Here is a 72,089-nt window from a genome sequence, read left to right as displayed (position 1 = left end):
CCTTTCGCTTTGTTTTTACTCCAAATGTTTAAGTATTCACCAAAAGCTTTGACAAATTTTTCTTTTGCTCCAAATTCCAAAATATGTAAGGAAAAGACAAAAACCCAAAAACGTAAAGAAGAACAAATAAAAACCTAAAACAAAAAAAAAATCTAAAATCTCTAGCCTAAAGACAAGTCCGCGTCAGCGGCGCCAAAAATTCATGGGATTTTCAATTGAGTTGTAGTAAAAAGTTCGTTGAGACATGTGAAAGCAAAGGATTCTAGACTTAATAAAACTTCAAAATAAAAGAAACTTAATTCAAGATTGATTTCAAGATATTAAAAATAACCAAGACACTAATTCCACTATCACACATGAATAAGTTATGGTAAATAATCCAAAACTCTAATTATCTTCTAAGTCCATTATTTCTTAATTCACAAATAATCAAGGATATTCTCAAATATTAATTGTATTCTCTAAGTATAGATTATCTAAACAAAGTATAACCTATCAAATTGAATCACAACTAATTAAGAAAATTACACAAACAATTTAAAACTCTGCAAAGCAGTGATTGCATGAATTATAAATTATAAATTAGAGAGAATAAAATAGTTACCAATTATGCGTAAATAGCTTCCCCATTGCCTTGGTTGTGGGAGAATTAGCTAATCATCATGTTGGAAATACACTCAGAATATGATTTCATTGCTCAAAAATTGTTTACAAATGATGAAAAGGGAGAAATAATTCAAATCGGGTTTGTAACAATTATAATAGTTACAAACCAAAGAACGATACGGATAAAGTGTCACTATTACTGTAGCTTCTAAGACTGATGATGAACTGTCGCAAACACCGTAGCAAAGAACGATACGGATAAAGTGTCACTATTACTGTTGGGTGTGCGTCTTATGTTCTTCGTATGTTCTTCACCAGCGGTAAACAATGTTTCTGGAACTCTGATTTTCTTGCTCTGTGGCATTCTAAAATGCTCACAATCCTCTCTTCTCCCTCTATGAGTCCCCAGCACACTATATATAGACTTCAGAAGCTCAAATATTCGAACATTACTCCATATAATTCCCGTATCTTCTCCATTAAATGGAAATATCTTCCAGGGATAATTTCCCTTTTTGAGATTCTCACGATGTTTCCTGGACATAGACACACTCCAAAACGTTCGAAATATCTTCATAAGGAGTCCAACTCACTCCAGATACACGCCAGACACATGAAATCCCGTGACTTTCTCCATAAAAATGCTTCCCTTGTTTTGGAAAATCTCCGTAAATAACGAGATTTGATTCCTTAAGAATACTTCCGAAACACGTACGCCAACCCTGTTTACATGGTAAGAGTTTTATATTTTATTAAATTCTTAAGAATACACCCAAAAATCTCGCCACAAACTCTCGCAGTTGAGAGTAAAATTTCCCGCCAAAATCAAACTCAAATGTGGAAGATGGAGTGCCCTTATCCAAATACGGTGTGCGAATAGCAAATGGGTGTTGTGGATGAATTTGGGCTACACATAGGCATGGGTGCTCCTTAGCCAAACCTGGGGTCCGTATAGCAAATTCCCTCCGGGGTTGGTCCGAGTGATTTTTTTCCAGACGAATTATCCAACAATATTTATTTCCAAAAAAATACCTACAAACACACAAAACACCATAATAAGTACGAAATCGAGTACCAACAATACAGAAAATTGAGGACAACTTAGACACAAAAATGTGTCTACCATTTCCCTGCTCTGGTACCAATTGAAAAAACGGGGGTCTAATAACCACACCCAATATTTTGTTTGGCAATCTGAATAGACAAACTCCAATATACTTTCAAGAGAATCAACTAGACAGTCAGACTCAATCTAGAAAAAAGTATATCAAAGAGTTTTATATCTCTATCTCTCAATTCAATCCGCAATCAGCAAATAGGAATTTGCGAGCCCAATTGAATATAAGAGAAGTAACTTGAACGATACCAAATAGAAATGTTCAAGGATCATTCAATTTCAATCAACAACCAAAGGTTGGATTTACCAATTGATCGATTCAACGAACAACCTGTGATATTTCAATTATATAACATAATATAATGCAGAAATGAAATAACACAGACGCCAGAATTTTGTTAACCAGGAAAACCACAAATGCAGAAAAACCTCGCGACCTAGTCCATCTTTTAACACCACATTGTATTAAGACATTACAGACACTAGACTACTACCAATGAACTTCAGACTGGAATGTATTTGAACCCTAATCAATCTCACACTGATTCAAGGTACAGTCGTGCTCCTTACGTCTCTGATCCCGGCAGGATACTACGCAGACTTGATAAACAAATATGTCTAACACAGAAAAGTCTATTGGAATAGATAAATCTGTCTCCCACAGAAATACCTATGAGTTTTGTTCCATTTTTTGATAAATCAAGGTGCACAGGAACCAATTGATAACCTAGACTTATATTCCCGAAGAACAGCCTAGTGTTATCAATCACCAAGATATTGTGGAATCACAAACGATGAGACGAAGATTTTTGTGACTAATCTTTATCTTTCTTATCGGATATTAAATCTCGAGCCAATCTCAATGAAAATAGTACTCAATACAATAGAACCAACAAGATCAGATCACGCGGCTACAGAGAAAATAGTTGGGTCTGGCTTCACAATCCCAATGAAGTCTTTAAGTCGTTAAACTACAGGGTTTCGTGAAAAGCCTAAAGTTAAAGGAGGATCGACTCTAGATTATACAACTAGTATCACACATGAGGTATAGGGATTAGGTTTCCCAGTTACTAGAGTTCTCCTTTATATAGTTTTCAAATAAGGGTTTGCAATCTATTTTATGCTGGTAACAAAGCATTCAATATTCACCGTTAGATGAAAACCTGATTAGATCAAGCTAATATCTTTCAACCGTTAGATCGAACTTAGATTGTTACACACAAATGAAATGTACCTTCATTTAGGTTTAAGTAATCGTACCTAAACGTGTACACCATGTTGGCTCAACAGTAGTTAACCGATGTTAGTTATATGAACACTCTCATATCAACCTTATTCATCTTAACCATAACTAGTTCAAATCATTCAAATGAAACTAGTTAAGGATCTGTTCAATTGCTATATTATCATAGAAGTATACAAGAATACAATTGAAGCAAAATCGTTTTGATTCACTCGAATCAATTCATGAACATTATAGCCACGGTTTGCAAAGAATGCGTTCCATAATATATAAATGTATTACTTCATGCCAACCAATTTCAGAAATTTAACTACTCAAGTATGCATACTGCAGGTACGCGTACCTGAGCAGTCGGTCTGAGTTGACGTTCGCCAGTATGCGAACGGGTACGCATACTTGCGTACACTTCCAAAACCCAGCAGAAATTCCCGGACCTATACCTTACGCAAGTATGCATACTAGTATGTGTACGTGGTACACGGAATTTTACAACTACAAGTACGCATGCGGGTATGCATATTTTAGTTCCGGTCATGGATCACATACATGCAAGAATGCACACTATGTTTACAATCCAATGATGGTTAAGTATTCTAAACTTTATTTCAATCATTGAAAATTTCTAGGATGACAATAGCCGTTTTCACACACTATTAGCATCAAAGCAATTTTTAAATTATTTAAATAATCATAACGAAATATTCCAAGTCTACACCAAATGATTGTATCACACAAATCATGTAAGATGTTACTCGGCGATTTTCACATGATCATCTTTTGAATTTCGTCCAGAATATAAGATGAACTTAGTTGAAGCGAAAGCTTACCGACACATATTTCGAGAAATATGTAAGCGAGTTAAACTCATCTCGAAATCTCAAATGTGTATAATCGACAAATGTATAGTAATACGACTTCTGTCTCAATATCGGAGATAGAGTAGAAATAGGCTTTCCAAGTGACTGATGAGTTTTAGTATCCACAAACCTTTTGTTGATGAAGTTCCACAATCTCTCCTTAGTAGTTCTTCGTCTTCAATTGATGGACGTCGTGAATTCTAATGCTCAACTACAAAATCTTTCCTAGTCCGAGACATCACTATAAGTAGAATACAAATCAAGACTTATAGTTTTGATCACTAACATCGATAAACAAGCTTGATATAGCAATGCTTGCGAGTTCGACCGGGCAGTGCTCTAGCAGAATGAACTTTTGATGGCAAAGATTAAGTCGATGGTATCATTATGCAAACATTGATGAAAAATAGAATGAATCTTTTTATATTCCGTAGTATTGATTTTTCTTGATCCACTTCTATGTGAAAGTACTGTATGGCTCTGTAAGTTCTCTTGTGTCGATCATTTCCGATTAAATTAATCATGGGATCTCTTGCGGTTAATTTAATTGAGTTTTCTGGATACAAATTCATGTTTCATGTAATTTGTTAATGTCCAAAGAAATCCTTCTTTTCTTGTAAAAGTAAGGTCGCTCTTGTTATTCTTTCGGGAATGACATTATATAGGGGAGAGTTCTTAATTGAACTTGTACTTAATTGCCAAATCTTTGCGGGGAGTGCGGTTGTGGAATATTGTAGGAGTTTTCTTGTATCTTATAAACTCCTTGATGAATACACTAAGTTTCGACTTTGTGAAATCATCGAAACAAAGTTGATATGTTCTCTTTTAGTCATGAAGTATCTCTGTGAGAATTCATTATGATCCCGCTAGTTTTCGTACCTTTGCCAATTATATTGACAAAAAGGGGGAGAATTATTGTGTAGTTCACACTACAAATACATATGGTTTATGGATCATTATGTAAGGGGGAGTGGTTTTCATTGTGAGATGAAGTATTGACTAAGGGGAAGTGATACATGTCACCGTAGTATTATTGTCAAAGTTGTGATATAATTGAACTTTGATGCTATGTAATAATGCTATGCCATTGTATAACAATAATTGAGAACAATTGTTTTCTTATTATTATGGCTACGGATCTTCAACAACTATGATGCTGAGTTGAACACATTCAGAATCACTGGAGTACTTGGAAGTGACGAAGATTTTGAGTAATGTTGAAGAACCAAGGAAAACAACATTTGGATGAGAAGCTACAAAGTTTATTTATATTGTAATCCACATGTATTGATAGTTTTGTCACTAAAATTGACAAAGGGGGAGATTGTTAGATCATTGATCGCTCGAACTCTCGAGCGTTGTTATCTCAAGCTTGTTTGTCAAGTGTAGTTGCCAAAACTACAAGTCTTAATTTCTAGTCTACTTATAGCTATGTCTCGGATTAGGATAGAATGTGTAATTGAGCTTTAGACTTCACGGCGTTCATCAATTGAAGACGAAGAACTACTAAGGGGAGCTTGTGAAAATTCATCAACAAAAGGTATGTGTAGACTTGAAATAATCTATCACTCAGAAGTCTATTTCTATTCTATCTCCTATTGAGACAAAAGTCGTATAGCTATATAGACTTTACTTTATACACATTTGATATTTCGAGCTGAGTTTAACTCGCTTACATATTTCTCGAAATATGTGTTGGTAAGCTTTCGCTTTATCCAAGTTCATCTTTTATTCTTGATGAAAGTCCAAAGATGATCATGTGAAAATAGCCTGGTAAAATCTTACATGATTTGTGTGAGACAGTCATTTGTGTAGACTCGGAATGTTTTGTATTCATCTATTGATCACTTGAAAATTTCTTTGAAGCTAATAGTTTATGTGAGACAGCTATTCCCATTTTCTAAGAATGTTTCAATGATTAAAATGATTTTTTGAACAATTAACCATTGATTGGATATATCACACTGTGAGTACTTGTATGCTAACTATTGCAAGTTATTCTAAGTCCAGGAACCATAGTATGCACACCCGTGTGCATACTGGTTTAACAGTTGAAGTCCGGGAACTTAGTATGCATACCCGTATGTGTACTGGCTTAACAGTTCAAGTCCGGGAATTTAGTATGTGTACCCATTTTCATACTAATTCAACTAAGTTTGGTCGTGAACGATAGTATGCGTACCCGTTCGCATACTGGCGGACAGACCAAGTCCAGAACTCTAAGTATGCGTACCCGTTTGCATACTTGAGTGGGCTAAGTTCTAAAATCGGTTTTTTCATGAACAAATACATTTATATAATAAGGAATGCAATCTTTTGCAAACCGTGGCTATAGTGTTCATGAATTGATTCGAGTGAATCAAAATCGATTTTGCTTCAATTGTATCTTGTATACTTCTATGAGAATATAAAAAATTGAACAGCTCTATAACTAGTTTCATTTGAGTCATTTGAACTAGTTGTGATAAAGATGAACAAGGTTGATATGAAAGTGTTCATATGGCTAACTTCGGTTAACTATTGTTGAGCCAACCAAGTGTACACGTTTAGGTACGGTTACCCATATCTAAATGTGGGTACATTTCATTTGTGTATAACAAGATAATTTCAATCTAACGGTTGAAAGATATTAGCTTGAATCTAATACGGTTTTCATATAACGGTTAATATTGAATGCTTTGTTACCAAAGTAGTATTGATTGCAAATCCTGATTTGAAGGCTATATAAGGGAGAACTCTAGCAACTGGGAAACCTAATCCCCGCACCTCATGTGTGACATTAGTTGAGACTAGAGTCGATTCTCCTTTAACCTAGGTTTTTCTAAAACCGTTATAGGTTAACGACTTAAAGACTTCATTGGGATTCTGAATCCAGACCCAGCTATTTTTTATGTAGTTGCAATGTTCTGATCTTGCTTTGTTCTATCGTATTGAGTACTATCTTCTCTAAGATTTTCTTGAGATTCAATCTCCGATAGGTAAGATAAAAAGTAGTCACAAACATCTTCGTCTCATCGTTTGTGATTCCACAATATCTTGTTCCGCTACCATATAGTTAAGATCATCGTGAGTTAATTGATATTACTAGGCTGTTCTTCGGGAATATAAGTCTGATGTATCAATTGGTTCCTGTTCACCTTAATTTATCAAAAGACGGAACAAAAACTCGTAGGTACTTCTGTGGGAGACAGATTTATCTATTCAATGGACTTTTCTGTGTGAGATAGATTTGTTTATCAAGTCTTCGAATTTGGGTTGTAGCAACTCTTAGTTGTGGGTGAGATCAGCTAAGGGAATCAAGTGTGTAGAGTCCTGCTGGGATTCATAGGATTAAGGATCGCGACTGTACCTTAATCAGTGTGAGATTGGTTAGCGCTCACCTACATTCCAGTACGAAGTTAACTTGCAGTAGGCTAGAGTCTTTAGCGGCTTAATACAGTGTGGTGTTCAAATATGGACTAGGTCCCGAGGTTTTTCTGCATTTGCAGTTTCCTCGTTAACAAAATTTCTGGTGTCTGTGTTATTTCTTTTACGCATTATATTTTCTATATAATTGAAATATCACAGGTTGTGCGTAGTTCAATCAATTGGTGAATCCAACCTTTGGTTGTTGATTGAAATTGATTGAAACTTGGATATTGGTCTTTTGGTACCATTCGAGTTATTTCTCATATTAATTCGGCTCACAGATTTCTATTTATTCGATTGCAGATTGATTTGAGAAATTGAGATATAACTCTTGGATATATTTTCCTTGATTGAGTCTGACTGTCTAGTTGATTCTCTTGGAAATATATTGGAGTTAGTCCATACAGATTGCCTAAAAGATATATTGGGTGTGGTTGTTAGACCCCCATTTTTTCAGTTACAATTAAGATTCGTAGATTATGAGTTGGTATTTCAGAATGCCCTTATTTCTTATAGGTACTTGGAGCATTGGAAGAGGGACATGCACCCAAGATATTGACTTCAAACCTGTAGCTTTTATTAAGAATACAGGAAAACCAAAAGTGCGTGATAGTGAGAAAATAAAAGCGTGAACGAATCCTCCCTTATTTTTTAAGAAACAGATTTAATAAATTCAGCCCTTTGCTGAAATTTTGTTTCACTAAAAAAAACTAGAAATTACTGGTTAATCCATCCTAGAGGACCCGTTTAGTGTGTAGTCCACCCACCAAAAACATGTTTTTTGACCAAAAAATGTATCACCGGGTCCAGAGGACGGGCGGGTAATTTAAGATGTATTTTCTAAATTCCCAAAATGCCCAATTTCCTATTTCTAGTTTTTAATTTCCAGGTCAAAGCTCTGGTGGAGATTTTATTTTATTTTCTCACGAATGAATCTCTGTGATGGAGGAAAGAAGAGGAGAAGCAAGTGATAGTGAAGAAGAAGAAGATTCAATAATGAATCGGCGAAAAAAAAAAGAAAAGAAGGTATAGATTCATCAGTTTTGGGTTTTTCTAAACTTTTCAATCTTTCTATTCATCTAGATTTCGATATTTAATGTTGGAAGATGAAGGTTGTCTGTTCAAACAATAGGATTTAGTCAATTAAAGTGATGATTTTCTAGTTAGTTTGATTTCAATTTATTTTTTTGTTAATTTTATCTACTTTCGGTTTTAAATTCTCAATATTTTTTACAATCGGCCATGAATGTAAATTTGTTAGTGGGGATATAATACTTGCTTGTAAGACAGATTAGATAATTTCATTTCTAGGTTTTTATTTTGAATATTCTAACTTTATAAAAATTCTTTTCTTGGTGGTGATGCCACTTTTTATCTGGTTACGATGGGATGCAAGACATCACATGATTCTTTGGCCTTACCATTTAGGGAACCACTTGGTTCTATATTGATTCCATTTCTAATGATCAAGTAGGAAGCCAACTCCTAACCGTGGTCATATGGAGAGTTAAGATAGTGATGTGAATTTTTCCCAAAACAAACTTTTGGAATCAATTGGTTATTCTCAAGACAACTGAGTTCATTAATGAAATGTTGATGAATGTAATTAAAGAAGTTAGCGAAGAAATGTTATACAGGTAACACATATCATTCAGTACCTTAGCATAGTTTACAAAAAATGAATAGTGCCCATTTAGTAACTTCCAGCGCATATGTTTTTGTAGGTTTGCCATGGATACATTACAAATGTGCTGGAAAATGATTAATGAAGCGGATGAAAGTTTTCTTTGCTACAAAATTTATCTCTAAATCCAAAAAATCCCTTGAGTAATTGTTAGTATTACCATTCTGTCTTCTCCCATTCATGTTGTTGTTATTGTTCTGATGACTTTTCTGTTGATGTTGTTCTTTAATTTTAGATGCCTTAAATGACTAGCAAATGTGTAGATTGTAGATGAAGGGACGAGAATGGAAATAAAGGCACTATCTTTGAAAAATTATGCGTTATGGGACTACATCTTCATATTAATTATATAGAGTACATATTTTGTTTTGAGCGAACCTCATGGAAATTGAATATTTTGTGGAAAGGTGCGGCCAGAGTAAAACTCTTTAAAAAGCTAACAACAATGTGTGATTTGGACTCGCTCGACTAGGTGAGTTAACAATCCCGGTTTTTGTCTAACCTACCCACCCTGGTCGGTTACATCCTCCTGCAATATGATCAATCAATCAGTTCAGATTAACTAGATGATTTTGAATAGAAGATCAACTTCTATGGAAAATGGAAAATAAAGAGATGAATAAAGGACAAACCTTTGTGAGTTTTAGGACGGTCATGAATTGGTTTTGATATTCCATTCGGTTTTCAGGTTCAACCTCGTCAATAACGTGAAGCATTATTGCAGTTGCTAATACTGATGGAAGGTAATGAAAAAACTTGGAATCTGAAACGTAAAAATGATGAAAAAAACAGTCAGAAAACAGAGATAACTTTAGTTTTACCGCAAAAAAAAAGGTTTTTTTTCTCGTCTAATTTTTTTACCTGCAACTACTAACAGAAGAAGATGTTCACATATTCGAAGGAATTCCCAAGGTAGATTGTTGCTAAACCCAAGTCTTCTAATAATGTGATCAAGGAATGAAATGGGAGTTGCTGGATTCATCTTTCATTGAATTGTTGAAAGAATCAAAAGCTCCATTCTCTGGGTTGTTTTGGCTTCAAAGATATACTTAGATTCTTCAACCTATATAAAAACCCCAGATTTGATAATGAGATATTGAGAAAGATATCATCAGATTAATAAAAAACAAAACTTTTAATTAGATTTATACAAGTTTCACATACTTGGAAATCTAAGAGAAGTGGAACTTGAGTCTCTTCAACTTTAGCTGCTAGAGTAAGACAAGAAACTGCAACAAGTTGAGTCATCCATGGTTTCTCTCTTTGAAAATGATGACTAGAGAGAAATCTATCCAAGTAATTAACAGAAAGAATAACATTAAGTGGAGAAAATGAATAATGTGAAATGACTCTTAATATCCATTTTACTGCTTCTTTACGAACTGATTCAAGGAATGGGAGCTGATGAGTTTCAAGATTATTAATGATTAGATTATAAGTCTCTCGTTCTTTAGCAAACAGAGATATTAGTTCTTCATCTTCCCAAAACATATCATTTTCTAGTAAAAACAAAGATGGGTTCTTTCTAAAATCATTATTTATTTCTTGTTCTTCTTCGTCTTCAAATCTTTCTTCTTCACAGAAAAATAAATCGAACAGATTGATACTTTGGAGTTGGTACTGATCCATTTCCAGCTTCTTCTGGGCAGAAGAAGTTTGATCTTTTGCTCATTACTTTATTACAGCTAACCAGGGATAATGAACTAACCCGACCAGGGAGGGTAGGTTAGCCAAAAATCTGGATTTGTTAACTCACCTGGTCGAGCGAGTCCAAATCACACATTGTTGTTAGCTTTTTAAAGAGTTTTACTCTGGATGCACCTTTCCACAGAATATTCAATTTCCATGAGGTTCGCTCTTTTGTTTTGTCAATTGAGTACCTTTATTGTTTCTTTTAGTGTTTGTGTATACTTACGGTGATATCTACTAGGTTTTCACTAAGTACATATTGATATCTTCTGAGTTTTTACTCGGTACATATTGATATCTTCTGAGTTTTTATTCAGTACATATCAATATCTACTAGGATTTTTGATCTTATTTTCCTCAGTACATGTGTATACGTACTGCAATTATCTGTTTTGATATTGAAATTTTGTGGGATTTCATTAAAAATTTGTTTGCAGACATATGAATTTTGCATATTATAGGGTTTATATCCTATAGTAGCTATAAACCTTTAAAAAGATGATACTCCGTTGATTAGTGGTTTTTTATTTATAATAGTATACAAAAGAATCACCCAAAAGAACATAGCTATTAAGCAACATTTATTTCTTTATTGTTTGGAACCTTTAGTCTATTTTGCTTCTAAATTTCTTGCATTTTCTACTCATATAGAGTTGAAAGACATTTATGTATTTGTTGTGAGCTAAAAAGTGTCTCAATGTTCCTTAGTATTGGGTTTCACTGAGTACATACCAATATGTATCGGGGTTTCACTCGGTACATATTAATATGAATTGGGGTTTTACTCATTGTTTAATTCATCGACTCAGCAGCAAACCAACCTTTCGCAGTTCGGTTAATCTGATTTTTATGAACATTGGTGTGGATGACTAGCCACTTGATAGCTTATTATTGATCTCTTTTAGGTTAAATAATCTAATTTTTTTTTCTCCCATGTGTTCATGAAAATTGGGGAGACAAATAGTAAAGCAATTTTTTTATCATGTTCGGCGATCAATATTAGTGATCTTACAGTATCAATTCTTTTTAGGTTAAGAAATATAAATGAAGAGGTTAGCAGACTTACGGGTATTAAGGCGAGAGAGAGACGGTGTAATTATCTCTTGATCTTAAAGAGTTTAACACTCAGTACATATCGATATGTACTAGGGTATCACTCAGTACATATCAATATGTACTGCAGGATTATACAAAGCATACAGTTGCAAAGAAGAAGACAACAAGAAACATCAACAAAAATGGTTAGATAGATATTTTTTTGACGAAATGGTTAGATAGAGATGATTTTCGCATCTCAGAAGGGATGATATCTTTGTAGCTTGCTTGGTCTTCCGTGGTATAATGCAAAATCTATAAACCAAACCCATTCAATAGCTAAACAATACAAGATATTCATTGTAGTGTCTTGCTTGTTCTTCGACGATAGAATACAACATCTGTAAACAAACCTAATTAATAGCTAAACATTACAAGATTTTCATTGTATTGATTTTATCAGCGTTCTTGAGAGTATGTTTATATTACTTTCGTGATCCCTGGTAGACAGTAATGAAGTGCATGTTATACAAGAAATAAGGCTTGATCTTACTTGCAAAATACAGTTGTTTTGCTTTACATTGTAACTGCAAACTTTGTTTGTTGACATAATGAACGAAAAAGAAGCGTACATTTATCCAAAAGGATGCGTTCATCTTCCTAAAAACAAAACTAAGAACTCAATCTAAAAAAAACAATCTAAAAAAACTAACATCTTAATATTATCAAAACTTTCTTTGTTATACTAGTATCTAGAGAGAAAAAAAACATGCAGTTATTCAACAATAACTTTAATCATCGGCTTCTTCAACGACCTTAGTGCCCAAACCCTTAAGGCTTTCTGTGGGAATCTCTGCTGCAATGACAGGTGAATAGAGCTATTCTTTTGGATATTCATCATCATTCATCTTGCGAGCAATGCGAACCCTAACTCTTCTTGACGAAACTTGTTATGGGAAATGAATGCAAAATATATATACTGAAAATGATGAAAATATGTACCGACAAGAATCTGAAATATCATTGGACCAAAGTAACAAATCGCAAGAACATATTTATTTTTTCATTTTGTAAGGTAGTACATACTGATATTATACCTAGCACATACGTTATCTAAGTTTCCAATAGTACATATAAATATGTATTGATGGATATGTATCGTCAGAAGTCAGTTTTATGTTAATGCATGCATGAAGGTAAAAAGCAAACAAAATATGTCATACTATCTAAACAAGAGAATATAACGTTACATTTTTACTCAACAGATTTCAAGCATACACAGAAATATAATATACCAAGCACACACGCGCAATATCGATTTTTTTGTATGTTGGATGAATCTAAAGATTCTTAATTATCCATACAGAATAATGGGCACTTGAATTAACAAAGCACACTGCCAAATGGGGTTAATTTGCTGCAATTCGGCATATCTAAAGAAATCCCAATGCTCTTGTTCACACTGAAATAAAGAAGCAACAAGACATGTGACAGTAATGAAAACTAATAAATATCACATTAAGGAAACAATACATATTTCACAGTACGGAAAAAATGTTTTTTTAAGAATTCATCGTACCAATATTTTGTTTAACTACATAATTCCAAGAATTCAACAAGCCAAAAATAAATATCAATATGTACCTAATAGATATCCAACAATACATATCGATATGTACTTATGCTTTTTCGAGCATAAAAGATGTTTTTACACGATACACATATCAATATGTACCTACTAGATATCCAGTAATACATATCAATATTTAATGATGCTTTTTCAAGCATAAAACATGTTTCTACACAGTACATGTCAATATCTATTGTTGCATATACACGAAACAGTAAGGAAAACTAAAAAAGGGTTTACATAATACAACAATACATTTTGATATGAGTGAATTTAGAATTGGAAGTTGTAAATTTTTTGGGATAAAATAACTTTCTTCCTTTTTGTTGGTGAAGGTTTCTTATTGGTTTTGTTGATCCTTCTTGTTGCAACCATTTTTTCTTCAATTGGTTTTTGTTATTGTTTTGTTGATCCTTCTTGTTGTAACCATTTTTTATAGCTTTTCTTCTGACCAGATCGGTGTTTTTTTTTGGTTGAGAAATCAGAAATTGAGAAGCAGTTTTGATTTCCGATTTGATTTTTTAGGAACAAATCTATTTTTTCGTTGATTTTGGTTTCTTATGATTTGATTTTCTTCGGTTTTTGATCTTCGATTTTGGTTTTTATGTAAAAAAATCATGCTCTGGTTTTCAGTTTGGGATGAAATAAAAAAGATGAAAATGAAAATCGATAAACAAGGGTTTGGATACGTGGAAGACGTGGTTTTGTGAACCACACGTGTTTAGGATGGGTAGAAAGGTAAAACTTTGTTTTCACTACAAAAAAGAAGGCCTCTAGGGACGGCCACTTTTAAAAAAACGTCCCAAGAGGTTAGTTGTTGGGACACTCGGTTGTAGCCGTCCCTAGAGTTGATTATTTGGGATGTGCGACTCTGGCCGCCATTATTGGTCAACTAATGGGGACGTTTTATTTTCAACCGTCCCAATAAATAGGATTTCAACGGTTGTGATTGGGTCAATCAATAATTTATTTATCTTATGCCTAAAAGCACAATATAACATTTTCCTTCTCTTTTTTTCTTGGTTATATCGTCGCTTCTTTCAGTTTATATCTCTTCACTTTCTGCTGAAAAAACTTCTTCTCGTTCGTGATTTTCCCTTGTGTGATCTCAAATTCGTTCGCAGTGAAGCACCAACAACAATTTCTAACTTAATTCTCAGGTTAAATTTATTTCTCTTTCTCTTTCAATCTTACGTTGCTTTCATTTTAGGGGTTGCGAATTATGTTTTCAAAATCTCTAGATTAAATATTTGAAATAATCTCAATAACCAATTGGTATTTCATTCAATTGGTATTATAAAACATGATTCAAAAGTGGGAATGTAGTTCATTCAAGTGACTACTAATACTAATTTAACCCTAGAAATCTCAATTGTTTTATTTTGTATTTTTGTTGTTTTTATTGGAATTATTTAGTGGGAAGAAATAATATAAGTGTGGATGGATTGTGTTAGCTAGTTTAAGCGAGCTGATGAGCTAATCAGATATTGGATACAAAACGTATAATCTCAGAATGTCACTGATTTGTGTGTTTGTCATGTTATCCACAAATGTAATTGTGATTATTCCATGCCAATAGAATAGATTGTTTAATCGAGCATGTGTGTCTGAAAGGTCCAATTCAATGATCTTGGTCTTACTTTGATTGATTGATTATATTAACTGGCGCAATATATACAAACTCCTCTCCATAAAAGAGGTGGTAATTGATAGGGAAATTGACATTTGTTCCAATATACTAGATGAAAACGTAGACTTAAAGGTTGGTGGTTATGATCATTTCATCTATGTACAGTACTCACTGACTTAAGGTGTGTTGCGCCGGGTGCATATTGCTGGTGTTGGCAATTGGGTTCATTTCATCACAGGATCATTCTATGTCTTGCATGCTCACAATCATCCCTCGCTATTAACTTATAAAGGTAATGGAATTGTTAAATTTGTAAAGTTTAGTGTAACTATCACCAAGTAATTCTTACTAATTCATGTCTGTCCTGCGTTCTTTTCCTCTTTCTGTTGGGTTTGTGGCATATGTGTGCGTGTGTGACTAGTTGTTTCCGTTAATCATAAGTTTGTTCCTTAGTCAGTTTGTGTAAAACCATGGATAAGAGCTGGGTTCACAAGGCTCGGTGGGGTAAAGAGTATGAAGATGGCGTGAGGCTATTCTTGGACCATGCATTCGAGAAAGGGGTTGTTACTGAAGATAGTAAAATGAAATGTCCTTGCAGAAAGTGCAATAATGTTAATTACAAAGTTAGAAGTGAAATTTTCAGTGGCTTGGTATTGCACGGTATGATGAGAAATTATACTACATGGTTTCATCATGGTGAGAGTTTAAGCTCAACGGTCTCATCAAGTATCGCTCCACAGGATACATGTTTTGAGGTCAAAAATAACAACAATGAACGACCAAGGGATGACCTTTTTGGCATGTTACGAGCTGTGTGTGGAATACCAATGCGTGATGATGAAGGTATGGATGATAGGGGTGACGGTGAAGGTATGGATGATATGGATGACGATGAAGATATGGATAATGGGGATGGATGAGTGAGTGGTTTACCAAGTAATTGTACAGCTTCTAGGTTTTATAAATTTCTCAAGGAGTCAAAGATACCATTGTATCCTGGCTGCGACAAAATGTCAGTGATGTCTTTTCTTGTCCGATTTTGGAACTATAAATGTGTTGGCGGGATGTCTGAGAAGTCAGCCTAGGATATGCTTCAACTTATGAGGGATTCATTTCCTGATGATTGTAATTTGCCAGAAAATATCACACAGTGCAAGAAAATACTTTCAGAGTTAGGATTGACTTACAATAGGATTGATGCGTGTCTGAATGACTGCATTCTTTATTATAAGGAGTACGCCGATAGGGAAACATGCCCTATTTGTAAAGCATCTCGTTACAAAGATGGAACCAATACACCAGCTAAGATTCTTCGCCACTTTCCTTTGAGACCTCGGCTACAGCGGCTGTACATGGAATCTAAGACTGCAGGATATATGAGATGGCATGCTGAAGGGCGTCCGAGGGATGGAAAAATGAGACATCCAATTGATTCTGAAGCTTGGAAGCATTTCGATAAGATGAATCTGACGTTTGCTGCTGAACCGAGGAATATCAGACTAGGTTTAGCAACAGATGCTTTTAGTCCATACCATTCAACCAGAAATCCGCATAGCACATGGTCTGGTCCTTTTACCATACAATCTGCCCCCATGGATGTGCATGAAGCAACCTAACATGATCTTGTCTTTGCTTATACCAGGCCCCTATAGTCCAGGTATGCCATTTTCTCTATCTCTGACTTGTCATTTTTTTTAAATCTGTATATGATATTCCTTATAATGTTGTTGAAAGTATATAAAAAAATCAGGTCCATAGCAAACTTATAATGTTGTAAGGTTTCTTAGTATCAGATCATTTATATTGCCAATTTTTTAAAATCTGTATATAATAGTTTTAATTTATAATGACAGAAGCAGTTTTATCTTGATTCGAGTATAATTATTTTAGATCATTATTTCCCCACGTAACGATATTGATGTATACATGAGGCCCTTAATCGACGAGCTAAAGGAGTTGTTGGAAGAAGGGGAAAATACATACGATTCTTCACGAAATGAAATGTTTAATATGCGTGTGGGGTTATTATGGACTGTAAGTGATTATCCTGGACTAGCGATGCTATCAGGATGGAGTACCAAAGGCAAGTTGGTAATGGGTGGAAATGAGGAATTGAGTATAAGTGGGATTCCTACATATCAGCCTTTTGATGGATTGACAGAATTGAAAGTGGTAATGTCAAGATTTCTTTTTTATGTTTTTTTTCTTTCTTGATTTGGTTATGGTTGGTGATAATTTGAATTTTCTCAGTGAATAAAGGTGAAAAAACTCTAATAGTAGACCCGATAAAAGTAATAATCATGACGGGTTAATAAATAAACTTTACTGATGGTGATTGTGTTAGTTAGCTGAAATAGTACTTGGAAAATAAACCTCGCCGAATTAATGAATATTGGTGGTCCCTTACTGGTGAATGATTGCTCATTCTATGAATGATGGTTTGGTCGTCCTTAGTCTATGAATGATTGTTTATATCCGCAATCTAAAGTCTATGGTTATTTAGGTATGTACGAGCTTCCATGTTATCTAAGTCACTATCTCTTAGGCCACCTGACACAAAATTAGGTTCTCCACTATGCCTTAAGCGTCATTGTTTAGGCTTCATGATGGTCTCTAAAAACTGGGGAGTAAGTATTGAATATGTGGAGTCGCTTAGCAACATGTGCGCTGTGACTTAAAGTCAGCCTATGACCCTATGTCTTAAATTTACCTTAATGCTCTATGTTGTGTTAATTGACGAAAAGAACAATCTCCATTAGAATCTCAGAACTGATCGTTGTCATTATGAATGTGTTGAGTTTTTTTTCTCTTTTCCTGGCTGAGAAGAATGTAACTATCGAGTATCTATTGAGTATATTTCTGTTTGTTGCAGGAAATGTGACATGGAAAGATGCAGGAAGGGTTAGTTGCCAGATTTTGACAGATGATAGACAAATAATAAAATAGCACTCAAACTCCGCAGGCCGCTAATTGTAGTTAACAGATGAGACACCATTTATTGTAGAGATTATATGAACATCTAAACTTTTGCTTGTTTTTTGAGAATGGTTGGGTCTCTTTTGTAAACAAATAACTTGGTTTTTGAGTATCCATACAAAAAAAAAGTCTTCCATGAGTTTGTCTCTGTTCTGTGGAGTATGGCATTCTAGTTGTCTCTAGTTTTATGATGTATGGCATCTAATCCTATGAGGGGATGGCATTCTGCCAATTAAAGCAGGGGAACAGAGCTTCAATATTCAGATATTAGGGACGGTTTTTAAACCGTCCCCATTTTTCCAATTTAATCTTGTTTTTCTGGCGGTTTAAAAACCGTCCCTAGAAGATGGAGTCGTTCCTAGAAGAATTAGTGGCGGTCAAAAAGAAACGTCCCTAGAAGATGGAGCCGTCCCTAGAAGTATTAGTGGCGGCCAAAAAGAAACGTCCCTAGAAGATGAAGCCGTCCCTAATATTACTGCTGACGGCCACTCAGAACCGTCCCTAGAAGGCAAATCCGTCCCTAATAGTATTAGTGACGGTGGATCTAGGGACGCAGCAACAAACGTCCCTAAAAGCTTTTTGAGACGGCTTTCAAGTTCTTGGGATGTTTTTCTGACCGTACCTAAAGACCTTCCGTTTTGTAGTGTTTTAAACCATTTTTGAACTTCCGGTTAACTCACTTTTGGCGCTGGACTATGGGATAACTTGGATAAGGATTTTTGGACCAACCACCAAATTTTCCAAACAAAAAAAAAAAACAAATAATCAGCCATAGTTTCGCTTCTTATACTATCTTTTGTCTCGTGCAAGCCCGCCCAGGCTAACAAGTACTAGGCCTACCACGTCTCAGAGCAGCTGGGTCTTCATAGTCCACAATTCCATGAGTTGTATTGGAATACTTAGAAATTTGCGGGGTTTGATTACATGTTCTTTCTATGCACCACTAACATAATTCTTTCCTCTTCCTTCTAATTCTAAATAAAATTTATTAGATACAAGGATAAAACTTAATCAGCACCGGCGACATGGAGAATCTTCCCACTGATGTCATAGAAAACATATTTTCTCGATTACCTATCAAGGTAACTTCACAGGCCAAACTAGTATCCAAAACTTGAAAAGTTCTCCTCCATGATTACAAATCTGATAAGGTAGGTTTTCTTTTCGCTATATCTCATGTTATACGCGTAGTTTGCTGGAAGGTTAAACATAGAGAAGAACTTTTCTACGAAGACAAGTATGATCATTATGATCATGCAAAGATGAACTATTACTACTCTTACAACACATTTACGAAGATAAAGCACCACAGATTTATCGACACGATGTCCTTCGCGAGGGATATCATCGTCGGGTCGTGTAATGCTTTGGTTTGATTTGGCTAATATAATAAAGATGTCCTAGGTCTAAATCCTATTTAAATCTGCAACCCCTTGAGAGGAGAAAGTGTTATTCTTCTGAAATATGATTACTCTGAATTGCCTCTGGACATATCAAGAATAATTGTTCCAAAGTTTTCGTACGGTAGTTTAGTAACTAGGTTTGGATATTGTCCTAAAACTAATCATTACAAGGTTGTTATGATATTTAATTATAACCGGGAACCTAACGGACATGTTCAAGTATACACCGTAGGTGGCGAGTGGAGATACATTGGACCTATTGGTTGTGACACATTCAATACTTCATCAGGCATCTATGCAAATGAAGCACTTTACTGGTTGCAAAAAAATAATTATACGGTGCAAGGAAGCGAGATAGTGGCGGCCTTTGATTTGGAGGCTGAATTTCAAGTATATACCATTGCCACATTCTACATATTTTGAATACCAAAATTCAGTTTCTCCACTTAAGTTTCTTGGAGGGAATCATAATGTGTATTTGGTTCATACAAAAGCTTCTCGCATTGATATAGTGTACATGAGAAATAATGTGAGTACCGGAAGTAGTTTCACCCTGAAAGAGTGTAATCGAAACAAAACTATCACGACAGAAGTTCGTCATATGAATATTGGATCAAGGGGTTCAGTATACAACTGGAGAAGGCATATTGTTTTAAGCCATTCGCAATCACAAGGAGCAATGAAGTTCCGTTGTGGTACAGCTACCATGCGCATTTTGGCGCGAGACTCTATTGCTATGATCCTAAAACTTCAACCTTAAACAAACTTTGGAATGATAAGAAGAGAATGAAATGTATTCGCAATGAGGCAATTCCTCACACGCGGAGCATTGTTTCTTTGAAATATTTGGGAGAAAGTAATGTTTCTTCTTTGAAAGGTTTTGGTGAAGCAATGAAGGTTAAAAATGGAGGAGCAGAAAAGTTCCCGGAAATATCGATCAGATCAAGAGATGCTAAAAGAAAGATGAATTGCTAAATCATCTGAAACAAGTAAGATCGTGATTGGCGAATTGCATTCATTTTTATGGCTTTATAGTAAAACTTTTTTAAAATAATACTCGATAATATAATGGTCTCGTTAAAATAATAAAATTTTCCAGTCCCGACTCGGGCCCTTAGTGCTAAAATAATAAATTCGATAAAATTATAATATAATACATTTCTAAAGTTCCCCATAAACATTAATAGGTCCCAAATATTATAGAAGATAACAATTACATTAGAAAATAAAAAACAATTTTCATACACCTTTGAGATGAGAAGACATCCTAATGATTTAGAAGCTTGTATTGTTTGTGACCAAATTGAATTGTAAATTGCATGGTAAAGACTTTTCCGGCGATTGAAAGCCTGGATAGTTCTTCTTCGATCCTTGTTTTTTTTCATTGTTACCTTCATCCTCCTCTCCTTGTTCTCTGCATTTCGAGATGTTATTCGACCATCGTTTTTCTTCTGTTGGGGTTGTTTTCGCAAACCCTAATTTGATTTAATGATGTGTAACAACTGATCTGTCTCATCAGGACACACAGCACTCTCATGAACCCCATGATTCCCCACGCTCTCACACTTCTCCCCAGGGTTCATCTTCCTCTCATCAGGTTGATAAGGAACACCACACTTCTTCCCAGGCTAATCGGGAAGATAGAGTACATTGTCCCTTTGCCAATTTTGATGGCTGTCAGGGGGGAGTGACAGGCTGGGGGTATGCTAAAAGTTCCCTATATTAGCACTTAAAGGATCAGCACTTTCCTACTGAATGTGACAAAGACATTTGCAGAGAGCGTATTCGAACTATTTAAAGATGTTTGCTTCATGGGAAAGGGTACTGAATGATATGCAGAGATGGTTGTGAATTAAATGCATGCGTATCCATGCATGGAAAATGACTTGTAGGTCTCCGTCACAGCCTAATGATGTCATCGCAGATCCCTTCAATGGTGCAGGTGCAGATTTTCTCATCCATGGTGTTGAGAAACCACAAGCAGAAGTTGTCTTCGATGCTATGAACTCTCCTCCTGTGGTTGATGATGTTGGAGCCGGTCTTACGGTGGATTTGCTTAATCAGAATCTACAGAGACAGATCAAAACAACTGTAAGTATTCCATCGTCCAGCAGGATTCATTTTTCTCGCACCTTGAAGTCTTCTTTAGACTTTGTGCTTGCCAACCCGAAGAACCCTGCTACCTGGATACGTCTGCTTTTACTGCCTGCTTGTACCTTAAGCCTGTATGAGCCTAAGATCTCGACGGAAGAACGCTCTGGCAACAGGAGGAAACTGCATATGGGTGCGATTAACAAGGCATTGCTGACTTGGAAAGAACCTTCTGGATGCTGCATTTTGGCTCAGCAGCTGTTGGATATACCTAAGAAGGCGTCAAGAAAACAACAGCCAGGGAAGAAAAAGAAGGATACGAAGTTGTTAGCCTGCAGAAAGAAGCTCACTTAAGCGTCACCATCCGCATTCTCTCCTCCAACGGTGTGGCTCCACCGGCTCTCGATACCCTTTTTGAGCTTCAGCAAAAACACCCTTATGCCCAGCCTCCAACTATACCAGCGGAAGACATTCCAGCTTCTGCACTATCTGTTACGGCTAAGGATGTATTGTTGGCTCTCAAGAGCTTTCCCAAGGGTACTTCCTGTGGGAGGGATGGGCTCATGGGACAACATTTGTTAGATGCTATGAGTGGTGTCGGTGCTGCTGTTGCCGAAGAGTTATTACTTTCCATTACAGGAGTGATAAATTTGTGGCTTGCGGGAAAATGCCCTGCCATCCTTGGTGATTTTGTGGCTAGTGCTCCCCTAACCCCGTTGCTTAAGCCCGGAGGTGGATCGAGACCTATCGCAGTGGGTACTATTTGGAGGAGATTATGCTCAAAATTAGCGGCTACCTCAGTTGGAAAAGCTATGAACACATATTTGGACAGTACCAATATGGGGTCGGCACTCGTTGTGGTGGCGAGGCTATTTTGCATTCAGCGAACAGGTTGTTGGAGTTGAAAGGCGTTGATAATTCGAAAACTATGTTGCTTATAGATTTCTCCAATGCTTTTAATCTCATCGACAGATCTCGCATCATTAAAGAGGTAAGAACTCATTGTCCGAATATTTCTCATTGGGTCGAGTTTTGTTATGCAAAACTATCCAGACTCTATTACTTGGATTCAGTCCTCTCTTCGGATAAAGGCATTCAGCAAGGAGATCCCCTTGGTCACCTACTCTTTGCCTTAGCGCTTCACCCTCTTGTGAAGAAAATTGCAGCTCCGTGCGAGTTAGATCTTCATGCATGGTACCTGGACGATGGTACCATCGTAGGAGATACTATGGAGGTGTCTAAAGCTTTTAAGATCATACAATAGGAAGGGCCTAGCTACGGTTTACATCTGAATGTTTCGAAGACGGAGATTTTCTGGCCATCTCATGATCCAAGAAGAGATGACGATGGTGTTTTCCCTCCAAACATTGGCAAGCCAACGGATGGAGTCAAACTTCTAGGAGGGCCTGTCAGTTTGAACATGGAGTTTTGCAGTAATATGGTGTTGTTGAGGGTGGATAAAGTCGTGCAGCTTATGGATAAAATTCAGGAGCTGGAAGACCCCCAAAGTGAGTTACTTCTTTTACGTAATTGCACTGGGGTTTCTAGGCTCTACTTTATCCTTCGCACGACAAGCCCTAAAGCTATTCAACCTGCGGTAGTTCGTTTCGATGAGCACCTGCTGAGTTACTTGCGTCGTTTAGTAGTTGGTGATAGTGCTGGTTTTGGCATGGTTCAGCAGAGGCTAGACACTCTTCCCATTAAAAACGGCGGTTTTGGTGTGCTCACAATAGCGGATACAGGTATGTATTGCTACTTGGCTTCCCAGGCTCATACTCATTTGTTGCATAATTCTATTTTGGGGTTATCAGCCGTTTCAGACCCTTGCCACAACTTTCAGCATGCTTTGCAGATTTTCACACAAGCTTGTGATCTTTCCTTACCGGATTTCAACATCAATAATACTACTCCCAATTACATGAAGTCTTTGGCAGTTATTTATTTTGATGTTGTCAAAACAAAAAAAGATTCCTGCAAGCTTATCTTTATCGGAGCGTGAATATACGTTGTGGCAATGCAACCGCACAGAACATGCTTTAGACTTCCTTAAAGCGATTCCTATACCTGGGCTTAATCAAGCAGTTGGACCTAGGAAGTTCAGCTCTGCTTTACAGTATCGTCTTGGTATACCCTTTTTCGAGGAGGGAAGCTTATGCTCTTGCTGTCAACAACCCATGGATATCTACGGTGATCATGCCATTCATTGCGCTAGCGAGGTTGGACTGAAGTTTCGGAATGACCTGGTCAAAGATGTCTTGGCTGATATATGTTACAAAGCGGGTGTTGTAGTTAGGAAGGAGGTTCCCCTTGGTTTTCTTTTCTATGATAATAAAGGGCTCAGGCCTGCAGATATTATGGTTTACAATTGGGAAGATGGCAAGGATGTATGTATGGATGTTACCGGTGTCTCGCCCTTCACAAGCGCGATGACCAATTTTACCCCAGGGCATGCTATCTCGGCTACTATCACTCGTAAAAACAACAAGTATTTGGAAAAATGCTCTTTGCATGGTTATGGGTTTGGTGTTTTGGCCTTTTCCACTTTAGGTGAGCTCGGTGCGGATACAATTTCTTTTCTTAAGAGGTTGAGAAATTGCATGGCTAGGCATGACGCCAATTTCAAGTTAGGCAATTCTCTTTTCATAGGCTAGGGATTGTTATTCAAAAAGATATTGGCGCTCAGCTTATTGCTAGGCTGCCCGACATTCCTTGTAATTTTGATCCTCTTTCTTTTTTGGATTAATGTTTATGATATGTATGAATAATTTCTAAAAAAAAAACGAAAATTTTCTGTATAAAAAAAAAATCATGGAAATTAATAAAATTTATTACTTTAAAAACACATGCATGGTGTTATAAAAATATTTCTGTTAATGTTTTTTTATCTTTTTCTATATTTTCCACTTTTAAAAATCTATTTCGGTATTTATCCTAAGTACTTTATTTTATTTTTTTAATATGGAAATTCTCGTTTTTTCCAAAGAATTTTTTTAAATTAAGAATTATTATTTTAAATTAATATATTATTATTATATATATAAAATCATTTGTATATTTTATTTATGAAATAGAGATTCTTACAAGACGGTGATTGGGAGCCTAGCGACAAGCTGTACACCAACACCTATTATTTTAAAATAATAATTTTTTATTTTATCGATTAAGTAATATCTTTTTAAAATAATAGGATTAGAGTGGTCCAATCCAAACCTATTTTATTTTATAAATGCTTTACAGTATTTAGATGCATTATACTGCCTGCTTACTTTAACTTAACCAGCATAATTGACATGTCTACAAGTTGGTCTGATTCCAAAGCTTTAATTTGCTAGTTAAGCATGCCCAACATAAAGGTTGTGAGTTTTTTAAGGTTACCAAACACATTTGCAGGTTCTCTTCTGTAATTGGTACACTTATTTTCTCTTTTGTATTACGCATAGTATTTGATTGTTGCAGTGACATAAAAATTAAACCAAAATCTGACGATATCGATAAGTAGAGGTTGTCATTCCAAGTGGGTGTTTACAAAAAGAAGCAAACATTTGTATGCTTTCACTTTGAATGACATGCACAAAATAGCTAGGCAAATTTAGTTAACAAAATATTCTCATGGCTTGAAATTTGAATTCACGTTGCAGATTTTTTAAAATAAACAATTCTTTCATTATTTGGGACAGAGATGTGTTTAGGCATATCATAGGGTCGTCAGAATATTTTTTTAAAATAAACGACCCTTTCATTATTTGGGACAGAGATGTGTTTAGACATATCATAGAGTCGTTGATGAATAAAAAGGATCGTCTATAAAAACTAGCACACAACCTGACTAGAGTCATTTTCCCATATTACTAATGGATAACGATTTTTTATTAACTTAACATGCAGACCTAAAATTGTTAAGAAAAACAAATATTTGTTAACGATTCTAACCTCTAAAAAAAGTTATAGCAAGGATCGTTTTCTCTGCCACCCTAATGGTTAACGATATTTGATGAAATTTACATGCATCCGCAAAATCGTTAAGAAATAAAACCTAGTGATTAACGACTCAATTTCTGAGAATCCTATTTTTCCGATTCAAACCCTAATTTTTCAGTAGAACATCAAATTAAACACAAAACCAAGTTACAGTTGGGGGTTTTAGTGAACATACCTTCTGATCGGAGCCATTTCCTTCACCGGCTGATTTGATTTTTTGCTCAGTCTCTGATGCTCCTTCGCTTCATTAACTGCATCTACCAGATTAGGTATTTGATTTGCCTTTCTAGCGGTCTGCTTTGTACGAGCTATGTTTGTAGAAGAAGTTAATCGTTAATCGTCTATTAAAATTAATCGACGATTACGCGAAGAATCGATTGAGAAAAAAAAATTCTCCTCCGAGTCGTTAATGGAGAAGATGGAGGTACAGAGAGAGGGGAGGGGAGGAGAAGAAATAAGAGTTTTGTTTTGAAAAGAGAATGGGGGCCTCACTCGATTAGTATTAGGATTTTAGGTTTAGTTATTAGAGAAGGATAAAATAGGTACTTCATCCTTATTTTTGGAAGCCTCATATATTTTTGGGTGTGGGTATAAATGTGTCATGGCCCCCAATTAGTTTCCATGGCCCCCAATTCAGCCCTGATAAATAGGGGTAGTAGAAGTAAAATATGGTTTTGAAATTTGCACTCCGCCTATTAGTGGTACAAGGAAAAATAAAAATTTCACCTATATAATAGGTGAGGAGGGAGTATATTTTTAGCAACCCAAACGAATTCCCAGCTTCTTGGCGTGCGCAGCAGAAAAAATTGCAACAGGCCACAGCACAGAGTTACACAATTAGATGCTGAAGTAATCGAATTAAAAATGAGCCATTAATCAAACATTTTCGTTGTTAATTAGATTTGACACATCGTCATGGTAACGTACTAAGATATTATTTCAAAACAGATCTCAATGACAGATTATATACAAGCTAAACGAATGTACATGATAAATTTAGATGTAGAAAAAAATACTGAACTCCATTGCCTTTGGAGGGCGTTCGTCTCAGTTCATTATCATGAATGTCCTCACTTTCCTGGAGCAAAATTGGTAGCATATGACCAGGCATTGTTGTTCACGGGGTCAGAAAGGTGGTCTGCAAGGTTCTCCAGAGGACCTTTTCCGGTTACAATAGCCTGAACAAAGAAACCGAACATGGAGAACATAGCAAGTCTCCCGTTCTTAACTTCCTTTACCTTCAGCTCGGAAAATGCCTCTGGGTCTTCTGCAAGTCCTAAGGGGTCAAAGCTACCACCAGGATAAAGTGGATCGACGATCTCACCTAGTGGACCACCAGCAACTCTGTATCCCTCAACAGCTCCCATAAGGATAACTTGGGTTGCCCAAATAGCCAAGATGCTCTGCGCATGAACCAAGCTGGGGTTTCCCAAGTAGTCAAGTCCACCTTCACTGAAAATCTGAGAACCAGCTTTGAACCAGACTGCTTCTCCGAATTTAACTCCATTTCTAGAGAGAAGCTCGGGGAAAACACATCCCAAAGCGCCAAGCATGGCCCACCTCGAATGAATCACCTCCAGTTCCCGGTTCTTGGCGAAAGTCTCTGGGTCTGCAGATAGTCCAGCAGTATCCCAGCCGTAGTCACCAGGGAACTCACCGGTTAGGTAAGATGGAGATTCACCAGAGAAGGGTCCAAGGTACTTGACACGGTCTGGACCGTACCATGGACTTCCTGAAGAAGCAGCAGGCTTCTTTGCTGATGTCTTCCTCATCACAATCATTCCATTGCTACTGGATCTAACATTGGTGGGGAATTTCGATTGTGCATTCAAAGTTACAGCTGTGCCTGCAAATGATGGGGATGAGAGAGACATGGATGCCATTTATATGTTTTGTTAAAGAGAAAATAAGAAGACTGCTGAAGAAGGTATTTTGGTGGTGTTGTTTGATGAGTTACACTGATCGAGTTCATGTCTCTTTTATAAGCCACTATTGGACCAGACATCTATCTATGTGGATCTTCTGCTATGTTTTTATTGGTCCTCATATTGGCACCACAAGTTAAGAAATCCTTCTTCCTATCTCAGCCAAGCAATATAGGCTGTCATGGATTTTATTACCAATTATTGAACAGATAGGGACAAAACTTGATCCAGATATCTCGAATAGTATATTTGGAGTAAGATGTGTAATAATAAGGGAATTTATAACATTCTAGCTAACAAGGGAATGTGACAAGGGATGGCCGCTGAATGTTTCGCCTTGTTTGCTGGCCTACATTCAGCCAATGAAACATTTTACCATCTATGAATGATTAATATGCAGACAGTGTAGTGGGTATATATCTTAAAACAAAAACTAGATGACACTGAGATTCATAACCCTTTCATTAGGTGGTTGGAAATTAAAACACTAATGTAACAGAAATAGCAAGGACCAAAAGTTTCTGAAGACGGCACCATTGCAAACATGAATAAAGTTGAGATTTAAAAACAAGCAATTGAACTACTAAAGTTTTACTCTCTTCAAGATGCCAAACTAAACCAATTTCTTTCTAAGAGTATAACAGCATAGATTCACTTAACATATAGTCTCTTTCAATATGAGTCCAAAGTTGCCAGCGTAAACTACAAATCCTGGTGCAGTTCTGTTATCATTAATTGTGCAGTCTGAGTCTACATCAGTGTTTCTAGGTTTGGGTAATAATTTCAATGCAGAAAACAACCATTTGCTTAATACGAATAAAGGATGTGTGTTGGCAGCGCAACAAAATTATTGAAAATTTTGGGTTCTGTTTCTGCTCAGCAGATTAGTATGCTGAACAGAAGTATGTGCCAGACATTTTTGCGAAAGTTTGGCTAAGACTGCTCATGGACGTTATCCATGCTATTCACAATGTTCTGACTTCTGAACGAGTTCTCCTATAAATCCATGCATCAATGTAATATAGACAGGAAAACAAGTATGGTTTTTGTTAGATTTTAGATGAAATTGTGAAGGACGACTGGACGAGGTTATGTTTCAATTAGAACATACATACTAATACATCTGGTGGATGCTCAAGTAGATGAATACAGGGCTCAAGACATATTGCAAACTTCTGAGTGTGGTTTCAACAGTTTAGTGTTCTAGGGAAAAGAATGATTGTCTGCAAGGTAGCTTGAAAGCAATCTAAGATTTCAACAAATTTGGCCAATATATGAAAAACAAGAACTAAACAGTGAAAATGAAAATTTTGAAACTTACTGATATGAGTTTCTTTTCACTTTACAGTGTAGCGTGGCCCATTCCTGAGATGCTTCTGAAATTTCATCCATCAATTCCTCCCAAGTGGAAACTGTTAACTCCAATTCAACATACATCATCAACAAAATGAAAACCAAAAGAGAAGTACACACAGCTAGAAATTGCGTCAATGTGATATGGACAGGAAAATAGGTAAGGTATTGTTAGATGTTAGATGAAATTGTGACATACAAGGTTATGTTTCAATCCAAATATATACTAATACGTCTAGTGGGCGATCAAGTTAATCAGTACAGGGCTCAAGGCAGCTTGCAGACTTCAAGTATGGTTTAAACAGTTTAGTGTTCTAGGAAAAAGAATGATGATCTGCAACTAGTGAGCTTGAAAGCAATCCATGAGCACGATTTCAACAGATCTGGTTAATATATGAAAACCAAGAACCGAGCAGTGAAAACTGAAATTTTGAAACTTATAATTCAATTTCGCTTAGAAGAGTATCATAGCCTCTTCCTGAGATGCTTCTGAAATTCCATCCATCAATTCCTCCCAAGTTGAAACATCCAATTCATCTATTCACACAAGTAGATGAGTCGAATTGCAAAGCTAAAAATCAACACAAAATTTCAATCACAATAACCTAATTAAAGATTTAAAATCTGCTTGAATCACTAACAAGGATTAACATTCGCATCAAAGAGAGATGATGAATTTTCAGATCTTTCATTGAATTTTAAGGCGCCATTACATCATCAACAAAATGAAAAAGAAAAACGAACTACCCACAGCTAGAAACTGCTTCAATTGAAAACCCAAGTTAATTCACCATCCTTTACAATAATACCCAGGAGCAAACCCTAACCCCCAAATCCATAAAGAGTTCTTCCCTGTCTCTTGAGAGCATAAACAACATCCATAGCAGTGACAGTCTTTCTTCGAGCATGTTCAGTGTAGGTAACAGCATCACGAATCACATTCTCAAGAAAGATCTTGAGAACACCTCGAGTCTCTTCATAAATCAAACCACTGATACGTTTAACACCACCTCTCCTGGCTAATCTTCTGATAGCTGGTTTAGTAATACCTTGAATATTATCTCTCAACACCTTCCTGTGTCTCTTCGCTCCTCCCTTTCCCAAACCCTTCCCTCCTTTCCCTCTTCCTGACATTTTGGAACGAAATGTTTTGATTGTGAATTCGATTTGGAGGAAGAAATTGGGATTTTATTGCTTCTTTGGTTTGATTATGTCCGCTAGATGAGATACTGATCCAGGTGAAGACTCTGGTTTGTGTTGGAAGCGTTAGATTAAATCCTATCAAATGTGATTGGTTAAAATAAAGGTAGTCGGATCGGAAACAGTTTTGTGTTTTCTCTTCCTATTGAAGATGTGAACCGTCAGATTCGAGTTCGATCCGTAGCTTGGAATTTTCATGGATTTCTATCGTAGGATTAGAAATGCTGACTTCTGATTGGTTCGGTAATGAATCAACAATTTCCGTCCATAACACCCTGCCACTAATGCGCGCCCTGCCATGTCTAGTATGATTGAATAATCTTGTGCAGTGGTTGGTTCAAGAAGTTCTGCCAAACGAGTTCCCATGTTTTCACGGAAATTAGATATTGTTCCTAGTTACCACTTTTCTTTTTTTGAGTTAAGAAAGGTTATATTAAAAAGAAAAAAAGGTAAAGTACAGGGACTCGGATCTGGCTATACACACATCACATGTGAAGTAAAGAAATCCAGTTAAACAGAATTTGATTTACATCATAACCTCTAAAAACATCACTATTAATAAGCCAAAGCATAATGGTTTGCTTCACCAGCATTATAAGTTCTTCAGCAGTCTTCTCCCTTCCACCAGAAGCCCCTTTACCCCTCTCCTTCCAAAGATGCCACATGACAGCATAAATTATCTTCCACCAGATTTCCTTGCATCTCCCAGATAAGCTATTCATCCTCCAAGATTCAAAAAAGGCTTTTACTGTATTAGGAGCTACCAATGACACCTTAAAAGCATTAAGAAAATAAGACCAAACCTCATAAGCATAAGAGCAATTGACTAACAAGTGATCAGCTGTTTCATTCTCCATTTTGCACATTACACACACTTCACTTTGGACTTCAACATCTCTCCTTATCAACATATTGTAAGTTGGTAAAGATTCATGAAAAATGGCCCATAACATAAAGCTCACCTTTGGAGGAATGTTCTTCTTCCATAAGAACCTGTCAAACTCCCATCCTTCTTCATTTTCCAACTGCATAACATTTCTTTACTGAAAAGCCTTCCTTAAATTCCAACTCATCCCCAGCATCATTCAAGTTGTGTGCAGGCCCAAATTCATTACATATCATGTCCCACTGTAGCTGCTCAGCAAAAAAACATCTCTTTCTAGTGTTCCTAGTTACCACTTAATACTCAGTTTAACCCTATAGTTTTTATGAAAAAAAATTATTAATGTTGTAGGGCCTACGGCCCATGGGTGTGCGGCCCAACTAGAAGCCTAAAGGTTTTCTCTTTACATGTATATAAAAGATACTTTACCTCTGTAATAAGCTAATCAACAGAAATCCTTCTCTTCTCTGCCTCTTCCTTTTGTTCCCTATTATTCTACTAAAACACGTTATCAGCACGAAGCTTTACCGTAGATCTATATTGGATCGGTTGATTTTTTTTTTTGCATGGATGCGTTACCAGGTATTTCTTTTGAACAAAGAAATTTCTTTTCATAGTATATATTAGGGTTTCACGAAATCATGATTATCAAACTAAAGATTTCACCGTTAGATATTCATGAAAATTTAATATGTTCAACCCCATTAGTCTTTATTTACTATGTTACAATTTAAATAAAATCGGAATATGATGCAATCTCCAAATTCTTATTTTAATAGAACTGTCTTCGTTTGGAAAACCTTAATTATAACAGCGTAGAAAAGCCTAAGTTTCGTATAGTTTTAACCGTTGGATTATTCTGTAATTTTGATATGCGGTATATGTTATCCTCATAGAGAGACCGTAAAAATTTCATAAAGAACCATCGAAAGTACTCCAAAGTAGGTGATATTTCCTGCTGTGTCCACAAAAATGTGAATTAGAACAGTTATATGGCGTCATAAATATATTTTTATCTAGCCGTTGGATGTCTTTGAAATTTTAACATGTATGTCAACATTTTGGTGAGTCTACAATACAAATTTCATCATGATCGGACTATGATGCATTTGTCTGTCGATCAGAATAGTTGAAAGAAGAGTTTTTTCAATTTTTAGGGTTAACGATATATTTTGGGCTCATATGCTAATAGTTTCACACTTATTATCAATGGGCGTGAATATTTCATATATAATGGACCATATATGTTTATATTAATTATTAAACATGACCTTGTCAACCCAATGGACCGGGTCTTGACCAAATAGTTGACCATACTTTGACTAAACCTATTCGACTATAATTTGACCTTTTGAACTCAGAAGTACTTGAGCACCACTAAAGAGTCTATCATGTGGAAGTTTGTGTACACAAGTACAATACTTTCTTCATAAAAATCTCCAACTTATAAAGATACACCTTTTCAAAGAGGGAGCCATACATACCTTCAACATTTCCAAGGCGACATATTAACTTCATACGATGTATTGCTTTGAAGGAAGTTTGTCAAAAAATTCATTTTCCCCCAAACTTGAATATTAAGTGGGATGTAATCCACTTGTTATACTATAATGAGTCAATAACTTTGACAATGATATATTGTAATTAAAAACACACCTCACGTTTTGTGGAAAGAAACTCACAAAAGTTTCCATGAGTCAGAGATGCAATTCTTGCTCCAGTAGCAATGATACAAAGTAAGTGTATCCACCTATAATGGGATAATGATGTAATTCCGACTCATACCAATGAGAGTTGCAAATCTTAGTATAAGTATTTTATTGAGAATGATACAAGCGTTGTAATGCAAGTATCATATATTAGTAGTCAACTACAAGAGATATAGGGAGTTTAAAGGAAAACGAACACACTATATTCTTGGAAAAAAGAAATTTTCCAAGTCAATACACTTACCATTTTTTTTCTTACCTTTATTCAATCGAATTCGTATGGTTAGATTCTACATTTTGATCCTAAACTGTTGTCTACATGATAGTTTGACATATATTTCATTAGCTAAAATAAAGAAAAAATAATTTTTTGCAAAGAATTAAATTCATTATCTGCACCTATGGAATGAAAAGTATATCATTTTCATGAGATTGAAATACTCTAAAGAACTTGAGGTATGCTCAAAAGTACTTGAGTTATAAGGATCATTCGTACATTATGATGAAAAGTATATCATCTTCATGAACGATAACACCATAAAGTAAATGAGATAGATTTTCTTTTGTTAGTAATAAGGTCACACCACTTATTACACGAAACTCTTAAGGAATTTAAATTAGTTGTTGAAATATTTCCTTATAATGTGATTACGATGATTGGATCATCGAGAGAAGCAATGCTCAAATTTTGTTTCCAAGATGAAACAAAGGTTAAAAGTCACAAAAGCTCTATATGTACCGAGAGCTAATCACCTTGTTAAATTCCAAAGAGACCCATGCAAGTGGATATCATATGGAAACTCACAATGATGAGAATGCAATTGATTGTATCTTTTATAGTCTCTAATATATTTGGAAGGAAATATATCTTAGAGAAACTAATGAGTCAATCTAGTGAAATGTAAATCACTATAGTATTTGGATTATTGAATCCAAATTGACTTTGACGATGAAATATTGGGAATTGACTCATACAGACTTTGACATAACCATAAAGGCATTTTGGTTGTGACATGATGTTTTGTTTTGAAAGGACTCACACGTACATCACTGTGTTCGAGTGGACGAGACAATGGGAAAAAGATTGACAGAATGTGAAGTAACAACATATCTCTCAATGAGTGTTCTCTAAAGAACTAGATGCACAAACCCCCTTCCCGTTATGCTTTTAAGTAAGAGAGCATATCACTCATTTCACAAAGCCTTCAGTAAAATAGGACCGAGACCATCCTAAGATTCAAATGGTAAACAATCCATTACAAAGAAAACGAGGTCATATTTAGAAAAATATTCATGCAGAATGCGGACCATTACAGTGACTTATGAATCTCGTAGATTTTTTGACATTTTGGACTAATTATAGTTCCAAAGTAATGTTGCGTATTATACATGTAAGGACTCACCACCCGTTGTAAATGCTAGAGAGTATACATCAAAAGGACTTGATGGTTATTGCATGTTTAATAGGATCTATGTAGAGCATCATATACCATATGGTCTTGCAAAGGCTATCATCAAAGGTTACATATGGTGCTTAAGGAATGGTTATGCGTACAAACCTACCTTTAACTACTTGGGGAATATGCAATATTACACGCATATTCACTTATTCGTTTTAGACCCACAATTGGTCAACCATTCTTTGCGTACCAGTTGGTAACTAGATATAAGCCTGACATTTTGTGTTCTTACGCATTTTTGGATGCACTATATATGTGCCCTTACGACTCCACACCGTACTTTGATGGGTCATCAAAATGGTTAAGTGATTATGTTGGACAAGAATTTCCAACAATTATACGCATTTTAAAACCTTTGGCAGGAGATCTCTTACCGCTAGATTTGCGAGTTATCACTTTAATGAGACAGTCTTCCCGTCGTTAGGGGGAGATAAGAAATAGTATTTTCTAAGGGAACGACAAGATTTATCGTGGTGTGTTTCCACTGTGTCTCATATTGATTCTTGTACTCCACAAATGTAAATGTGAAGTGAAATAATAATCGATTTTCAGAATGTACATCGATGTCGCGAAAGTGATGAGATCACACATACCAGCTGCAAACCTACCTGCAAGGTTACAAATCCTTAATAATGGATATACACCATAGACTAAGGTGTTACAACTACACTTATTGGAAGTGTGGTTGAGGCCGTGGCTCCATAAAGGAAGTTGGAGATACCACTTGATTCGATCAATCCTCACCTAGAAAGGAAGTAGGTGAGGAAGGAACAACTTACCTATATCATCAGAAATCATCTCATAAGATTGTCTCTGAATATGTCCATGAATCAAACTGAAGGACGCTCGAATATTAACGATTCCATAGAAAATGACATCCCAAGTGGATTATGAGAATGCACACGAGTCAATGGAAAGATCATGCGAGCATATTGATGATTAATTTCATATACACTTGCTTAAGGAAATAGAGCAAGATGAGATTGAACCGTGCTCCTTGTTGCTTAATGTCTACGAATAACATATTTGGCCTATACAATCCAGGTAGAACTTGTATCTTTGACAAATATACAGGTATTTAGTGTGGTAATGCTAACCAACCAAGTGTAAAGCCTATTGGACATACATGATTAATTTGTCATAAAGCATAATGAGAATAAATAAGTCTTAAAGTATAAAGACTCGCCTTGTGGCGCGAGGTTTCTCACAAAGCCCTGGAATTGTTTTGTAATGAACTTCATAGTGTTCGGCTACTCAGTTATCTTGGTAATTTCAAAAGGACTTGAAATGCAGCATATGTATGGGGTTGTTACGTATCTCTGAAAGAATCAAGAGATAGAAGATATTATAAAATTACTTGGTAGACTTTTTTTACCAAAATCAAGTGACTCTAAACCACATAGTGCGTTTACAGTTAGATAGAACGCTCACTTATAGATAGAAGCAATCAGGTGGATGTGGTATACCCGTCTAAGTGGCTATTTGATTTGGAGGGGATATACAAGTAAATTATTTTTCCTTGCGTATTCACAAGAAAGTTCCTGATTTGGAATTGTAGCTACCTATGTCGATGGTACAAACATGATGGGTACTCTTGATGTAATAAGAGACCTTAAAAGTTATTTGAAATACGAATATGATATCAAAAATCTGGGGAAAGCTCGACCGAATACTGAGCTTGTGGTATATTATTCCACCAGTTTGCATATGTCTAAAGTTGTTAGGAAATTTAATAAAGACATACATCCTGATAGCACTCCCATGATTAGTCGAGGTTCAAATGTAAGTAAGTGACCATTTCGTCTAAAGGAAGTTGACGAAGATGTGTTGGGATGAAATTCCATATCTAAGTACAATATACGCATTGTTGTACTTAGTATAGTAATATACTCGATCGAATTTTACATCCTCGTGGAACTTGTTAGCTAGATATAGCTCAGCGCCAACGCAACGTCATTGGAATGGTACAATGAATGTAATCATGTACTTAAAAGTAACCATTGACATGAGTTTGTTTGTTTATCCCAGCAAAAATATAAAAATGAATACTAAAGGAACTGTAATCCAAAGGTTGTTGATTATGAAGGAATAATAATTCTTCTCCAACGAAAGTAATTAGGGGGAGATATGGTAGACTATTTTCTAAGTCATTACCGACATTCGGTTTCGAAAAGTACACGACTAAAGAAACTGTATGGAACAACTCTTAATCAGGGGGAGATGCCGACATCAGGGGGGGATCCAAGGATATGATGTCGACATATTTTACTTCGAACTTGAAGCTGTGTTGTACTTTTTTTCCCTTCAATCGAGAATAGTTTTTCTCAAAGGGTTTTGTTACTCGACAAGGTTTTTAGCGAGACAACACTAAAAACATCAAGTATGTTGAACGTTGAAGACATAGAGATCGCGTTGATATTACTGAAAATATCTGAATCAAAGAAATGAAACGCGATATTCTCTTAAGCAACGTAACTTCCAGAATCAACAACATGGTCTTATAAACATTCAAGTCACCAAAGTAAAGTGTGATAAACTCCTTTTGAATGCATTAAACTAATGAAAATTATCTGACATCAGGGGATCATCTAATGGTGTGTTGAACTATTTTCCTTTGCTGAGGTTGCTTTTTCCCTCGGGATTTTGTTACTCGGCAAGGTTTTTAATGAGGCAACATATTTGAGTCCATCTATGTTCTAAGTTTGCTTAATATTATATTCTTTTTTTTAGTTCAGGTTTTGTCCCTTGGGATTTTCCTGACGAAGTTTTAACGAGGCAATTAACTTAGACTCGTCGATCTTTGAAAATCGAATTGCATGTTATGAACTACATGTAAAGCACGTGACAACATTTGAAGTACTACACGTGAAGAGTTTTACCAAGGTTTTATCCCACTGGGTTTTTCCTTATCAAAGTTTTAATGAGGCGATTGATTTCGGCACAAGTCATCAAGAAGAGGACGACAATTGAAGACCTACATTCGAAGCACTATACATGAAGCACTACAAACGGAGTTTTATTGGACCACACAAGGGGGAGTGTTGTAGGGCCTACGGCCCATGGGTGTGCGGCCCAACTAGAAGCCTAAGGGTTTTACATGTATATAAAAGATACTTTACTTCTGTAATAAGCTAATTAACAGAAATCCTTATCTTCTCTGCCTCTTCCTTTTTTCCCTATTATTCTACTAAAACAATTAAACATTTTTTATCTATTATATATTTTTTAATATGTCTATATTTTTTATTAAGAATAAGGAATATTCAAATGTGCGTCTTTGTTACCGTTAAATTGTTAAAAACTGCTAAAAACAGGGATTTACGAAGAACAAATACAAATACCATAAAGGAAATAAAGTGGTTCCATGTTTTACAGCTACGTCCAAAATACAAATTAAATACCTGGGTTAAAGGGTGGATCATGGATCCGGAATTCATGCGATGCTCGGATAAAATTCTCCCTATCTCATGGTTCATATAGAAACATAGATGTGCGGTAATGTTTGACAAGGTCAATCCAAACCCGAGCAACCTTATAGAGAAAATAAAGAATTTCTTGCAACATACTCCCCAGAAAAATGTTCATTGGGCAAATACGCCTCAGAGGAGAACAATTTCAAAATCCAAATGATCAGGATTAAATTTGGGTTGCATAATCTTTATTGATGGTGTTTTTAAGAAAGAAGACTCCTCCATGGGATATGAGTTATCCTTTACTCGGTGGATCAAGAAACTTTCGTGCACATCTCAGCGGGATCCGAGTAGGCATCTTTGGCGTTTCACGCGGAAATCAAAATCTTTGTGAAAATACGAGGGTACCCAAATATACCTCAATCTAAAAAATTTCCTACCTATAATTCCTTTCTCCGAAAGTGATTGTCCATGGACTGAGTCGAGACAATCCAACTAATCGGTTCACACTTCGTATGATCGTCTATGTATACGAGATTGAGACAATACAACAACGAAGTATGTTTACTTGATAAAAAGGTCCGGACTTAAACAAACACAATGGGATCACTTATCAAGTAAATATGAATTAACGTGTAATTTACTTTAATTATAATAAAACAATTATAATACGGAAAATAAAAGTATATGGCACAGTAAGATTTTGTTAACGAGGAAACCGAAAATGCAGAAAAACCCCGGGACCTTGTACAGAATTGAATACTCTCAGGATTAAGCCGCTATGCAAAATTAAACCTAACTTCGTATAGTTAAGACCAAGCAACCAAACCTATAGTTCACCTAGTTCCGTCTGTATTCCCACGCCTCCAACTTATGAATAAGTCACGTACTTGGAACAATTCATTTGGTTTGTATTCCAAACACTAAAGGAACAACAAATATGTTTGGTATCAACTCTCTTCAACCAAGTGATATGAGTCGTACAAAGGCTCTTCTGTTTATCTTAACATAAACTCCTTCGTCAGGTCCTTAGATCTATCTTATGTTCAATTACCGAATTAATCGTTAAGATTTTGCCAACAACACTCTTAATCCAAAGAATTGTGTTGATGCTGATCTACTCAATTAATAAATCCAATTCTATCACAAGGATAAAACCGATTATTAATTGGATCCTCTTTTTACCGAAACAAGTATTGTGCACACCAAAGATTATGAACCCAAAATCAGAAATCTTCAAACTCTTCTTTGTCTTCAAATATTCTTAGATCTTAACTAAACACCTGCACCCAATCACTTGAATCTCTTGTGATCAATCACACACAGAACGGAGACTGTTAACAATGGATTATCACAAGATCGTCTTAGAACTAACAACAGTCTAAAGATCCATGTCGAAACTCTGAACTAGTTTGAGTGAATCTTATATCAGAAGAGAAGATCCTCAATCATAAAAAAAACTAGGTGCAATCAAAGTTCAACCACCGTTAGTCAATCAAATCAATCGAAAACAAAAGATAAACCGCAATTATCTAGTTTCCCACCAACGGTACTAATAGAGCTTCTCAATCCCAAATAAGACTTTAAAACGAGCGGTCGTAAGAGATTTCGCCTAATTAGGTTACTCTCTTCTCCAAATAGGCGGCTTCACAAGTAGTAGCACACACAAGAGGTAGTTTGCTGTTATGAAGGATTAGTTTGTTGGAAATGCAAACTTCAATATTTATAGACAAGGAAGTTTGGACACCAAGGAATTTCCAAAACCGAAAATATTCTCAAGATATTCATTAAAGCACAAATTCGGTTTCCATAATTCTTGGAAATTCTCTGTCCAAAAATAATGATCGAAATCTCTTGGAAAATCTGTAATTAGTAAATGCACATTACTAATTCTTATTTTCCTAAAAATGAAATTAATAACCTTAATTAAAAGATTTTTAACTTATTATGTTTCGATCATGGGATTCTCTTCCCTTAGCTGTTAAGGAATAACTTTGAACAATTAAAGATTAAATTTCACATCACGTGTACAAAGTATGTCGACATCCTTACTTTGTAAGTCCTCTTTCATACTTACAACCTTGAAACCGATTTGCCACACTTCCAAACAAGTTTAGAATTGGTTCATCTGACTTTCAAGAACTATGCGATTGATCAAATAACATTCAATCACAAATCATGGGTGTAACGGTTCTACCTTCCATGTGAGCATTGTGCATAGTCACACTAGCTTTCCAAAATTCGGTTGACTAGGTACTAGGATCGGTGATAGACCCATTTTTGTGTCTGATTTGTCCTCAATGTTTGTATTGTTGGTACTCGATTGTGTGCTTATAATGGTGTTTTATGTGTTTGTAGGTGTTTTTAGAAAAATACACTTGTGTGGAAAAAGTTGCTCGAAAAGTGCTATTTGGACCCCGGAGGAGATTTGCTATTCGGACCCCAGTTTTGGCTAAGGGGCATCTCAGTTGGGCATCTACTATTCGCACCCCTACTAATCATAGGGGGTGTCCGTCTTCTTCATCTTGTTTTGGCGGGAAAATAGAGTTTTCCGCTGCGCAACTTTCAGGGCAAGGATTGGACGTGAGTTTTGCCGAGTTTCTCTCGGATTTGACTTGGAATAATCCTGTTTCACTAAAACAGCGAAGGTGTCTGATTCATGCACGCGAATAAGGGAAGATTTGGGTTGATTCTCGATAAAACTGGGAAGAAGTATTACGGGGTTTATGGTTGATTTTCTGGTGATTTTTATACGGACGTTAAGTGCAGTCTAGGGAGGATATATTCTCTAGATTTTATACCATTGATTGGGAGAGATATTATACAACTGGAGAAGACGTGTAGAAGAGATAAAAAAGGGAAGAAAAGCTGGATTATTCCCGTGACCTGCAAATAAAGAAAGTAGATTGATCGGATTTATTACGAGAGATTTTTGGATGTTGTTGGGTTATAAATAGTGTTGAGGTAGCATAGAGGGAGAGGGAGAGTTTTGGGGAGCAGTGGGAACGAACAGAGAGTCGACAAATCAAAGTTGCAGGAAACACTATTTTTGCTGCTGCATAGATGAAGAACACGAAGAACATACCAACCAAGACAGTCGTTTATCAACAGTGATAACGACACACATCCGTGGGTCTTAGAAGCTACAGACTCAGCGACTGTTGCGCGACAGTCTTATTTGATATAGTAACAACAACAGTACTCATTTATCGTTCTTTGTAACAGCTGGTTTGTAACAGAAATAAGTGTTACAAACCCGTTTTTAATTATTTTCTCCCATATTATCATCCTTGTAAGCACCTTTTGAGCAATGAATTATCTTTTTGAGTGTGTTTGCATCATGATGAAGAGCTAAACCCAATCCTTGGGGCGATGGAGGAAGCTGTTGTTTTGATAGAAGTGATATATCTTTATTTTAAATTAATTATAGCAATTCAATTATGATTTTTGCATTGAACTAAAAATGGATTATATGATTTTGATTAGTTAGGTGTATTTTCTCTTGATAGAATATGCTTGGTTTAGAGTTTTGATATTCTATGCTTGGATTAACATCTATTCTTTTAAAAATCTACATGTCTAGGCAATACTATTAGAATCAATTTTAATGTTGAGTTGCGAAATTATTGTTTTATTAAATCACTAATATCGACCAATGGTGGAATCCTAACCTAAAAAAATATTCACATCACCTTTTTATTTGAGTTTATTATTATCATTTATAAAATTTAAGTCTAAAAAATCTGCTTTCACAAGTCTTGAACAAACCATTACTTACCACTTGCACAACTATTGTAAAAATATCATCAATTTTTGGCGTCGCCGACGCGGACTTGTCTTTAGGCTAGAGTTTTTAGATTTTTTTTTTAGGTTTTTATTTGCTTTTCATTTTTATTTTATTTGTTCTTCTTTACGTTTTTGGATTTTTATCTTTTCCTTACAGATTTTGGAGTTTGGAGCGAAAGAAAAAGTTGCCAAAGCTTTTGGTGAATACTTAAAGATTTGGAGTAAAAGCAAAGCGAAAGGAACGAAAGAAAAGAAGAATAAAAATTAATTAAAAAAAAGAGAGAGAGAGAGATTTTTTTTTTTTTTTAGATTTTTTTTAGACTATATTTTTCTTTTGCACTTTATTTTTGGACTTTGGACTGTGAACTTTGAGACTTTATTTTTTTTATTTTTAACCCTACGGAAGGGTAGTTTAAATATAAATTGTTTGCAGAGAAGGACGACGATTACGATATCGCCTCGGCCCCTCGGGTTTGTACATGACATAGGAGTCGTGGCCCGATTCGACTTCAGCGGTTCATCCCCCGTCTGGTACGGGAAGTAAGTTTGACGAAACACTCACGAATCCCCTGTCAGCGAGTTATTGTATTCCTTCGTTTGCATATATGCTGAGGATTTGAAAACGGCTGCTTTCCTAGTAAAGGGCAAGGACTGGCCATACAAGATAAGGATTCGGATTTCATCACCGTTCCATTCTTTCCCGCCTTAGGAAAACGAAACCAAACGCGAACCTAAGCCTAAAATTTGACTAGAACGAGACCTATAGGGTAACGAGCTTAATAGGAAAGTCATTCGAAAAATATTGGTTACTCTTTTAAGCATGCTTCAAAGCACATGATGGTTTCTGTGAGTTGAATACGCCGCCTTGTAACGGCGGTGAGGCCTTGGGTATTAAAGCTCCACTGAGCTTCTCTCGTCTCGATTCAACTTACTTTAACTCAGATTTATTCAAGAGGGGTTTGCTTAAATTGTAACGAATTCCCTTTCGAAGGATTAGAAGATGGTCTAGAAACAATCTAAGTGGAGCCATCATGCTTTTTGTTTGCTAGAAATCAGTAGGTTTGCTGTGGTGGAGTCAGCCTTATTTGTGTTTGCATAGAACTTCCATTCCTTTTAGGATTTATTTCCTTTTCTTTTGTTTTTCTAGTGTATGCTCGAGGTTATTAGAGAGCGGGCTTGGAAAAGAAACACTCTAGGTCGTTTGATTAGTGATAAACCTAGTAGTTCTTCTTGTGAAGGCGGGGAGCTCGAAGACTCTTATTTTGAGAGCCCTGTCTTTGGAAATTTCAGCTTTGAAAACTTGACAATTGGTGAAGAAAGTACTCCTAGTCCTTTGGTAGTGCCAGAAATGACAACTTTGAAAGCTTTATTAAACCCAACTAGGACCTATCGTCCGTCTTGTATCAAGTTAGCTGAAACCGAGGTAAATTATGAACTCAAACCTGGGACTTTACAGATGCTCCCAATCGTTTTAGGAAAAGAGAATGAATAGGGAATTTGAGTAAGTTTGGTAATCTGAAAATTAAAAAACCTTAGTGATGATGCGTTGAATCTTAGGTTATTCCCCTTTTCCTTAAAAGATAAAGCCAAATCTTGGTTGTATAGTTTGGCTTCTAAGTCAATTGAAACCTATGACCAACTTACATCTGCCTTTATACAAAAGTTTTTCCCAAGGCACAAAACATCGTCTATTAGGACACAAATCTGTACTTTTGCTCAACAAGAGGGAGAATCTTTATATAGGTATTTAGAAAGGTTCAGTGACTTAATATCTCAATGTCCTCATCATGGTTTAGAGATGGTTAGGTTAGTTCAGATCCTCTACGAGGGTTTAGATTATTCAACAACAACCATGGTTGGGTCCTTATGCACGGGTAGATTTGAGAATAAAATTGTTGATGAGGCGATGACATTTTTGAATGAAACTGACGATAAGACCAACAATGGGAAAATAGTAGGGAACCCCAGAAAACAATTCCTCTAAGTAGAGGAAATGTCAATAGGGTAGAAGGATCTTATGATTCAGATGCTAAAATAGCAGCCATAGACAAAAGGTTAGAAGCCTTAGAATTAGGTCATTCTAGTGGTAATAGTAGTACAATAGAGCCTTTTTGGGAAGGCCATACTGTTGAGGAGCAAGCCAATGCTCTTTATAACAACACTAGATTCGATAACCGTCAGAAGTTTGACCCATATTGAGAAACCTATAACACTGGCTGGAGAAACCATCCCAACCTTTCTTGGTCTAAGGGCCAGAATCAAGGTCAGTCTAGTAACTCCCAGGTTCCCCCAGGTTTTGGCTATACTAAGAATCCTTCAGCTCTGGCACAGTTTCAGAACCCTTCGGATAAGAAGATTATGAGTTTAGAAGAGTCTCTTGCTTTGTTAACTCGTAACACTGTGCAGTTTTAGCAATCTGTTTATCAAGGTTTAGAAGAAAATAAGAGAATAGGTCAGGCTAACTCTCAGGCTATTTCCGAGTTGAAAACCCAGGTTAGTCAGATAAAGGAGTCTTTAAGAGAAAGAGGTAGGTTTCCTAGTCAAACTCAACCCAACCCTATAGGAATTAATGAAATAGGTGAAAGACCATACGATCATGTTAATGCAATCACAACCTTTAGGAGCGGTAAAACGGTAGATAATAAGGTAGCCATGCCTAGTGGACATACTGTAGTTCCACCTTCTAATTCTGAAGAGGAGCCCATAGCTGAGGAAACTGAAACAATTTCTAAGGAGTCCCAAGAAATTCCTGATAGGACCACCTATGTGCCTAGAGCCCCATATCCACATTTGTTAGCCCCAACAAAGGAGTCGACTTTCAAGGAGATAATGGAAACATTTAAGCAGGTGAACATCAACATTCCATTATTAGAAGCAATTAGGCAGATGCCCGCTTATGCCAAGTCCTTAAAGATCTTTGTACACGAAAGCGTAAGCTGAATGTCCATAAGAAAGCCTTTTTAGCTGGTCAAGTAAGTTCAATTCTTCTAAACCAAACACCCCCTAAGTATAAGGACCCTGGATGCCCCACCATATATTGTGTGATTGGTAATCATGTAGTTGATAAGGCATTGCTTGACTTAGGAGCTAGTGTTAACTTACTCCCATACCATGTGTATACCCAGCTAGGACTTGGTAAGTTGAAACCGACCAAAATGACACTTCAATTAGCTGATAGGTCTGTCAAAGTGCCTCGTGGTGTCATAGAAGATGTTATTATTGAGGTTGATAGGTTCATATACCCAGTGGATTTTGTTGTTCTAGATACCCAGCATGTTCAGGACCCAAGTGCTCAAATACCGGTGATTTTAGGTCACCCATTCTTAGCCACATCTAATGATGTCATCAATCGTAGAACGAGACTTATGAACATATCTTTTGGTAATATGACTACTAAGCTAAATGTCTTTAATGTCATTAAGTCTTCTGAGATAGATGATTTAGAAGTGGTGAACATGATTAGCACTCTAGTTCCTGATCCTTTAGCCTGCACTATGTTTGATAATCCATTATTTGATGAACCTTTCAATGCTTCGGAGGAGGTAACCATGACGAATACCTTAGTTGATGAACCTATGCTAGAGATTTTCTTTGATAATCCATTATATGAGGATGTTGTTCGTTTAGATGAACAGTACCCAAAAGAAGCTAGTATTTGTGCTGACTTTATGGACCCTAGAATCCATCCCATAGATTTTGGTCCATTTGAGGATATTGTTCACCCTAATTTTGGGGGTAATGATGACTCTAGTGATTGTCATGTATCCCTAATTGAAGTCCCTAACTTGGGACTCGAGCTTTGTGCGTCTAAGATACTACTTGAGTTTCTTCAAACTCTGCTACCCGATCCTCCAAATATTGTCCATGAAGAAACCCAATTCTTAGAGGCATGTCATTCGGTTGAACCTGTTTTCCTAGACACTTATATAGAGCCCAAAGAGACACCCCAGATAAATCTAGTTGCCTTGATGAAAGACCTAGGTCAAGTTATGCTCCGTCAGCTCATTTTTTTCCAAGATGGTAGTCTTTCTTTTGTGTCTGCTCTATTTGGTTCTGAGGACCCGCAACTATTTCGGATATTGGTATATGACTTTGGAAGGTGACAATCCTTTTTGAGGTATTTGATGTCCATCTAGAGACTTTATGGAAATATCCTTCCTTATTTGTTTTCCTATCCATCAAGTGGTAACAATTTCTCCTTGTTCATGCTTTTAATTTCATCTTTAGAACATTGAGGACAATGTTAGATTTAAGTTTGGGGGTGGGAAAGAAACTTTTTGTTAGCTACAATAAATAAACTCCAGAGCCTAGAAATTTATGCTTATTAAGGTTGGCACTAACCAATCTAAGTGGATGGGAACATCTTGGTTTGTAGGAGTTGAGGAACCAATCTGATTAGATGGAAACATCTAAAGAGTCTATTCATAAAAGCACAGAGCTCAGGTGTTAGAATTAAAAAAAAAAACATGGTAGTTTCGCCATATCTCGTTGAATCCTAATCCTTATGTTTTTATTTTTTAAGTGACTTGGTGGGGTACACGATTCAAGTTGTTTCCTTTGCTATTGTGAATTAGGGTGACTGAGATACAAAAAAAAAAAAGAAGAAGAAGAAGACCGGACCATCAGACCAACCGGAATAGATTCAATAAAGTCAACCACTGGTGCCCTTGTATATGCCATTTGTGTTGACTTAGAGTTAGGTTTATCGACCACTGGTTCCCTTGTATATGCCAGTATGTTGGTATTATTCCAGACCAGTATCTCAGTCCATTAGGATAGGTTCGCTTTGGCAGAGGCCTTCAGACAGATATGGGAAACACCGTTCACTTTAAACCATCTACTTTTCTCTTTATCCATCTTCTTAATCTTTCCATGTGATTGGTTGACTCCGGTTATGATGTCTAGGAACTATCTGAGTAGAGATCTGTCACTTATATATGAATTTTAGTATGCTGACTGCAAACTCGTGTACAACAATTGGAATTTCGCATCAGGGTACTTCCTCCTATAGTCAATGATTGTATGCCAACCAAGGAGATTCTTTAGTGCCTTCCAAGGTTCTGTGTAGATATCTAGGGTCTGGAGTAAAGGTTTTGTGGGTACACCTCTGGTAAACCCTCCAGAGATAACACTCCACCGCTAGGGTCACCTAGCGGTTTAACGGCTTGTTGCACGTGCTAAGTGTAGTCATTTTATTTTCTAGATTATTTTTACTCGAAGACTAGCAAATAATAAGTTTGAGGGTATTTTGACAGACACATTTTTGTGTCTAATTTGTCCTCAATGTCTGTATTGTTGGTACTCGAGTGTGTGCTTATTATGGTGTTTTATGTGTTTGTAGGTGTTTTTAGAGAAATACACTTGTGTGGAAAAAGTTGCTCGAAAAGTGCTATTTGGACCCCCGGAGGAGATTTGCTATTCGGACCCCAGTTTTGGCTAAGGGGCATCTCAGTTGGGCATCTACTATTCACACCCCTACTCTGGATAGGGGGTGTTCTTCTTCTTCACCTTATTTTGGCGGGAAAATAGAGTTTGCCGCTGCGCAACTTTCAGGGAAAGAATTGGACGTGAGTTTTGCCGAGTTTCTCTCGGATTTGACTTGGAATAATCCTGTTTCACTAAAAAAGGGAAGGTAATTGATTCATGCACGGGAATAAGGGAAGATTTGGGTTGATTCTCGATAAAACAGGGAAGAAATATTACGGGGTTTATGGTTGATGTTCTGGTGATTTTTATACGGACGTTAAGTGCAGTCTAGGGAGGATATATTCTCTATATTTTATACCGTTGATTGGGAGAGATATTATACAACCGGAGAAGACGCGTAGAAGAGATGAAAAAGGGAAGAAAAGCTGGATTATTCCTGTGACCTGCAAATAAAGAAAGTAGATTGATCGGAGTTATTATGAGAGATTTTTGGATGCTGTTGGGTTATAAATAGTGCTGAGGTAGCATAGAGGGAGAGGGAGAGTTTTGTGGAGCAGTGAAAACGAACAGAGAGTCGAGAAATCAAAGTTGTAGGAAACACCATTTCTGCTGCATAGCTGAAGAACACGAAGAACAGACCAACCAAGACAGTCGTTCATCAACAGTGATAACGACATACAGCCGTGGGTCTTAGAAGCTACAGACTCAGCGACTGTTGCGCGACAGTCTTATTTGATATAGTAACAGCGACAATACTCATTTATCGTTCTTTGTAACAGCTGGTTTGTAACAGAATTAAGTGTTACAAACCCGTTGTTAATTATTTTCTCCCATATTATCATCCTTGTAAGCACCTTTTGAGCAATGAATTATCTTTTTGAGTGTGTTTGCATCATGATGAAGAGCTAAACCCAATCCTTGGGGCGATGGAGGAAGTTTTTGTTTCGGTAAAAGTGATACATCTTTATTTTAAATTAATAATAGCAATTCTATTATGATTTTTGCATTGAACTAAAAATGGATTATATGATTTTGATTAATTAGGTGTATTTTCTCTTGATAGAATATGCTTGCTTTAGAGTTTTGATATTCTATGCTTGGATTAACATCTATTCTTTTAAAAATCTACATATCTAGGCAATACTATTAGAATCAATTTGAATGTTGAGTTGCAAAATTATTGTTTTATTAAATAACTAATATTGACCAATGGTGGAATCCTAGCCCCAGTCTCTCCACAATATTCACAACACCTTTTTATTTGAGTTTATTATTATCATTTATAAAATTTAAGTCTAAAAAATCTGCTTTCACAAGTCTTGAACGAACCATTACTTACCACTTCTACAACCACTGTAAAAATATCACCAATCGGTTCCCCACATATATATGGTATCTAACTTATATGTGTTGCTCATGTCCGTAGGATCGGTTTCTCTTTTCCTAAAAACGTGTTGCACATGTCCATAGGATTGGTTCCCCTTTCTGCTATAAACTTGCTCCACCTCATACAAGGATCGATTCCCCTTTGTGATGTACTGCACCTCTTACTAGGATCGGTTGCCCTTTTCTAATATTTGGTCAGACATAAAATCACAAACTCGATCATACCATCTCAGGTGATTACTTAAGATCGGTTTCACTAATAAAAGTCATACCAATACATAAGTCAGGCCTTTGTGAATAGTTTTATCAAGAACACAAACAAGTCATGAACGGTTATAATAATCACACATATTGGTTTTTCACAAGATATGCAATGAATAACATTACCAATAACACCTGGCGATTTCCTTTTCGATTCACAAACCAAGTTCATGAATTTACTTCCTTAGAACACATGTACAACATTGTTCCCTAGGATGAAATCCTCACCTCATACCCATACATAAGCACAATATCATTTAAACGATTATGTCGATGTCTTATCTACAAAGTTTAATGGTTAAGCAATAAACCTCGTATTGTATTCCTTAATACTATGTTTATCTAGAGTTCAAACATGCTTCGCAGTTTTGTTTTCAATATGCACGACTTGAAAGATACGTTAGGGAATGAAACAGTTCAAGTCAAATATCACTAACCTCAAGTGGAAGGATGATGTTTTCATTGTAGCTCCTTGCTTCTTCACATCTTCAAGTCTTCGCAATACTTGTAAAGTCTCTGTAGCGCCCCCAAAGCTAGCAGCTGACTAATCCAAGAGATTAAATAAATAAAGAGGCACTAATAAACCAAATCATAAACTTAAGCATTCAATTATAAATCCGCTACAAAACTTAACCCAAAACTAACCCCGCTCAGAAATATACGTATACAAAACTTCTCTCAAATGATACATATACAATATTCATTTGGTTTACAAATAGAACATATATCATAATAAACATAACCGAAATCAATCAATTAACGGACTCAACTCCTCGAAGCTTCCGCTGCGCAACTCTGATCTGTCTCTGAAACTGAAAGTGAGAAAGGGTGAGCACATCATCCCTAAAAGGGGTGCCCATCAGGAATAACACCATGCAGGAACAGTCTCATTATCCTAAGTTTATGATTTGCTGTGGAAAACACCATGCAGGAACCTCCACGATTTTGGAAAAACTATCCCAAGCTCATGTTAAGTATATAAGAAGAAAACATAACTCAGTTGCGGATCACATAGCTAAAGAAGCGCGAATAAAGAATCTCTAACATACGTCATCCAATCTACAACAAAGAGTTATGAAATCAAGTATTGTATCCAGTTTTTTTAATAAAAATGAACTTGTAAACTTATTGTACTATATTTTATAGTTAATGATATTTAACCTTTCCATAAAAAAAATATACAAATCAAGTTATATTAAAGTAGTAATGATTGTAGTATCTTCGGTTTTAAGAAAATAACGTTTATACTTATTCAAGAAGGTATAAGTACTAATAGTGTATCATAAAGATAAAATGAAATAATTTCATTACAAAGAGGTAATCAACGTTACAGAAGAATAAACGACAGACACACATACTTATAGTGTCATCAACCGACATTAAGTAGCGTTAATGATAAAGCACACATACAAATAATTGTGTTTGATTAATAGAAATTAACACAACACATGACAGTCACGTGAGTGATAGATGGAAAGAAATATTTGAGTACTCTTATCATGCACTGCTGTATATAGACTTAACTTGCACGACATGAGCCCATGCCAATACCCCCTCCCCCCTAAATCGAATGGACGTTGACCAACATGAAGCTTGGACCTAAGCATGGTGAATCTTGGAACATGAAGACCCTTTGTGAACACATCTGCAATTCAATAGTAGCCACATAAAAGACATCTAAGGCATTTGACTAAACCAACTCCCTAATGAAATGATAGTCAAGATAGACATGTTTCATCTTTGAATGCAGAACTGGATTGGAAACCAAAAATATGGATCTAATGTTTTCACAACCCATCTTAGGAATAACAGATAGAGAGAGATGAAGATCCTTGAGGATAAAGTAAATCCATAAATTTTCAGCAGCACCATGTGCTAGAGTCATATACTATGCGAGGGTACTATATCTTGCCGTTGTTGTTTGTTTCTTGGAAGACTAAGATATTATATTAGGTCCAAGAAAGATATAGTAACCCCTTTTTATCTCATGTCATCCACACAACCAACCCAGTCAGAATCTGCGAAACCCCAACAAAAATGAACTCCGTTTGTGAAAGTGATACCAAAACCAAGAGTCCCATTTACATATCTCAATATCCTTTTAGATGCAACCAAATTAAAAAGATAAGATATTTCAGGTCTTGTCCAAGTGAGGTAATGCAGTGCACCCACTAATGACCTACACTCAGTTGGATTTTCAAGGAGAATAGCATCATCCTTTGTAAGTTTTGTTGAGGTTGCATTGGGAGTAGAGTAGGATTTAACACCCTACATATGAATCTTAGTTATCACGTCAACAACATACTTGGTATGAGAGAAAAATAATGAGTCTGAATCTCTCTAACCCTTAAGACCTAAGAAGTGCAATGATCCCAAATATTTTACAGGAAACTGAAGTTGTAACTGAGAAATGAAAAGCCGGAGATAACCATGTGAATATCATCCAAGTATACTAAAGTCAACGTGAGTGGAGAACCTTCCTTATCTAAAAATATAGAAGAATCAACAACTGAATTAGTGAACTTCAGGGGAATGAGAGCAGCACTTAACTTCTCACACTAATCTCTAAGAGAATTTTTCAGGCCATAAATAGCCTTATTTAAAGAACAAACATGATCAGGCTTGTCAGGATCTATAAATCCAGGAGGTTGGGACATATAAATACTTTCTTCAACTCTCCATATAGAAAGGAATTTTTGACATCCAGTTGATGTATGTCCCAGTTAAACTGCATGGCCATTAACAACACAATTCTAATAGTATTTGGCTAGGCAACATGACTGAAAGTCTCATCAAAATTCATCCCTTGTTGTTGATAATAACCTTTAGAAACCAATCTTGTTTTATATCTATCTATGATCTCATCTACATTATATTTAATTATAAGCATCTATTTACACCCAACAATATTTTTCCATGCAACTGATGATACAAGAGACCAAGTTCCAGCAGCCTTTAATGCATTGAATTCAGCAACATAGACCAATCTCCATACTCCCCCCACCCCCACACCCCCAACCCTTAGCTGTAGAGATACAAGTAGGTATCTTAGACAAATAAGAAAAAGGTATGGGGTGCTTAGTAACAAAGTATGATTCTGGAGTATAAATGCCATTCTTATTTCTATTAGTCATGTTATGATCATTCTTAGAAGTATGAGTTGGAGTAGAAAAAGATGAAGATTGTTAGAGAATTGCTCGGTTGAACTCGCTAAACATTGGTATGCCAAGTTTGGTTGTCATATTTTAGTTTAAAAACTGAAGGTCGCTTGATTATATTACTAGAGTCAACTTTGTTATTTTAGGCTAGGAAGTCCAGAAATATCGATACAAACTCGTGTTACACCGAAGAACCTGAAGACATATCAGCATCAACAAACACATAACCAACCCCATTTAACATCTCTCATGATGTGTTTTACGCTGTTGAAATGTAAATCTACATGAGGTGCGTAATGCATTAATAGGAAGATGCCGACTCACTATCTCAATGGATAAACAGATACCAACTCATCCTTCTGATCGAGGTTAGTAATACAAGACTTAACTTGTTTTCATTTCTATACACGTTTTTTTTCAAATCGTTTATATATGAAACTCAAGTATTAGACACTTTGGTATATTGAATTACGAAGTATAACATTTATCTTTCGAACTTCGTAATTGCGACAGAGACACTATCTTTGTAACTTGTTACTAGATTTTGTAATGAACTTATGATTGATTCCATGCCTAGAAAACTATGTTTAACTACATGAGTTTAAGAAAGTAAACTTGTAAAAATTGTTTCTTCTTTGAAAGGAATCAATGGGATTCATGGTCTGATTCTTATTGTGGATATCTAACATGATCGATCCTTATAGGGAACCTCTAGCATGACCGATCCCTATTTGGGGATCTCTGATAGAACCGGTCCCCAGTAGAAATTTTGTATTTCCAGTTTTTCATATACATTTTAGGGTTTGCGTGATATCAGAATGTGAGTTGTTATTTGAAAAGTTCAAGATGTCGACATAATGGGGTAATTTGAACATATGCTAAAATCTTATCTTTAATTGTTCAAAGATATTCCTTGATACTCATGATGAGATCCCAACACTGAAAATTTGATAATATTTTAATTAGGCTTTTCAAATTTATATGTTTTATTTTCCCAGTAAGTAAAAAATATCTCTGGAATATATATCAGTAAAGTATACTTATATGCTAGCTAATATTAAGTTGTCATCCATGAGGATTTCGGTTTATTAGTTGGAATTAAAAAAAACCGAAAATTGGTGTTTATGGCATATCTTTTGATATTTTCGGTTATGGAAATTCCTTGGCGTCCAATCTACCTTGGTCTATAAATAGTGAAGTTTGTTCTTCTTACAAACTTATCCTGACACAAGCACTTTACTTTGTAGTCACTGTTATAGGAGATTAATAGTATTACTTGTAATACTATCTTGGAGAGGAGAGTAATCTAATTAGGCAAAATCTCTCACATCCTCTAGTCTTCCATGGGATCAAGAACCATCAGATAATATCTTTGGTGAGAAACTAGAATCCTAGTGTTATTTTGCTTTCGATTATTGATTTGATTGACTAATGAATGTTGAACCTTGATTGCACCTACTTTGATTATTCTTGAGATTCTTCTTTTATGACATAAGGTCACTCAAACTAGATCAAGGGTTGACATAGTTTAGATCTATCATTGTATTACGATAGGCTTGTGATCATCCATTGTTAATAGATTCCATTTTGTGTGTGATCGATCCCAAGGGAATCAAGTTTCTTTGTGCAGGTAAATTTAAGACATTGAAGATTTGAAGACATGAAGATTTATTGTTGGTTTATGATCTTTGTGATTTACTTCGTGTACAAACTTGATTGACTGGGATCCGACTTAGCTTTGTTTATCTTTTGATAGACATCTTGTTTATGTAAATAAATTTTGTGTACTTCCTGATTGGTTCGTACGTCTACTTCCTTAAACTCATGTAATGAAACTTGTTTCTTAAGTATGAAATCAAACATATGCTCACTACATAATCTAGTAATGAGTTACAAATATTGTGTTGATGTCGAAATTACGAAGTTCAAAAGATAAGCATTATACTTCGTAATTCAATATACCAATATAAAGCACTTATCACTATTGATATGATATTATTCCTTGACACTTTGATCGCAATATGATTATCAAGTCTATTATATACATAACTTCGCATGTTATGTTTTCAATCAGAAACAACTTGAAAGCTTACAATATAGGAATGAAAAAAAGTCAAGTCATGTATTACTAACCTCAAATGAAAGGATGATGTCATCATCGATGACGATACGTCTTCGGAATCTTCCAGATTTTCATAGTAATACTTGTATCCCTCAACATTTCCAAATTTCATAATCTAACCTAACGAAGTCGACTCTAGTAATATAATCAAACAACTTATGAATTTTGATACTAAAATATGACAACCAACCTTGAAATACCAGCGCTTGGTGGGTTCAAGCGAGAAATGCTCTAACAATCTTCCTCTTTGTCAATTTTACTGATAAAACTTTATTACATACGGAGAATACACGAATTAAAAGATACATATATTATATTACATAAAATTCTCTTAACTCATTCTTCATACACTTGATTCCAAGTTTCAATAGCTCAATAACATGCACATATCCTAAAATAAATGTTGTTGTTGACGCTAGATATTCAATCTTAACTTATTTGGTATTCCTATTTTGTAGTATAAAATGCTACACAAAAATATGATATGCTTCTCCCCCTTAGTCAATGATTTACTCTCTCGTTAGATATATACTTTTCAACACATATATCCGTTCTCAGCGATAAATCACCCGTATACTCCATATATTTTTCAAATTTTTGTCACAAAAATGACAAAGACATGAAAAATACAAGAGCAAATCAAAAGGATCTTACAAGTTCATAATAACTCATACAACCTATAAGAGTTAAGCACAAAGGTCTAACATACTATTTTATATAAGAAATAATAAAACCAAAACTACCTAAGTAATTTTCTTTAGCACCTTATTAATTAAGGAAACGATTGGCTGAAGCAATTTTCCCTTTGATTTGATAAGTCATGAAAAGATGAGCATTAAATCAGCTACTTATCAGGATCCAATTATTTATAAATAATTGAACCTCATTTATATAAGACAAAACTAGGTTAAATAGTTTTCTTACCAAGGATCTGATTGGACTAGAACAATCATATCTTTTTTTTGATAAGCCTAAACTATGATCATAATTGACTTAGTTTTTCTTATCAGGAATCAATCGGACTAAAACAATTGAATCTCCTATCTCGTTAAACAAAAACAAAAACCAAACTTGATAATTTTTTCTTAACCGGAACCAATTGAAACATCACAATTATACCGTACACTTCATTAAGCAAAGGCAAAAAATAGGCAATTTAAATCAGCTTTTATTTACAGGAAAACGACTAATAAACATAAATCGTTACCTTACTCTTCGATATGGCAAACTAAGATCTGACCAGATCAAGTTTTCATATCAGGAAATATTATCAAAGTAATTCTTTCATTGGTTTCCACAACCACTCTCCCCACAAAGAGATCACTTTGAAGCACCAGTTCAATAAGAACTATCTCCCTGTGAGTTGTTATTCCCTGCAAGACAAAATAATAACAAACAAGACAACCTTTACTAGAGAAAGGTCGACAAAGTCTTAGATTTTACATTTTCAATGTAAAAGACTAAAACATAAAATCATATGTATACTACATACACAATTTATGAAACATAAATTGAAAATAGTATAACCCTCACCCCACACATTAGTTTAATCTACTTATGAGAAATTGATAAAAGCATCCCACATGGTTAGATCTGAAACCTTCTTATATCAAAGAATCACAACATCATAAGAGATATACATAGTATGATATCGGAAATATTAGGGTTCGATCAAAACCGAAAAAATATCTCATATATCGAAAGCAAAGCAAAGGAAATAATCATTCAAATCATGCAATGCAATCGTAACCATCAAACGGATGACACCGATGATTTAAAATAAAAACTTAATTAGTCACATTTTTTTTTTGTGCGTCGGTCCAAAAACACATGTTTTTTGGGAGAGAGATATTGTTTCATCAATCGGGTTACATGTGTCTAACATATTCATACCTAACGATTTTCCACCCATCCCAATGGGGGTGGTGAAGAAAGGGCCCCAATTGGTAGAAAACAACCCACAACCTCCTAAACGAGGATATATAGCTCGGAGACGTAGAACAAAAATTCGTTTATCTGCATCAACCTTTAGAGAGGCGTATTCAAGACGCCACATACAGAAGATAGGATGGTTCGCTTGAGAAGAATTTTTTCTATGATCAGAGACGAATCATGTCATGCATCACCAGGCTCCGTAAGATCCAGTAGAATAAATGATGTGGTATGATCCACATTAATAGGCTTTCGCTTCGACGTTGATCGTTATGGCTTGGTACCGAGATTATTAATAATTTGAATAAACTTTACACATAAATCAACAATTGATTGGTTTATTCAAATTCTGAAGAAGTAGATTACTTCTTATTGTGAACCATTCTTGACATTCATGACGTAATCCAGGTCCTTAATATCCTCCACCTCTCCAAAATTTTGTATCGATATCCAGAATTCCTTGAAGAGTTTTAGGATGTTTTTGAGCAGCAAAGGATGACTGTTTTTGAATATAGTTCAGTTACCTACCAAGGCGATGGATGTAAAACAAGATGTCCTTATTTTCTTCATCAGATGTCTGAAGAGAGGATGAAATAATTTGTCATTTGTTATGTCCTCCAATCATTTGGTTGATGGTTCCCTTAGAGACAAATTTAATATTTATCTAATCATTATATATATCTGCCATTGAGTTCTCACATATTTGGTGATGAGACATGGATAACGCAAGGTTTCTGCTAGATCCTAAAGGAGTAGAACACTCAAAAATCTTAATCATTTGATTAATGGTTATACTACAAAGATCAATTTGTTTATCTTCTTCAGGAAGAAAGTAGACAAAATCTGCGAATTCTTTGTCCCAGTATGACCTGTCTCTAGTGCTTGCAAACAGAGTAGCATTAGCAAGATTTCCAAATACCCTTAAATCAAATGGGACCTCCTTAGTTGGTAATCTTCCATTTTCTTAGTCAATCGTTTTTCCAATAAGACGAGTTGAAATGGTATCCTGATCAACTTCATTACCATTAATCATGTGATTAAATTTCTCAATGTACTTGATGACATTTAAAATCACCTTACGATCGACATGAATAAGATTACAACCATCAAGAGTGACAAAGGTAAGTTTTTTATGATTAATATTATGAATATTAACATAGAAAATTCTTACCACATCCGGTGAATAATTATCAAAATCGAAGAGTTTTCCCCAATCCTGATCTTGAACAAACTTCACATAACTCGCATATGTCACTTCTGAATCAATCTCTTTTCAGCAGTAAATTCAATTCCTTTTAGAGCTTGATACTTTTAAAAACGTGAACTATCCACAAAAGAGGTAAGAGCATGTTTATCCTTGGTCATATTGGGAAAGCGGATCTTTTCAATATCATCGGAAGGAATAAAAGGATTTAAGAGATCCTTGTTGGCTAGTTCCAAAAAAATTTCGCTCCTATTTTTCCTTTTTCCCATGATTTCCAATGATTTTCCTTGTACCAAAAGTAGACAAAAAAACCCTAGTTTTATTACTAAAAAATTTCTCCAAAACTGTTTTGAAAAACAATACATGAGCATCTCTTTTTCATATGAATAGGAAACATATATCCTCTTTCGGAAATTACTAATTGGAATCAGAAATACAGTTTTGTATGGAAACTGATTCGGATTTGGAATTTGTCCTCCTTATGAAAAATATTTTTCCCTTTTTGGATTGTGACCTTACAAAGGATAAATTTTATATTCATGACCAAAGATGTGGTTACTTTCTTATTACCCAAAACTTTCGGTAACATCTTTCAGAGCCTTCTCAGGGTGAAAAAACACACAATTGGTTTTCCATTGAAGATGATTAAGTAAAAGAAAATAAACCTGGTCATGAGAAGCTATTTAGAGAAAATATCCTTAGAATCATTAATCTGAAAATCTTTTAAAATATCACATGCTTCATGGAAGCAATTGTGAGGAGCATGATGCAACCCTTTTTTAATCGTATGATTGAAAAATAAACTATCTCTCATAGACTAAAGAAGGTACCAAGGATCAGAATTTTTTTGAGTCGCACAGATAGTTTTAGTTCTGAATGTATTCTTATATATGTTCTGATGGATGTTATACCAAAATACATATATTAAGACTTTACTTGTTCCCTTTTCGAGGACAGCAATATCAGTTTTTGACATAAAAAATGTCACATAGGTAATTATGATACCTTTAAATGTTAAAAGTATATACAATTAGAATTCTTGTGGCACTAATCCATGTTCCAAGCATACCTTGGAGAGAAAGTTTTTCTTTCTTCATTCGATGTCTTCCACCACGAAAAATTGAAGACATCAAATTTTGATGGTGCATTAACTGAATCAATTTTAGGTTTCGTCAAACCAATTTAAATTCAAGATTATAGGTTGGATCGCACCAAATATAGATTATTAGATATTTTCTTGTTTGTCTACTCTGATACCAATTCAAATGACGAGGGTACCAAGTACACCACAGTCTTTTCGATATCAACTTATAAGTCCAATACCTTGTGTGGTTGTCTATGGACAAAGAAGTCGAGGCAATATGACAACAACATAATCACTTGATAATAGTTACGGTACAAGAACGATTTAACTATATGATCAATATCAAGTGTCTGGATAACGTATAAGTGTAATTTACTTTATTATAACTAAATAAATATAATGTGGAAGTAAAGTAAATGACACAACAAGTTTTGTTAACGGGGAAACTACAAATGAAGAAAAACCTCGGGACCGACTCCAGTATTGAATACTCTCGGAATTAAGCCGTTATACAAAGACACTGATAAGTGCATAATTTATATGATTTCAGTGTCCATTCCATACTTGCTTTAGCTATTATTCTTGCATCTATTCGTATTATTACTCTTGTTTTCTCTCATTTGTCTCTATTAGGTGAATCATCCAAAAAGAAGATACAAATTTCTGAAAATTTCTAGGAAGAGAAGTATTCCACGTATCCAAGTGCCCAAGTCCAAGAGAAGTGGAAGAAGTGCGACGAAAAGGATCAGAACGCTCAAAATCAACACACTGGCCAAAGACGGATATTAACCCATTCAAATTGAGGATTTCTCTTAAGCATCTTTAAGAGAATTTAAATATAAAAATAATGCAAAAAGAATGAGGCCATTCCAAGTTCGGATGAATAAGTTGTGGCCAAAACAATTTTTTATCAAATACCGAAGACAGTGAAGTCCGCGAACCGGGTTCGCAGACTTAATTCCGAAAATATCTGCTGGAATTTGAAGTTTGTGGACTGGGTTCGCAAACTTAGAAAGTGGAAAACGTCTATGCACACCTTGGAAAGCGTAAGGGCACGTGTGGTTTCGTTAGTTCGTGTTTTCGGGTCGGGTTCTTGAACCGAAATAAATACTTGATGGCCAAGCAATGTAAACCTATAAAAAGGTATTAGGTCATAGAATCATCGACTTGTATCACAAGTTATACATCAAACACCTAGTGTTTACCCCTTTAGGGGGAAACCACCATTATTCATCTTCTTTGTAATATGAGTAGCTAAATCCTTTATTGATTAAGGATGAATTCAATGTTATGAGCGTGAAACTTCATTAATAATACAAATCTATTGAGAGTTTTTATCATCATCCTTTCTCATTACCATATCTAGGGTTTATGAGTGATTCTTAGATTGATTTGGGATGCATACTAGATTAGTCTATTGATCGTTCTATTGCTAGTAGAAATTATGAGATAAGTAATCTTAACTCTCTACACAAGTAAAAATCGTGAGACCTTACAGAGGGATTCTGTGGACCAATCGTGTGTGAAGACAACACCAGCAAGTAAACCTTGATCTAAGAGTTTAACTATTGGGATCAACCTAAATTCACAAAGCTTAAAGCGTTCGATTGGATTACACCTCGAGTGATCTACTACTTGGTGGTTCGTTGAATAGAATCTGGTAGTCGAGAATTTCCGTATCCAGTGATAGAAGGAGTTTTGGGAATAATATTAATCTAGCTGTTATTCTACGGTTGGTGATGCATGATTCTAACGAACGATAGATAAGTATTCTAATCCTGTTAACGTTTGGTAACGATGAAGGATTCCTTGATCATCCCTTTCTTCTTTATTGTCTTTTTATCTATCTCACAACAAAACCCCCTTTGTTATTTACTTTATTTTGATGATCAAATAACCTATCAATGACACAACTCTCTGTGGGAACGATCTCTTACTACCTCTATATTACCAGTTAATTAGTGAGAAATATATTTATTAATTTGTTGAGCCTACGACATCCCATACAAATTTTGGCGCCGCTGCCGGGGAGCAGTTGCTAATTGATTTGTTATTTGTTTAGCTTGTTTTTATTTTTTAGATTTTTGTTTTGATTTTATTTTTTCTTGTGAATCGTCATGTTTCCTTACGGAAATAACATGTACGAAGCACAAGATCAATCACATAATAGTGGTAATCAATACGGTTTTCAATCTCATTCACATGATAACTACCAACCATCTTATGGGTACAATCAAAACCAATCTTTTGGCTATGATCAATATCCCGCAGAGCCTTATGGATATTCACATGCATATCAACAACCTTATGATGGGTGTATAAGTGAACAATCACAAGGACGGGATGATAGTTATGCTTTTGATAAGAAAATTTCTAGTTTTGTAGATTCTTTCAGTGCCGAGATGCAAGAACGTCAACAAAGGATGGAAGAATTTCAATTACAAAGGGAAGAGTCATATCATGAGATTCAAAGGAATTCAGAGAAATTATATGAACAAATTTCTCAACTCGATAAGAATAGTTATGAGGAAGAAGTTTGGCCTCAAAACCAAAAATATTCTGAAATTTCTATGGATGACGAAGATTCCGATGAAGATGAGAAACCTTTCTAAAGTTCTTGTAACAATGATGCAATTATTCCAACTCCGGATCATAATAACGATCATTCGCCTATTCAAAATGAGGAGATTGGGTATGACATATCTATTGTTATAAATGGTGTAACGTACTCAAACAAAGAAATTAGGAGTTGCATCAATGAACTAGACGTTTTAGGAGAGGATTCCAATTCCAATGACGAGGTTGTTGAAGAGATGGAGATTGAGAAAGAAACCAAATTGATTGAAGTCATGGAAGACCCAATTGAGTTAGATAATAATAGTTCAATAGATGACCACGATATACTTGAGGTAAATAATTCACTGGAGATAATTAATGAGGATCTGATACAAGGTTTGTCTAATCCTTTGCTTAATTCTATATCTATTGATCCTCTATCTTTAATCGAAGTAGATTCTAAAAGAGTTGTTAACCCAAATTTTAAGAAAATACCTCACTTAGGATTGGAGTTGTGTTCTTTAAAAATTTTAACGGATTATTTTGCTTCTAAGTATCCATCACTTGATGTGTTTGATTCGAGTATTTTGCAGGTTCACCAAACTGATGAACCTTTTGAAGTTCCTGAATTCTATGTTCTTTATCCTCTTTCGAGTGTGGAAAGGACTAAGTGTGGGGTAAACTTCAATAAAGTGATAGATTCAATATTTATATTTTGTGATAACTTCTTTGTGAAGATGTTGTTTTAATTGCATATTGTTATTTGGAAGGATTACCAAATTTTCAGATTGCTGGTGTACAGACGATAACAACAATGTCGGGCTTTGACGACGTTAAACCAAGCGTTGCGAGGGAGGAAACCCATCGGTTTTGTATCTCTATCCTTTGTTTTTAGTTTTCTTAGTTTTCATATCATATATTGCATTCCCATCTTATATTTTACAAAGTACTATATCTATAATGAAAGTTTTGACGAATTCTCGTCAGAAAATTCTGACTGCGCAGTTGTCACCAAAATATATCTCGAGACTTCATACGGAGTCTGATTTGAGTGATTGACCCCAACTTTGAAACACTACAGACATACCTTTCTTTTCCAAAAAGAAAATCCGAATTCGGAGTCTGTTAATCTGGACCGATAGACCTAGAATTTGAGTTTCGGTATTTTTCCATAACTTTTTCAGATTGCATATCAGTCAGTCCGGAGGCCATAAAAGTCAGACAATTTACCGAAATAATGTTCCCTTTTGACACTTTATATAAAAGATGTAGGCGAACAACTTTCGTTTAGGATGTTTTTCCTAGTTCCCTACACATTTTTACAGTTTTCGAGTTTAATTTCCTGTTATGTCAGAAATCAGAATATTCGGTTTTTAACTTTGAGGACAATGTTGAGTTTAAGTGTGGGGGAGTAGTTAAGCATGTTTGGATTGCATAAAAATAAATAAATATTACTCTTTGAATGCAGGATCCAAAGCAACTATCATGTACTTGCTGAAAAGGAACATGCGCTTAGAGTATCTAATCATGTGGTCGAGTTAAATGGGTGCTTATCTCAACTATTGCGCTATAAATATATCTCATTTGACGACATTCATACAAGTATTATGGGTAACATTTTTCACTTTATTCAACATTTGCACACTTCACTTTTCTATTTCCATTTTCTTATCTATCCATGTGATTTCAGTATGCGAGTGTTGTGATAAACGTTGCAACAAGTACGATGACTATCTTAGTAGAGTTTCGCAATCAGGTTGAATGTCACACGCAAATATTTACTTATGTGTGATGATTGTAATGTATGTGGGATGTTTGCATCTAAAGAACATATGCAAGCTAATTATTTAGCTATTACTTTGTGTCTATCCTTAGTGGTTCTTCCAAGGCGAGATATTGGAGTAGGTTTTGTGGGTATACCTCTTGTAATCCCTCATGAGACTATAACTTGTCCACTAGGGACACCTAGGAGTTTAAGGCCTGTTATTCATGCTAAGAGTAACCGTATCCTCACGACATGGAGTTGTTGTATCTAGGATTAGTTTTATTTAGTTTGCTCGAGGACTAGAAAAATCTAAGTGTGGGGGAATTTGATAAGTGCATAATTTATATGATTTTAGTGTCCATTCCATACTTGCTTTAGCTATTATTCTTGCATCTATTCGTATTATTACTCTTGTTTTCTCTCATTTGTCTCTATTAGGTGAATCATCCAAAAATGAGCTAAAAATTGCTGAAAAGGTCTAGGAAGAGAAGTATTCCACGTATCCAAGTGCCCAAGTCCAAGAGAAGTGGAAGAAGTGCGACGAAAAGGATCAGAACGCTCAAAATCAAGACACTGGCCAAAGACGGATATTAACCCATTCAAATTGAGGATTTCTTTTAACCATCTTTAAGATAATTGAAATATAAAAATAATGCAAAAAGAATAAGGCCATTCCGAGTTCGGATGAATAAGTTGTGGCCAAAACAATTTTTTATCAAATACCGAAGACAGTGAAGTCCGCGAACCGGGTTCGCAGACTTAATTCCGAAAATATCTGCTGGAATTTGAAGTTTGTCGACTGGGTTCGCAAACGTAGCAAGTGGAAAACGTGTATGCGCACCTTGGAAAGCCTAAGGGCACATTTGGTTTCGTTAGTTCGTGTTTTCGGGTCAGGTTCTTGAACCGAAATAAATACTTGATGGCCAAGCAATGTATACTTATAAAAAGGTATTAGGTCATAGAATCATCGACTCATATCACAGGTTCTACATCAAACACCTAGGGTTTACCCCTTTAGGGGGAAACCACCATTACTCATCTTCTTTGTAATATGAGTAGCTAAATCCTTTATTGATTAAGGATGAATTCAATGTTCCGAGCGTGAAACTTTATTAATAATACAAATATATTGAGAGTTTTTATCATCATCGTTTGTCTTTACCATATCTAGGGTTTATGAGTGATTCTTAGATTGATTTGGGATGCATACTAGATTAGTCCATTGATCGTTCTATTGCTAGTAGAAGTTACGAGATAAGTAATCGTCGATTAACTCTCTACACAAGTAGAAATCGCGAGAGAGGGATTCTGTAGACCAATCGTGTGTGAAGACAACACCATCAAGTAAACCTTGATCTAAGAGTTTAACTACTGGGATCAACCTAAATTCACAAAGCTTAAAGCGTTCCATTGGATTACTCCTTGAGTGATCTACTACTTGGTGGTTCGTTGAATAGAATCTGGTAGTCGAGAACTTCCGTATCCAGTGATAGAAGGAGTTTTGGGAATAACACTGATCTATCTGTTATTCTATGGTTGGTGATGCATGATTCTAACGAAAGATAGATAAGTATTCTAATCATGTTAATTGTTAACACTTGGTAACGGCGAAGGATTCCTTGATCATCCCTTTCTTTTTTATTGTCTTTTTATCTATCTCATAACAAAACCCCCTTTGTTATTTACTTTATTTTGTTGATAAAATAACCTATCAATTACACAGCTCTCTGTGGGAACAATCTCTTACTACCTCTATATTACCAGTTTATTAGTGGGAAATATATTTATTAATTTGTTGAGCCTACGACAGCCTATACAAACACTACCAACTTCGTATAGTTGAGTCCAAGTAAACTAGGTACCTAGGTTTTTAGGTATCCATGCGCATACAATCAATATGGCCAACGCACGTGAATCCTAAGATAGATAAGTACTCAACCCTTTCGAACGTCTTCCAAACAACGAGAGGATTAATCTGTTTGGTAACCACTCTCTTATCTCAGAAATCAATCAAAGATATTTGTGTTGAGTGTGACAAAGGATTTTCTGTTCAAAATCAATTAAACACCTTTGTCGGGTTTTATATCTTTCAAGATCTGGATTAAATAAGTTAACAAGATTGAGTCAAATAGAACTACCAAATCCAGATACTGAAGAGTACCACCAAATAATTGCTTGTCGATCTAAATACAACTAGCAATAAAAAGTCTACAAAAGGTAAACTAGATCTAGTTGGATTCCATCCAATCAAGTTTATGCACGAAGCAAATCACGAAGATACAAAACCAATAAGAAAATTCTTCTTGTCTTCGATCATCAATAGTCTTCTGTACCTGCACAATAACAAACTTGATTCCTGACTTATGATCGATCACGCACAAAACAGAGTCTGTTAACAGTGGATGATCAAAATTAAATGTTAAACTCTTGATCTAGTTTGAGTGACCTTATGTCATAAGAGAATCTCTCAAGAATAATCAAACTAGGTGCAAATCAAGAGCTAACCACCGTTAGTCAATCAAATCAATAATCAAAAACTAAAATAACAATGCAATTCTTGTTTCCTACCAACGGTACTATTAGTCGCTTCTTGATACCAAAGATGTCTTTAAACTGGCGGGTGTAAGAGGCTTCGGATAATTAGGTTACTCTTCTCTCCAAGATAGTATTACGAGAATACTACTAGTCACACCAGAAACAACAAAGGTGAAGTGAAAAAGCGGGGGTCTAACAACCACACCCAATATTTCGCTTAGCAATATGTATGGAGCAACTCCAATATACTTTCAATAGAATCAACTAGACAGTCACACTCAATCTTTAAAAAAGTATATCAAAGAGTTTATATCTCAATTTCTCAATTCAATCTGTAATCAAACAAATATGAATTACGAGCCAAATAGAATAGGAGAAATAACTTGGACGGTATCACAAACCAATATCCAAGTGTCAATCAATTCAATCAACAACCCAAAGGTAGGATTCAAGAACTGATTGATCTTAACGCACAACCTATGATATTTCAATTATATAAACCAATATAATGCAGAAAAGAAATAACACAGACACCAGAAATTTTGTTAACGAGGAAATCGCAAATGCAGAAAAACCCCGGGACCTAGTCTACCTTTGAAAACCATACTGTATTAAGCCGTTACAGACACTATACTACTACCAATGAACTTCAGACTGGAATGTAGTTAATCCCTCATCAATCTCACACTGATCAAGGTACAGTTGCGCTCCTTACGTATCTGAACCATAACAGGATTCTACGCACTTGATTCCCTTAGATGATCTCACCCACAACTAAGATTTGCTACGACCCAAAGTCGAAGACTTGATAAACAAATCTGTCTCACACAGGAAAGTCTATTGAGATAGATAAATCTGTCTCCCACATAAATACCTATAAGTTTTGTTCCGTCTTTTGATAAATCAAGGTGCACATGAACCAATTGATAAACCGAACTTATATTCCCGAATAGCAGCCTAGTATTATCAATCGCCTCACAATAATCTTAATCGTATGAAAATGAAACAAGATATTGTGGAATAAAAAATGATGAGACGAAGTTGTTTGTGACTACTTTTGATCTTGCCTATCTGATATTAAATCTCAAGAAAATCTTAGAGAAGATAGTACTCAAACACGCAACTACAGAGAAAATAGTTGGGTCTGGCTTCACAATCCCAATGAAGTCTCAAGTCGTTAAACTACAAGGTTTTGGAAAAAACCTAAGGTTGAAGGAGAATCGACTCTAGTCGCAACTAGTATCACACAGAAGGTGCGGGGATTAGGTTTCCCAGTTGTTGATGGTGGTTTTTAGCTTAGGGTTAAAATCGTAAAACCTTACATCTGATGTGACGTCACTCTGTAAAGAAACATAGCCATGAGTGTTAACCTCTCCACTGGCATATATATTGAGCCGTTCAGTATACTTACATGATATTTATCCAGACTGGCGGATGTAGCAACCATCCCTGACGTTCTGTAAATTTCGGCGCCTTGCCTATATTCGCTTAATATAAGTTTCTTTGAATGCTTTATATGCTATGTTCCCCGCCTGAACCCTTAATGTTGATATGGCATGACAATTTGTGTTCACTCGCAGCAGAGTAGCACAAATTTCCAAATATCAAGGATAAGGTATTTACATAAAGTATTCGATCAGAAAGCATGCTGCTCTCTAGAAATAAACTTAAAGAATTCTGTATCAACACATAGGATTCAATCAATTACTTTTGCGCCTTGCGCAATATACCAGACCTTGCTTTTTGAAAGTAATCATAGGAAAACTAGGTAATTAATCTGCCATGGATTAGTAGGTGCAAAACCTTGCCCAGAAAACAGGCAGCCGCAGCAGCAAAGGGAGGCGTGGCCATGCCTTGGCGCCACTTTCCATTGGCCACGCCCATCCTAAAACCGGCCCTATTTCCCTCGACCAATCAGGTCGCTTTAAACTCTCCACATGCACATAAGTTGTGGTTGGGCCCATACTTGCCGACCAGATCTCCCGTCGACCAATCAGGTCGCTCTAAATCCGCCACATTCACACAGAAGTGTAGCCGCACCCATGCTTGGCCGGACCCTCTCCTTCCTACCAACCAATCGGGTCACTTTGAATGCGCCACAAGCACTAGAGGTGTGGTCGCGCCTTATGTTTGGCCTACCCCTTTTCTTGGCCAATCAAGTCGCTCTAAATTTTCCACTATACGTTAAAGGCCAAACACACCCTGCCGCGCCACCATAGTAACTGGTAATCCAAACGCACCCTGCCGCAACAACATATTGATCGGCACGCCAACATGCCACTCTGCCGCAATAACATGCCAAACATGCCACTTCATGTCAACATGCCATAAATAGTGCCCTATGTGCTAAACTACCTCCTGGTCGTGGCCAACGCCATGGAAAGCTTAAAATTAGGGTTTTCTGGTCAAAAGCACGCATATGTATTAATCAAAGCCCTAATTTCCAGTCGTGGCACAAATTGTTCCACTTCGACCCCGCAACATGCAACGAGCCATGTGGGACCCAGGAAGTCCTAGGGTTGGCGCCATATCATAGCCACCCACGACAATCCCTACTCTTGTGGTCGTTTCCACACTATGGCATTTCCATAACTCCTTTGGCATAGATATGGCGCCATTGCACAAAAGTATCGCCATGCCGCGGCCGCATGCCACACGCACTAATTAGGGTTTCGTCATGCCAAACCCTAATTTGGGAAAAGTTGATACGCCAACCAAAGCCGAATAACTTTTCCTAGAGTGTTGGGATTTATATGGCAACAAGGCCAATGTTGCCACGCCACATGCGGGTCCAACACCGAGGTGCCAAAGTCTAGCGGCCATGGCTACGCCAGACGCTATTTCGTGCCGCTGGCATGTGCTAACTATGCCACCCATGCCGCCAAACCCTAACCTTTGGCCACGACGCCAAACCTTAGCCTTGGCCATGCCGCCAAGCCCTAACTTTGGCCACGGAGCCAAATCTTAGCTTTGGCCATACTACAACGCCACTGGCATGCCGCTATGCCACGGATACTAGCATGTCGTTATTCCACGGTTACGCCATTGGCATGCCGCTATGCCAAGGCTATGCCACTAGCATGACGCTATGCCACGACTATACCAGGCTCCGCTATGCCAATGGCGCCACTTTGCTATACAACAAGATATGGCCATAATCAATGGCCATCCTTCCTCATGAGATGCAATCTCAGCCATTCAAGTTCGCAACCGAACTGACAGACTTGTGGCAAGTCTCAGGCGACCAGCTGCCTAGATCTAATATCCATGGCTACGCCAGGCGCCACTTGCACCACCGTGCCACTGGCATACGCGAGCCATGCCAGCCGTGCCACATTTCCACTGGCGTATATCAAATCATCACTGCGCCATTATCAGGCGCCAACGGAAGGTATCCATAATCAAAGGCCACCCTTCCTCACAGGATGTAATCTCGGCCGTCCGAGTTCGCTACCGAACTGACAGGCCTGTGGAAAGTTTTAGGCGACCAGCCAAAACGAGCCTAATAGCATCACATGCTATTTTCCTGCGGTAAGTCCCTTGACTTTAGGGTCTAGAATCGTTCTCATCCACACACAAATTTAGCAAAACCGGGAGAAACAATTTTCACCCACAAACAATTGGCGACCACAGTGGGAGATTAATCTCTCGGTTACAATATCAATTTTCAATCCCCGATTTCGTTTTCAACCCAGATCTCTAGACGGTAGAAGCAAACAATCTGCTCGGGGATCAACAACTCAGTTATCAGTTATCACACAACGAGGATTGACTGGGGACTTCTCACGATCAGGACGGCGTTGCCCACAAAACTCGGACTTACGCCCTGAAGATCCATTTTGTTGGGAGACTCTAAAAAGCAAGTAAGTCTTGTTAGGAAAAATACATAACTTCTTACTTTGAGTTTCCACATGGATAATGGAAACCGATAACCATGTTATTCCCAAATTTCATCCTATACTTTCCACCGTCATACAACATTCACGGTTCCATGACTCTCCTGGAATATTTATGCTACTTACAATCATAATCAAAACAACATTATTCTAAAATAATTCATTCCAAAGAATAATCCAAAACCCTCATAGGTAACAATTATCTATCAATTCAAAAATCCATAAAATCAAACCATAAACTAGGTGTTTCATTTTCCTTTCACAAAAAAAAAACCTAAGCAAAGGAAGTTCAGAAGACAGGAGATATTCAAGGAAAATCATTTAGCAACGACTTGCTCTTCTTGGAGAGAGCCTCCTTCGCGCTTTTGGAGAGCCGCCCGTTTCAGCTTCAACTTTCTGGACAACCTTTCGATTTTCTCTTCCTGTTGATTGATCACATCCGCGGAGGGACCTTCAGTCGCATCAGCCTGCAACTTTTGGATCTCGGCAAAACCCTCAACAAACCAGGGAGTGTTGAACTCAAAATTCACGCACATGTCCCGGTGAAACTTCCAGCTCGAGATTACATCCTCGGAAACGGTGTGGCCAATTACATTGCACATGTCGGAAACGGTGATCTTTTTGGTTGTGGCGATATGTCCGTACCTTTCCCATATATTAGTGTATAATGTCGCATACTTGGCTGGCACACTGAAGCCTCCGATCAACACATGACCTGGGTAGGGAACCAAGTATGAAGGAGCGAAAACGGCGCCCGACTGAATCTACGACCGACAGAGGATTCCTGACTACCATTGCGCCAACAGTCGCCGAAGTACTTTCCACCATTTGGGTCGTAACAACGTCTTCATGGTGATCAACCTCCATTTCCAAACCACCAGCAGGCACGACTTCCAAGGTTAGGGACAAGGCTACATCTTCATTGTGACGAGTCTCCATCTCAAGGACATTCTCAGGAATGACTTCTTCCTGTGATGTCACGATTTAGGTATTTATTTCAAAAAAAAGGGGAGAAACATGTGGAAACTTACCAACTCATTCGTGGAAAAACTGGAGGAAGAAACGGCGCTACTTTCAGAAGTACTTCCATCATCATCACTTGATCCCGAATTTTCCTCCTATTCGGATTCTTCTTCACCTTCAGGAAACTTAGTCGCCGGTTTTTGACTACTGCAAGTCTGGCAAAGGCATCAGTGTTGTCAAGACCCTAAGTTATAAAAACAAGGAAACACGTTCAGCAAATGAACAACAGATCTGTGCAACTCAGCTAAGTCAGTAAGAAGGTGGTAGTACCTGTATGCTGGAATAATTAAAGGTCACAAGAGCTGTCGTACTCGACTGAAATCCACCGGCACGGTTTTTCGACCTTCGCACCTTTTCCTGGGGACTGTCCACATCCGGGCTAGGAGATTTCCGCTTAGCCGTAGGAATCTCCCTCAACAATGGATGTTTCGCTAAAACCGCGGGGGAAGGCTTGCCATGGGGAACTTTCACCACGTCATTCAAAAATCCATAGAGGGCGAGAAACGCATTCTGTCAGAACACATTGTAATTGGAGGTCGTCGATGGACTTCGTGCTGAGAGAAGGAAAGGAAGGCTTTTACCCGGCGCAAGAACACTGGCATCAAGAGTAGATGAAAACAATTCTTTCGGAGCCGCCGACTGACGAAGAAACGGGACTCCTTGGTCAAAACCCATATGCCGAGCAGCCCTGTCAATATTATAAGGAACCGCCTCATAAGATCTCCTGAAGAAAGATGGCACGTGTCCAGGTATACATCTTCGCATGAATATGATTTCTCCAACACTCATATTCTCTCCAGCAGAAAGCAAAGTCATATTTGGGGCAGCAGCAAAAGTGTTCGGCTGAACTATGGACGCATGGACCGGAGCCCAAGGACGAAAGTCAACTGCATAGGCATTGTCGAGGAAGTCGATGAGCTTCGATCCGGATTTTGGACGCTTGTTCAACCAGCGGAGTATCCTGGAGCCACCATAGGAGTCAGGAAATGAATCCAGCGGCTTAGGAGCATAATTTTTGAAATGCTCCCACAGCCACGTTTGAAGAAAAGTGATGTGGACATACGAGTCTACTTTCATATGACCATTAGAAGCATACATGTCCGCGGTCAAGTGATCCAGATGGGTGTACAAAGATCCAAGAAACAAGCCACCGATGGGGAGGGAAACACCTTTCGCCAATTTGATAGCCAGTTTGATGAGCTCCTGTCTTATCTCCTTCTTGCCAAAGCCATCATCAAGAATATCTCTGGATAACCACAGAGCCAAAAATGTAGCGACATGGAGCGTACCGTTCATATGATCCGGATCCGAATCTTTCGAGAACCATTCAGACACCCACCAGTTGTAGAAGCACTTCGTTTCGTAATCTTTTTGAATAAACCCTACCGACTTGGCGACAATAATGGCACGCATTTCCTCTTCCTCATCAGACAAAGTAATGTCAAGGTTCCTTGTTATTGGAAGATTCAGCAGGTCGGCTACACTCTCTAAAGAAATAGTCATTTCACCCCACCTGCTTATGGCCGTATGAGTATCCGGACACCGTATGGAGATAAAAGTGACCAAACCCACGATGTCCTTCCTGATTTGAAGTGTTGCAGAAGCCATGACCACATTGATGATTTGCGCCCTGGTCAGACTGTCTCTTACGCGATCTTGACTTATCATGAATCGCATTTATTCATCAAAAGAATGCAACGGACTCTGACAAGCCCTGAAGTCAATATGAGAAGCAGGATACTCATTTTTCTGAAGACAAAATCGTATCACGCGCCCTGGACGAACTGATTGGGCGTCTCCTTCATTTTCTGAACCGCTCAGAAGGATAGCCACATATTTGGGATGGTTTCTCTTAACTGTGGCAGACTGTGTAAAGAATTCGTCATCCGTGTTGGGCTTGGAGTTGTTAACGTTTTTCGACATAGCGGCAGGACTATTCTCAGGTTACATCCTAACAAAATTTTCGTATACTGCTTTCACTTTCAAAGTAATTACAACGGAGCAAAATGAAGAAAAGTTACTACAAAAAAAAGGTGCATGAAGACTACTTTATCACCGGCGGAGAATCTATTTTGGTCCCAGGACAATTTATTTTGGTCATAAGTTATAGCACATATAGCCAAAAGGAACACGCATATACAAAGGAATGGGGACTGATACTCGTTTCGACAAGCCATATTTTGCCGCGGAAAACACGCCGTGTCTTGCAGCGAGAAGTATGCTCTCGGCCAAAAGGAAGAGTGCATCCTACCGCGAAAATTATGCTCACGTCCACAAAGAAAAAGGGAAACCCTAGAGCTAGGTTTTCATGGAAAAGGAATTAATGGCATCCACCCGTCAATGCATGCCTACTTTGCATAATAATTGCCTTTGTTGTTACTAATAAGGTGTCTAACATTACTGCGGTACTACTGGCAAAGAGGAATCATTCATACCAAAGTATTTCTAAAAATTTATGGAATAAATGCCAATGGCTAGGGTTTATACCAATACAGAAGAGCAAGAAAAAGAAGAGACACTGGGATACATACCTGGAATATGCTCGCCCGCTTTATTGCTATCACTCTGACGCTAGCACCAAGGAGTGAAAACAAAGATACAAGGTAAAGAGGAGAGGTGGCGCCTTTTATAGGCGTAGTAATTTTGGAGTTTGAGTGGAGGATGGGT

General features: G+C 36.5%; 3 protein-coding genes and 1 pseudogene across 3 annotated transcripts; all 4 read right to left on the bottom strand.

The window, feature by feature from the left end:
* Positions 1–9,417: 9,417 nt before the first annotated feature.
* On the bottom strand, positions 9,418–10,544 carry LOC113338527 (annotated as a pseudogene).
* A 15,675-nt stretch (positions 10,545–26,219) lies between these two features.
* Positions 26,220–27,291, bottom strand: LOC113338248 (chlorophyll a-b binding protein of LHCII type 1-like). The gene has a single exon (XM_026583701.1). It carries the CDS (start codon positions 27,228–27,230, stop codon positions 26,418–26,420), a length of 813 nt encoding a protein of 270 aa, XP_026439486.1. The 5' UTR covers positions 27,231–27,291; the 3' UTR covers positions 26,220–26,417.
* A 1,980-nt stretch (positions 27,292–29,271) lies between these two features.
* LOC113338834 (histone H4) lies at positions 29,272–29,792 on the bottom strand. Its single transcript, XM_026584229.1, has one exon. The coding sequence runs from the start codon at positions 29,757–29,759 to the stop codon at positions 29,448–29,450; it is 312 nt and encodes a 103-aa protein (XP_026440014.1). The 5' UTR covers positions 29,760–29,792; the 3' UTR covers positions 29,272–29,447.
* Positions 29,793–30,310: 518 nt separating this feature from the next.
* On the bottom strand, positions 30,311–30,856 carry LOC113338526. The gene has a single exon (XM_026583929.1). The coding sequence runs from the start codon at positions 30,854–30,856 to the stop codon at positions 30,311–30,313; it is 546 nt and encodes a 181-aa protein (XP_026439714.1).
* Between the last annotated feature and the right edge of the window lie 41,233 nt (positions 30,857–72,089).

This window comes from Papaver somniferum, unplaced genomic scaffold (assembly GCF_003573695.1).
Source record: "Papaver somniferum cultivar HN1 unplaced genomic scaffold, ASM357369v1 unplaced-scaffold_19, whole genome shotgun sequence".
Classification (NCBI taxonomy): domain Eukaryota; kingdom Viridiplantae; phylum Streptophyta; class Magnoliopsida; order Ranunculales; family Papaveraceae; genus Papaver; species Papaver somniferum.
The sequence above is the reverse complement of the archived record's forward strand: the minus strand, read 5'-3'. Positions and strand labels throughout refer to the sequence as shown.

Coding starts and splice junctions, on each gene's coding strand:
- LOC113338248 (XM_026583701.1), bottom strand. CDS start 27,230: ATGGCATCCATGTCTCTCTCATCCCCATCATTTGCAGGCACAGCTGTA.
- LOC113338834 (XM_026584229.1), bottom strand. CDS start 29,759: ATGTCAGGAAGAGGGAAAGGAGGGAAGGGTTTGGGAAAGGGAGGAGCG.
- LOC113338526 (XM_026583929.1), bottom strand. CDS start 30,856: ATGCAGTTGGAAAATGAAGAAGGATGGGAGTTTGACAGGTTCTTATGG.